Source organism: Eucalyptus grandis, chromosome 5 (assembly GCF_016545825.1).
Source record: "Eucalyptus grandis isolate ANBG69807.140 chromosome 5, ASM1654582v1, whole genome shotgun sequence".
Lineage (NCBI taxonomy): Eukaryota > Viridiplantae > Streptophyta > Magnoliopsida > Myrtales > Myrtaceae > Eucalyptus > Eucalyptus grandis.
This window is the reverse complement of record NC_052616.1, coordinates 39,917,248-39,989,336: the sequence shown is the minus strand read 5'-3', so window position 1 is coordinate 39,989,336 and position 72,089 is coordinate 39,917,248. Positions and strand designations below refer to the sequence as shown.

General features: G+C 39.0%; 4 protein-coding genes, 1 long non-coding RNA gene and 2 pseudogenes across 5 annotated transcripts; all 7 read right to left on the bottom strand.

The window, feature by feature from the left end:
- Window positions 1-20,082: 20,082 nt before the first annotated feature.
- Window positions 20,083-20,637, bottom strand: LOC120293891 (agamous-like MADS-box protein AGL61). Its single transcript, XM_039313682.1, has one exon. It carries the CDS (start codon window positions 20,635-20,637, stop codon window positions 20,083-20,085), a length of 555 nt encoding a protein of 184 aa, XP_039169616.1.
- A 5,575-nt stretch (window positions 20,638-26,212) lies between these two features.
- On the bottom strand, window positions 26,213-27,141 carry LOC104445052. Its single transcript, XR_005550855.1, has 3 exons — window positions 27,094-27,141; window positions 26,710-26,889; window positions 26,213-26,277 (listed from the first exon to the last, which is right to left on the bottom strand). It is a non-coding gene; the product is annotated as an uncharacterized LOC104445052 (long non-coding RNA).
- A 6,436-nt stretch (window positions 27,142-33,577) lies between these two features.
- LOC104430218 lies at window positions 33,578-37,141 on the bottom strand (annotated as a pseudogene).
- Window positions 37,142-43,277: 6,136 nt separating this feature from the next.
- LOC120293890 (agamous-like MADS-box protein AGL61) lies at window positions 43,278-43,832 on the bottom strand. Its single transcript, XM_039313680.1, has one exon. The coding sequence runs from the start codon at window positions 43,830-43,832 to the stop codon at window positions 43,278-43,280; it is 555 nt and encodes a 184-aa protein (XP_039169614.1).
- Window positions 43,833-48,939: 5,107 nt separating this feature from the next.
- On the bottom strand, window positions 48,940-51,862 carry LOC104446967 (annotated as a pseudogene).
- Window positions 51,863-57,843: 5,981 nt separating this feature from the next.
- Window positions 57,844-58,397, bottom strand: LOC104446968 (agamous-like MADS-box protein AGL61). Its single transcript, XM_039313679.1, has 2 exons — window positions 58,254-58,397; window positions 57,844-58,113 (listed from the first exon to the last, which is right to left on the bottom strand). Exons 1-2 carry the CDS (start codon window positions 58,395-58,397, stop codon window positions 57,844-57,846), a joined length of 414 nt encoding a protein of 137 aa, XP_039169613.1.
- A 5,139-nt stretch (window positions 58,398-63,536) lies between these two features.
- On the bottom strand, window positions 63,537-67,210 carry LOC104446969 (zinc finger CCCH domain-containing protein 48-like). The gene is made up of 7 exons (XM_039313678.1): window positions 65,968-67,210; window positions 65,594-65,773; window positions 65,375-65,476; window positions 64,724-64,870; window positions 64,342-64,521; window positions 63,806-63,903; window positions 63,537-63,705 (listed from the first exon to the last, which is right to left on the bottom strand). Exons 1-7 carry the CDS (start codon window positions 66,400-66,402, stop codon window positions 63,537-63,539), a joined length of 1,311 nt encoding a protein of 436 aa, XP_039169612.1. The 5' UTR covers window positions 66,403-67,210.
- Window positions 67,211-72,089: the final 4,879 nt, after the last annotated feature.

Here is a 72,089-nt window from a genome sequence, read left to right as displayed (position 1 = left end):
CCTACAATCCTCACTGAAAATTCTGCCGCACCACTTTGATAAAAGCATCTTAAAAACATTCTTCCCTTGATCGATGCTTGGTTGACCCATTCATGCTCTTCCAGTCATCCTAGTGGCGTCCTATTTGCAATAACAGTGCTTACGCTCTCCTGAACTTACACGGACAGTTCCTAACTTGACGATCGTGCTGGCCATATTCAAATCATGCTCCTTTTTTACTCTGACACTGGGTTAACTCAAGCCTCTTTCCACGAACTCGGCACATAGTCGGTGAATCCTCTTTCTCATATCAAGGAATATCATGCACCTTTCTTTGCACTGAGGTTCATTTCAAGTACCCCACTAAACGTCCTGAAGCATGTTTCCTCTGTTCTATCCTATCAACGGCGGTGTCAGGAACAGTTGTGATTCCATCTGTCTATACGGATAATCTTTGATCAAATGATTGTATTGGCGACCCTTGTAGCAAGTCCTTTCTCTCTTACAGCATAGAACAAATCCATGTCTTTTTCTTACAGACACGACACACATAGATCGAGTTGAGCTCTGACTTTCCAATTCTACTCTTCCGGTTGGGTGAAATAGGGCACCTTTCTTCTAACATCGGCCTTTCTCCTAATTGATTTCCATTTCTGCTTAAACTGAACTTTGACTTAGATATGGTGGCTTGATCCTTGATCACGACTCCAGATTGAGCCTCAACAAGCGTGGCAACAACAACAATCACAGCACTGGTAGCGGTAGAAGCAATGGCAACAGCGACAGTTCAGTCTTGAGCTTGCTGACCCAAAATGCTTCCCAAAGAATTTAGCGCCTGAACAATCCCGTCGAACCTAGGATCGTTCGGTGCTGCTACACTCTCAGTACTGACTTGCGGTGGTACTCTCACACTCGCGCTGGTCTAGGCCTGCACTCCACCTCGGGTACCAACTCTTGTCAGCGTCCTACCCTGAGGTACAAGTCCTACTGACCTCTTCAAAGGAGTTCTCCACTCCTGGTCACTTGTCCTACAGGCTCTTTATAGATGCCTGTTTTCGATTCTAACATCAAGTTAGAATTTGAGTGACCCCACAAACACACTACTAAACAGCAATCAACCACATGCATCAGCATATTAAAAGCCTTTCCAACTAACTATCCCACGACTCATCGCACCTTATCACTCTATACACAAACCATGCTCTGATATTACTTAAACGTAGATGTCACGCCCCAAACCTCAAGCACGCCAACATCCCACCATGGTCATTCAAATGCAACATTCTTAGGTAGTGTCGCCGACCCCATTCATTTATTATTGTGCAAGCAGAACGTATTATAAAACCTCTGACAATGAAATACGAGCTAGAAAAGCAGGAAGCAAAACCACAATATAACACTTTCATGACTCAATGGAATTACAAACAGAGGTCTACCGCCAAAAGTTTACAAAAGACCGGCTCTTAAAAAGGAACTATCCTACGACTTATGAGTCGAACACGTTCTCTAATATTTATGACTTTACCTCTGCAACTCCTCAAGGCCAATCAAAGCTAACTGGCTGCTCCGTCCACTAGGGACCTAAAATTTTAATCCCACAACCGGGATGAGACATTGTCTCAACAAGTTCAACCCCCTAAACTCCTACTAGAAAGAAAATACGCCCCGAGTGGCCTAGCCACAACATCAAGAAGACTTACCTCACATTAGTCTTCATCTACAGGTTAGCACAATTTATATAATTCAACCACGTGCAATTATGATAACCAAACAATTGTGGCACAATCACATTATCAGAACAATTCAACCACTTGGATCGTCTCAGCGATCAATCGACTCGGCCGATTACATGTCATTCTAGCAAATCAATCACTGCCTCCAATCATGACCCTATAGGAAGGTTTAACAACCAGTGTCAATCACGGCCCCACTCGGCACGACCTTTAATTTAGTGGTAGATCTCAGCCCGATGGGCACGACCTCTAATAGGTGGTCAATCACGGCCCCACTGGGCACAATCTTTAATAGGTGGTCAATCACGGCCCTATTGAGCACGGCATCTAATAGGTGGTCAATCACGGCCTCACTGGGCACAACCTTTCATAGGTGGTCAAATACGGTTGTTCTTCCATCAAATTTTGACACTTGGGATTTTATAAAAAGAATCATCATTTATCGCAATCACACCCCATTTGCCACATTCGTTCATCAAATTCAAATTCTAAATGCACAGCAGTGATCAGCATGAAATTCTAAGGAAATAAAGTCCCAAAATAATTTTTGAAATTTATTAAATAATTAAATTTATTCCGAAAATTAATTAAATAATAATATCCATATTTTTCACGATCCATACTCAATTTATAATATCCAATCATCAAATTTAAATTCTAAATACACAGCAGCGATCGGCACGAAATTCTAAGCTATTGGGGTCAAAATAATTTTTCTGTTTTTTTAATAATTTCGAAATATAATATAATATTATAGATTCCAAAATTTTGAAACAATTAAATAATTCAAAATTAAAATCCTATTATGTCCCATCAAGGTTTATTATTAAATAAAATCTCTTAGCCTTTAATTAAACATGCTTTAAATTAAACAAACATCTTAATCTAAATCATAATTAAATAAACTAAACTAACCACCTAAGCTTACTTAACTTAGACTAAGCACACTTAGGGCACCATTAACCGTCTAATCAAGATTTAGTGAGCTAAACTCATCCGATTAGCGAGCCGAGCAGACCAAAACGATGAGGACGCCGAGGGGAACAACTTTCCTCAAAGCGGGCCAAGCATCTGGGGTTGGGAAGACGGCCAAAACGGGCCAAAACCGGGCTGCCATACCCATTTTCTTTGGTTGCTGGTTGGGGCCGATGAAGGGTTGCATGGCGACGGTTCGAGCGCAAAACCGATGGCGATGGGCAATAGCAGCTCTGGCGATGGTTGGCGGCGACGAACGGCGGCGATGGAGGCTCCGGCGGACGGCAACAAGCAGCGGACGAAGGTTGGAAACTTGGGCTACGGACGACCGAATGGTGAGTTAGCAGGCAAGGCGAGCGCGGGCGATGCGTGCGGTTGAATGGCGGCGAGTTGTGATGGCGAGGAGCTCCGGCTGGCGACGTGCGATGGCCATGGCTGCTCTAGCTTGTTCTCTACATTTTTCTGGTCTTCGCACCATGAAGATGGAGGAGAGAGGCGACGGGAGAGAGGGAGGGAGGAGAGAGAGAGAGATGGGACCATTTATTTTTCTTCTTCTTTTTCTTTAACCCAACAAAAATGGCCCACCATGACCTAAGATGACATCACATTCCACTCATCCAATCCTCCACAACCTCTTCCAATGGGTTCAATTTCATTTTTCGTCAGGGCATAAAATCTTGTACAACAAATTCTTCAATTCCACTTGATTCTCTTCCAATTGAATCAAATTGAAGTCCATAAAATTAATCCAATGTCACCACACTTCAATTCACATCGTCACTTGTCCATAGAACCAACTTAAGCCCTAAAAGCATGACCAAGGATAGGCCTACTAATTTCTCGAGCCAAATTAGCCATTCTCTTATTTAATTGCTGAAGAATTCTGATTACATGAAAAATCTTCTAAAGATGAGTTAATATTCCTAAAATGATTTGTGACACACATTGACTTCTAATTTCTGAATTCGATCTCAATTTCACGGTTAATTTCATTTTAGCACGATACTAGCGCGTCCTAATCTACTAGGCAGCTTTTACAAATTTTCATGCATTTGACCTGTCGTTGATCAATTCAAGCCACAATGTACATCTTTGACACATTGGCGACTCTCGGTTGTCGGGGTAATCTCAAGGTTTCAAATACGGATACAGGGTACCCAATCGACAGAAAAGCCGGTCTAGTGCCGATTGACAAGAATTATGCGATCTGGTGGATCACCCACACTCGATCACATGCCTCTGTTGAGTTGACCTATCTCCGGTTTTTAATTGATTTTTAACTGTGCCGTAATGACCCTTGCAGATTAGCTCAGTTGAAAGGTCGCTTCATGGTCAAATTCTCGAGTTTGATGCATTAGAAACTCTTAACGGCTTCACCCGATAGACTAGTTTTCACATAGAGTGGCAGACTCATGGAAAGAACTATATGCGTGCCAACGAAATGCCCGTCTCAATTTGTTGAAAATAGAATTGGAAAATCGGGATGTCACAGGTATCCTATCCATGGTACATCGGGCCAGGCCCAAATCCATCATTGTTGTGGGTAATGAGTTACCAGAGTAACGTTTTTAGCCTGACAGGAGCCTACCAGCCTCAAGCGGGGCAAGCCCATCTGTCAAGACAAAAGAAGTCGGCGGGTTTGGAGAACCGGGTTTGGGAATAAATCCCTACCCAGGACTCTTCAATGTGGGTCATGGAACTGGGTTCAATGGATCGGGTACAGGGACGAATCCCTACCTGAACCTTTCACCCGGGTTTATACCGTTTCCGATCGCGGCCATCACCGGCCGACCAGAGCTAGGCGACCCTCTGCATGTGTCAACCACTAATAGTCTAGAACTGTGACTAATCAATTTGCAACTGACCGGGTCGAAAAACTAAAACAAATGGTCGTAAGACTTCTGGCGGGCCCTCGTGACAAACGATAAAGATGGTTTCCTTGACAAAACCATATTGATTCCGTCGGACGAACGACTGGCCAGACACTGGAGAAAGTGCAATCACCTGATCTACACATGGATCGGCAATTGTGTTTCTCCAGATGTCGCAGCTGGCCTTCCACTAACGGAGGATTTGAAAGTCATGTGGGACAACATTAAAGAAATGTACGGGAAGTTAGACTGAGTGAAAATCTTTTGTCTCATGCAGGAACTCACAGATCTCAAGCAAGGGAATATGTTCGTCACAGCATGTTACAACAAACTCTCATCGCTCTGGAAAGAGCTCGAGGCCACGAAAGAAAAACTCAAGGGACCTCTAGAAACTCTCAGACAATACAAATCTATGAAGGACAGGGAGAAATCCACTCGATTTCTTTTGATTTTGAACGGAACATACCTATCCTTTTGTTCATAGATCTTGGCGATGGATCCAGTGCAGCCCCTCGGCCGAATTTTCCAGTTGGCCGTCCAAGAAGAGAGCTAGCAACTCATGACTTCAGAGCAAACACGAGGAGGAGATAGCGTCGCTCTCGCTCTTCGCGGGGAATACCACGGGAGAGAATCGAGCGTAAAAACCCTAGCCCGGGAGAGAGAAAATCACGAGGGGCTAGGGTTCGCCTCCAGCGAAAGAACCCTTAAAAGGGACGGCAGCAACGGTCCAGATTTCCTCCAGTGATCTGACGGTCCGCAAGGGCTTGATCTGTGTGTTACATTGTACGATGGAAATAATTCCACAATAAAAGCATCCGACGGCCAGATTTTTTCCACATCACCAAGGAATTTCGGCCAAAATTCAAGGGGAAGAGGTAAATTATATTGTGAACATTGCAAACGTCTGCATCATACCATAGATAATTGTTGTAAATTACATGAAAAGCTAGGAGAAAAAGGAAAAAATAAAGAATATTTTGTAGCTTACCAGGTCATTGGACCTATTGGACCAAGTAGTGATCGACCAATTACCTATGGGTAATATCAACAATTGATGCAGGCACTACAAAAGGCAGACATTGGAAATAAAGGAGGAAGTTTCTCAGGTATATCCCATTGCTTGATCAATTCTATTTCAAAAAAGGCATGGATAGTTGACTCAGGAGCAAGTGATCATATCATTTGTGATATAAGTTTTTTTTTTTTTTTTTGAAAATGCATAAGAAATTGGATACACCTATTTCTGTGCAACTTCCAAATGGAAATATTACTCATGTCACATTGACAGACACTGTTCAACTAAGCTCTCAAATTATCCTACAAAATGTCCTTTATGTCCCACAATTTCAGTTCAATCTCATTTCCGTGTCCAAAGTCTGCAAGGAAAATTCCTGTCAAATACTCTTTGATTTTGACACATGTTTTTATCAGGCCATTTTGACTAGGAAACTGATGGGCTTGGGTAGTCTTTCCGAAGGTTCATATTTCTGGACCAGTTTTCCAAGTCATTTTTATTTGAATTCAATTCCCTTGAATAAATTATCATTGTGTAATGTCATTGCCAATGATAAAGATTTTCTTATACATTTGAGAATGGGTCATAGTGCATTCTTTCCATACTCTAAATGTCATATATGTCCTCTCGCAAAACAGTCTTGCACACCTTTCCCTTCCAATAAAAAACGTTCCAATGATATTCTTTCTTTAATTCATGTGGATGTCTGGGGACCATATCACACAACACATTGTGATGGTTCATGATATTTTCTCACAATTGTGGATGATCACTCTCGGGCCACATGGATATTCCCGATGCAGTCCAAAGCTCAAGTTCCCTCTCATTTGAAAACATTCATCACTTTAACTAAAAATCAGTTTGGGAAATCAATTCAGCGAATCCGGATTGACAATGGGAAAGATTTTTTTAATCATGACTATAGCTCACTTTTCTTGTCTCATGGCATTTTACATGAAAGCTCATGTATTTATACTCCACAACAAAATGGAGTGGTGGAACGTAAACATTGACCTATTAAAAGTCGCACAAGCTTTGAAGTTTCAGGGATCTATTCCAGCAATATATTGGGGAGATTGTGTCCTTATTGTAGCCTACCTCATCAACTACATGCCTACTCGGATACTAGCTGGTAAATCACCTTTCGAATTACTTTATGGAACAAAACCGACAGTAGATCATCTACGGGTTTTTGGTTGTCTATGTTATATTGCAACTATGGGACCTCGAGACAAAATGAGTCCACGTGCTAGGAGATGCATATTCATGGGTTATCCTAACCTACAGAAGGGTTATTATGTTCTTGATTCATCAACAAGAGATTTTTTCGTGAGCATGGATGTCATTTTTCATGAAACTGCCTTTCCATTTCGTGAGTCTACAGAGGATTTGGATATCTCAACCAGTTCTCATCATTCCTTAAACGAGGAAAATATGTCTCCTGAATATTTCCTCACAGCATCCCTGGGACAAGTTATTCCACCCTCTTCATTTGATTAGTTGCCTTCGACAGAAACATTGGAAAGTGTACCGTTGCTCCACTAAATATTTTTTTTTGGTAAAGGTAATAATAATATAAAAGAGATTGCCAATGTACAAAAGAACAGATCCATAACCTACACTCTTAGCCAAGGCAAAAGTGAAGGGGATCCGTTGTAAAAGGGACAAGGGAACAACCCACAAGAAAGATACAACCAGCACCAACTAGAGAACCGACTCCTAATCCTGCCAAACCTCCAGACTACAATGAGAATGCGGGAGCAGAAAAGAAGACAGGAACAAATCTTTCTAAGGAAGAGCATCACTATAGAAAATCCCAGGATCTAAACCCCTGACCTCTTTGAAGTCTTCTGTTCCTCGGTGAAGGGAAAACATTGCTATAAGTGACAGCTTTGTCTCTTACCACCTTAAAGAGGTGATTTTGAGTGCGGGGACCACCAAGGATTCACCCCTGAATAGTATTGCATTTCTCTTCTTCCATATGAGGTGACAAAGGGCTCCAAATGAAAACCGAGCTATCTTGTGGTAGAAATCATTACCCGTAAGGAACTTCAAAGCCCAAGGAAGCACCTCATTCCAGCACCGATTTTTCCACGGTAGGTTGCACTGGCAGCCCAGAAAAGGCTAGAGAAGCCGAGGTTCGACAACCAAAGAAGAGATGGTCTATGGAATCGGGTACTTCGCTGCAAAATGCACAAACACTATAGTCAATTCGGCCATAGGATAGAAGCATAACCTGGGTGGGGAGACGCTGCTCCACTAAATATTGAGAATGATTCTGGTGACCAGACAGAAAACAATATTGTGGAGATATCTCTTCCTCCACCACCAACGGATCATCCACGTCGTTTGGGGCGAGCTACATGACCACCAACGTGGACCAAAAACTATGTATGTGCCTCACTTAACGAACCAGGTATTAACTATCTAATATCTTCTTATGTCTCATTCGATAAGCTTTTGTTGGAACATAAATGTTGCATTAGTCACATATCCGATGAAAAGGAACCATCCAGTTATGATGAGGCATCCAAAGACCCATGGTGGCAACAGGCTATGGTAGCAGAATTACATGCATTGACTGATAATCACACGTGGGAAATAGTTCATCTGCCCCCGAACAAGAAATCCATAGGATGCAAATGGGTTTATAAAGTAAAGTATAGAGCTGATGGATCCATTGAGCGATACAAAGCTCGGTTGGTGGCGAAAGGATATACCCGATGAGAAGGTTTCAACTATCACGAAACTTTTCTCTAGTTGCTAAAGATGTCACCGTTCGCTCGTTCTTATCAATTGCAACAATCCATGATTGGTCATTACACCAAATGGACGTCTACAATGCTTTTCTTCATGGCGATTTGGATGAAGAAATTTACATGGTTATTCCTCAGGGCTTGCGGAGATAGGGGGAGAATAAAGTATGTCGTCTCCGCAAATCTCTTTATGGGCTGAAACAAGCTTCTAGACAGTGGTATGCTAAGTTTGCTAATGCTCTCACTAATGCAAACTTCAAACAATCTAAGTATGATTATGCCTTGTTTACATGGACTAAAGGTAAGTCATCTATTTATTTGATGATTTATGTAGATGACATTCTTATCATGGGAAATGATGAAGCTGCAATAAAGAGCCTTAAGAAATATTTGCATACAACATTTCATATAAAATATCTGGGAGCACCAAAATATTTTCTTGGGATTGAGATTACTCAATCTCACCAAGGAATTTCCCTCGGTCAGAGGAAATTTGTATTGGAGATTATATCAGAAGCCGGTTTATCAGGATGCAAGCCAGCAACTTTTCCAATCAAGCAGAATACCAGATTGACTATAGCAGATCATATTGGGGGAACATCTCAGGATGATGATCCTATACTACAGGATCTGACGAGTTATCAGAAGCTCATTGGAAAACTTATATGCTTGACTATGACCAGACCTGATATATCATATGCAGTGCAAAACCTTAGTTAGTTTATGCACAAACTGAAGGAATCCCATATGAATGCCGCTCTAAAAGTTGTGAAGTATTTGAAGAGGTGTCCAGGACTTGGGATATTTCTATCTAGAAGATGCAACATGGAAATGATAGCGTACTGCGATGCAGATTATGCAACTTGCCTTATGAGTTGAAGATCCATAACTGGATTTTGCATTGAACTGGGAGATTCTCTTCTTTCATGGAAAACCAAGAAGCAAGCAACGGTTTCTTTATCTTCAGCTGAAGCAGAATATTGGGCCATGGCAAAAACCACATGTGAGATTGTGTGGATACGAGGTTTACTTGGTGACCTCGGAGTACAGCTGAAAGGTCCAACGAAGTTATTTTGTGACAACGAATTGGCTCTCAAGCTTGCGACAAATCTTGTAATGCATGAGAGGACCAAGCACATAGAAGTGGACTGTCATTTCACTCGGGAGAATATTTAAGAAGGGATAATCGAGACAAGAGGGATTGGAACTACTGAACAACTTGCAAATTTTTTCACCAAAGCCCTATGTCAAAGAAAACATGCATATTTACTAAGCAAGTTAGGTGTCTTGGACATTTACAAGCCATCAGCTTGAGGGGGAGTATTGGAAGATATGCTGAAGATCCGGGAGTTATACCGGGAAATTGGTTGATCTGATTTTGATTATAGAATCAATCAAAGATTAGATAGAAATATTAAATTGATTTGTAGAATATTACATTGCCTTTTCTATATGTACATCTTGTAATATAACTACTAAATCCTGTAAATTGATTACAAGTGAAAAAATACAAAAAGTCTTCTCTCCAAAACCTCATCCGTTCCTTGCTTTCCTTCGTTTTCTCACAGATATTAACCCCACCTATCAAATAATTGAATCACGAGACAGGTTCATCAATATAAATAATCTGTAATGAGTTCTATTTAAAAACAATGATATGCACATGAAAACAAAATAAAAAGAAACGTGTTGACCCATCAAATTAGAGGTTCTGTCTTTTACGATGTTAAATGTCTTTAATAAAATTATTCTTTGCGTGTGTTATGAAGATGTTGTCAAATTATAACCGTGACGGTTACGAAACATATGCTACCAGTAATCCAATAAAACCAGCCCCACATAGCGCAAGGCATAGCTCACATAGTGCATATTTGGTTTGCAATTTGGCTCCAAGAATGGGAAGGTTAGGCCCACATAATTAGTCGCCTATTACCAAGCTAGAATGGCAAGTGGAAATTGCGTAGATGGTAATGCAATAACTTTCCTTCACATACATTCTCCTCATCCAAGAGAAATAAAATCATCATAATCTCTTCGACAAGGAATAAATAATCTCGCCCACGACAACTCTGGTCAATTTCTAACCGTGGTACTTATTCACTCTCTTGACTATATCCCTTTTATTGCAATAGATTTTTATTTTTTTCCATATTCCTTTGAAAAATATGAATGAAGTAGAGCTTAAATGTGCATGACCAAACCTTTAAAAGCTTTGAAATTCATTATGATCTTCTTGACCGTGTTCGTTGCACGTCACCACAACATGTCTCTCTATATATATCACTCATTGAATGTTCACAATGAATAGAGTTTTAAATCTGTGTACATGGGCGCACAGCTTTTTGTGTGGTAGGCTAGCTGTTGTTCCTTTTCATGGGGCAAAAGAACCCATCAAGTGCCAAAACTTATGAAAGAGACAGTTAAATGCCACTTTTTATGAAAAATGGGACACTTGAGTACCACATTCGGCGAACTTTGTTGGAAATCCTATGTGGCATTTTTTTTTATTGATTTTTTCACTTACGTGGCTTGCCAGAAGGCTGACTCAACAAACCACACAAAAAATGACGTCATTTTGGTATAATTCAAATTTTAATACAATAATTAATTAAATTAAATTTAAAACAAAATTAATTGATTAATTTAATTAATCAATTAATTAATTAAAAAAAAAAAAGGGAGGAGCGAGGCAGCCGGTGGCTGAGGGCTTAGTCCTTGCCGTCGTCGCCGCTGCCTCCCCTCCGTTGCTGGGAAGGTGGGGGAGTGTCGACTGGGGCTGCCAAGCCTTGACCGGCAACGAGGGCCTACGTGCCCTCTCCTAGATCTAGGGCGAGGGTTGTGGCCCTCGCCGAGCCGACCCAAGGGCCACCACTCGCTAAGGGGTTGCCTTAGCGAGTGGCGGCCCTTGTTGGGTCGTATTGTTAGCCCCCAATAATTTGGAAGGGGAGTTTCATTCTTGTCATTGAATTTTACATTCGACTCAATGGGAATAGAAGCAATCTTGTTAACAATGAGCCTAGTTCAAGAAATCATATTAGTGGCATATTTTGCTTACAAGAGATAATAACCAGAAGCACCAAACACAACCTCCAAACCTAGAAAATAGCTTAGTTGCCCAAGATCTTTCATTTTGAACTATTTACTAAGATACTGGTAGAGTTTGGTAATACAAGTCTGATTATTGTTAGTAGTAATAACCATATCATCTATATGTAAGAGCATCATAATGTATCATCAATGCGTGCACTGAACAAACAAAGTGTGGTCATAAGGATTGGATTTAAAACCAAGAGATTCCGTGATTGAACTAAACTTGAAGTACCATGCACCAAGAGCTTGCTTCAATCCATACAATGCCTGGTGTAATCGACGTACTTTATTAGATGAATGACGTAAAAGTTTGCACCATTAAAACTTACTTTGTACAAAGTTTGCACAAAGGGACACTTAAGTGCCAAAAGTTACGAAAGTGACACTTAAGTGTCAAAATCAGAGCAAAATGGATCATTTAAGTGCCACTGGCGAGAAAATCTGGCCAAAACATTGACGTGGCAATTTTTCGGCAAGCTGCGTGCAAAATGACATCGTTTTGTATGCTGACGTGTCTAAACAGTGTCCAAATGACGTCATTTTGGTATAATTCGAATTTTAATATAATAATTAATTAAATTAAAATTTTAAAAATTAATTATTTAATTAGTTAATTTAAACATAAAAAAAAAAAAAGGAGAGGGGAAGGAGGAGGAGGGAGGCGGTGGCAGCCGAGGGTGAGCCCTCGCCGCCGCCACCGGGGAGGTGGGGGAGGGTCAGCTGGGCCACCAAGCCCTCCCCTCCCTCACCTTCTGGCAACGGCGGGGAGGTGGCGACGGTGAGGGCTTAGCCCTTAGCCTCCGGCTACCTTCCTCCTCCTCCTCCTCCTCTGTTTTTTTTTATATAAATAAATATAAATATAAATATAAATTATTATTTTGTTTTAAATTAAATTTAATTAATTTTATATTATTTTGAAATTCAAATTATGCCAAAAAGACGTCATTTTGGTTGATTTAAGGGCTCTATTTTGGCCAACTATAGAAACGACATTGTTTTGGATGAATTAGAGCTGAGTCAGCTCTCCAGCGAGCCACGTAGACAAGCAATATTCATTTTTAATTGCCACGTATGATTTCCGGCCGGCTTCGCTAGAGGTAGCACTCAGGTGTCTCTTTGTCTCAACTTTTGGCACTTAAGTATCCCTTTGTGCCAACTTTTGGTACTTAAAGCAATCTTTTGCCCACCATTAAGAAATGCTTTTTTAACATTCATTTGAAATAGAGGCTAATGCTTAATAGCAAGAAGAAAAAAAAAGAAGAAGAAGAAGAAGAAGACCACAAATAGAAGTAAGACGAGCAACTAGGACGAAGGTCCCATCATAATCAATGACATACTCTTGAGTAAAGCATATTACTACTAGCCAAGCTTTGTAGCAATCCATAGTACCATCTCCCTTGGTTTTAATCTTATATACCCATTTATTATCGACAACAAACTTACTAGGAGGCAAATCAACCAAATCCCATGAGTGAGATTTTTCCAAGGCTTGCAACTCATCTGTCATTACTTGCTACCAAAGAGGATTAGTGCTAGCTTCTTTATAGGTGCAAGGTTCGTGAAGAGAAGAAATGGTGAAGTAACAATGATAATTATGAAGATGAGCTGGAGGTTGACTTACTTTGGTGGAATGATGGACATAAGTATATGGAATGACTGAAGGTATAAGATCCTCAGTTAGGGCAAACATGTCAGAAGTTGCCGAAGTGGGATCGCTAGATGAAACTGCATGAAAATGAGAAGAAGACAGTTGTGGAGAGGAAGATTCACTAGTGAATGGTAGTACAGGATTTTCCGAGAAGAAGTCCACTGAAGGATTGGTAAAGAAAGGGACATGAGTAGAAGATTCAAAGGAGTGAAGGGATCATAATTTCTTATGTTCCTGAAATGAAATATCACGAGACATATGAGGACAATTAGATCTATGTCCCTTATGTTCAATGTCATAACCAAGGAAGCAACATAAACGAGCAGAGGGTTCTAACTTCGTGCATTCATGTGGAAGAAGGTGCATAAAACAAGCCCTACCAAAAATTCTAAGACGATTGTAAAAGGGAACCTTGTCATATAAGCGCTCATAAGGAGAAATGTTGTCTATGACAAGGGATGTGATATAATTGATAGTATAAATAGTAGTAAGACAAACTTGCCCCAAAACTATTATGGACAAACGGCAGAGATTAAAAGAATTCATGCAACATCTAAGATATGCCTAAGTATATGGTCCGCATGACCATTTTGTTGGTAAGTGCCTGGACATGAACAATGAATAATAATACCTTGTTGGGAGAGAAGTCTACAAAATTCTATGTCTTGGTATTCTGTGGCATTAGCAATACAAGAAACCTTGACATCTTTAGAAAATTGTGCTTTTTCATCGTGGCTACAAAATCACGGTAAATATGAGTAAACTCAAATCGATTTTTCATAAGATAAAGCCATGTATAATGAAAATAAATGTTGTAGACCTACCCTTCTAGGGAGGAAAAAACCCTCTAATGAGTAGATATAGGGGTATTTGTTCGTAAAAATGATCAAATAGGAGTCCTAAAAAAATATGGCTTCAAAAGAAACGTCTAATCATTGAGCCACACTTAATCCATTACTTACTGTCACGACCTCCCCGGAGTGGGTTGGACCACCTAAGGGTTAAGCTAATGGATTGTTAAGCCTAGACTTAACTCGGGCTCTCCCAAGCCCATACCAATTCGCGACTTAGGTTCAAGTTCTTAATATGTAAAAGATTTTTATCATGGAGTCGCCACTAATCTATTTTGAGTTGGTCGATTAGAAACCCAAGTAAAGTAATGGGAGAATTACTTCACTCCTACGAACTAGAGATTAAATGAGTTCGGGGACTTGATTACTCTATATTTCTCTAACGCCCTTTCGGTACCTTTTATTTTTTATTTCAAAAAATATTTTGCAGGCAGCTTGAATTGATTTTAATTTATCTTCTTAACATATGAGATGATCATGCGGGTGCGCAAATCACCAATTTAACACCCAAGAAAGCGATGAATAAATTGCAGGACTTACCTCATAGCAACGAAAGCGTCTGCAATGTTAAATCAGAATTCATATCAACAGACTTAAAATATGATTTTTAACACGCAGTTTTTTTTTACTTATTTAATGAAAATCATGCAATATTTGCATCTAATCTAACATGAAATGGTGTGACAATGTGTTCTAAACTACATGACATGAGTAAAATATATTTTTTTTGTTTTCTTAATGAACATGCAATAATTAAATATGCAAATCAAAATGACATAATTATAATGACGGGCAATTTTTGATTATATGAACCTAATTCTACATGACGTGCACATGATATTTCTATTCCTAAAAATGCAATTTATCCTAAAAATTGAAACTAATTTATCTAAAGACAAATTTTTGTATTTTTCATGATATTCGAAATTAAGAAAAATGCAAAAATTACCTAGCTAAATTAAAATCCCATCCAATTTAAGCTTAGGATTAAGTCATGCTAAATCCTAATTCAAACTAAGACGTTATTTTAATCTATCCATTTCTAACCTAAGATGCAAATTGATCTAAACTTAAAATGAGACATGCGATTCTATTCTAAAATGCATGATGATTTTTTTTATGAAAATTCGTAATTAAAAAAAAAAAAAACCAGAAAGAACTACTAGAGTGGAAATTAAAGGGACATGTTATCTCTTCTACAGCATGCAAAAAAAAAAAAAAAAAAAAAAACCTATTATGCAACCTACAAAAACTAGCATCCTAAATTAATTGATTTTTCTTGGGATTTTTTCTGTTGTAAAAATTTAAAATCAAAAATCCTATTCTAAATTGACACGTGCAATTCTTAAAAAAAAAACTAATATCCTGAATGCATTTTTTTTATTATTTTTTAAAAAACGAAATAACTAAATATGCTAACCCTAGCCCTAATATAACTATCATTTTTTTTATGCAAAAACAAAAGTTAATTCAAATAACCCGATATCCAATCCAAACAAAGATAAGATTAATACTCAAAATATGACGAACCATATCTCGCGCATGAGATCGGGTTGGTCAATTTTAAATTAAATCGTGAATCGAATCTCAGGCATGAGATTGGATTGTCGATTTTGTAAGAGATAGTGAGTCGGATTTCGGGCGTGAAAATCGAACTCCTGATCCCTAATTTGAGGGGTCATTTCACATTGGAACTTCAATAATGCATTAATGAATAATCACGCTAAAAACTATATAAAAACAAACTATAAACTATATAACAAAAAGATAAAATAATAATAAAAAACTACCTAATGTTCGCCTTTTGTTGTTTTTTTTTTTTTTATCTTTTCCTTTCCCACACACAGCTTTGTCGTGGGTCTCCGAAGGGAAGCAGGTCGTCAGTCCAGAGGGTGGGGTCGCCGGTGTTTGAAGCTCCGACGAGGACGGGCGACAGGTGGATCAACAACGATGGAGACTAGTGGCAAAGCAGACCGGCGGTGTGTACTCCGATGGCTTCGGGAAGCAGCAGAAAGCGAAGAATGCAGGGACGTCGGGTCGCAGCTGCTGGGGCGAAGATCGACGGCTGAGCAGCAGCGGTGTGAGCTCCAGTGGCGTCGGGTCACAGCAAGGACAGAGGCGCGGCAGCGAGGGAGGAGCAGCAGCTCGGCGTTCGGGGCTTCTGGCACTGCAGATCGGCGACGGCAGAGGCGGAGCAGGGGCATCGGCGTCGGGAACAGGCAGAGAGGAGCGTCGTCAGGTGCTAGCTCGAACGGAGGCGGTGGGCGACGCGGGCGGAGGCGTCGTTGGGTCTACGCTCGTGCAGAGCTGGTGCAGAGGAGGTGCAGAACGACAAGCGGGCGCGGTGGTGTGGCGGGGAGGCTCGCGGGCTTCTGCAGGAGACGGATGAAGGTGCTGCGGCGATGGCGGCGGGCGTCGAGGGGCCAAAGGCGCGGGCGTCGGGCAGCAGCGAAAGCGAGCGGCACTCAACGATGGGCGGAGCTGCAGGTTGCAGCTGCGACAGTGTTCAGGGCTACGGCGGCAACGGGCAGCTGCAAAAATGGAGTTGCAGGTGCTGCCCGAAGCTTCGATCTGCAGGGGGTCTAGCCGTCGGGTGAAAGCACGGCGACGGGTGAGCGAAGGCACGACGACTAACAGCGACGAACGGGCCTGCTGCTGCAGGGTCGGTGACAGTGTTCGCCGAGAGGAGGGAAGCGGCAGCGAAACAGCAGCTGCGAGGAGTGGGGACTTGAAAAAGACGACCTCTCCTCTCTCTTTTCTTTTTTTCTGTTTTTTCTCTGCCTCTCACGTCCACTCTCCCTCTCTCTCTCTCTACTTTTCAGTGTACTTTTTCTGTTTCTGTTCAGCTCTTGTACCTGACTTCATTTTTTCTATCTCTCTTAATCTCTTCCCTCGTCTGTCTCTCTACGAGCTCTTTTAAATATTTTTTTCTCTCACAAACCTCTCCAGTGAATGTTTCGTTCCTTTTTCTTCTTTTTTTCTGCCCCCTTGCGTGGCTTCCCCCTTTGCGTATTTATAGGGCTCTTGAAGTCCAACTGACTTTAGTGTGAATAGGAGGCGGCCGTAATTTTTCCTTGCTGTTCATGTTCGGTTGTTTTTTTTCAAATATGGTGGCTACCCATCTGCTCTTCAGCAGGGATAATATTAAAGAAATGTTGGTCCATCTTCTTGCAGGAGAATTTTCACGTCCCCCATTAATGCGTGCATGTGCATGCATTAATGAGGGAGAGACAATGGACGTGAAGCACTTTTCTTTCTTCTATTTTTTTTGACTTTCTGTGTTTTCATACCAGCCAGAGAGACCATCTTTCGCGCATCTTATTGATCGAGAGCCCCTATCACGTCCGCCGGATTAATGCATGCATTAATGAGAGAGAGACAATCCCTTTGTGAATATTATCAACCACAAACCACTGCGTCTTATTGCCCTTTTAGTACCGATGTAAATGCGACTACATGAAATGCAATTTTACTATTTTTTATTTTTTTATTTTTTCTTCATGTAACTAATTACTAAATTATTAGGCAAAAATTTAGGTGTCAACACTTATGAACACAGTTCTTCCACCCATACCTCGCACAATAGGGGCTCATGTTAAGGTTTTTAGGCAACCTAAAATTGTTATATAGGAGTTGTTACTAGCCTCTTTGTTGGGGGCTAGCTAGATGCCCAATCAAGGATCAAGAGACCTTCCTTGATTTCCACCAATGTAGAGATTTGTGGATTCAGGGACTTGGGCGCCCTTTCGAGTGTCGAGGAGCAATGGAGTTTAGAGGTGATGACAAGAGCAAATTGACAGTCCCAAATGGTTTGGGTTCTCCTGAATTCTTATTTCAGTTGACATTATGATTTTTAATTTTTTTAGTACAATTCAACCTATGTGAAGGAGCAACCGCTAGTCTATTAAGGCCAGCTAGGAGCCAAGTGAGATACAGGAGAATATCTCACTTCCTATATAACCAGAGATTCTAAAATAAGGGATTTGATTACTTAACTTGGTTGATTTGTTACGTATGAGATTCATGCAATCTTTTAACCATTTTGTTACCTTATGCCACTAAACAATGCCATGCATTAGTGCTGCGCAACCAAAGGTAAATAAATAGTCACAATTGATACGATGAAAGTAAAGTATAAAGAAGTAAACCCAATGAACTATCAAGCAATGAATACGTATGACCTTGTTATTAAGTCTCAGCACAACAACTCCCATGAGTAGAGTTCAAATTGAATTCAATTCTTCATCTAAAAGATTAATCTACAAAAACTTAACTAAATGAAACTAAGCTAAATCTACCGCAAAAACTGAACAATCTAATTAGGGTCTTTGTTAGACACCCCCCCCCCCCCAAAAAAAAAAAAAAAAAAAAATCAAGGTATTTGTTTCTAACTATTTTCCAATTTTTTTCATTAATTTTTTAAAATTTTTTATTATATTTTCTATTTTCATCATGCACCTGGTTTAAGTCATTTTTTACTGTTCATGGGTCTAGGCCTAGGACACAATTGGGCTTTTATCTCAAGCCCTTTCGAAACCAATGAAACTTAATTAAACCCAAACCCATGTATGGCCAAATCAAGCCCAGACTTCTTAAAAAAACACCAACTCCCGACTCATTCTTGTATTTACTAAAAAACTTTGCTAGCATAATAGTTTTTTAACTACTATGAGAATAACAGTTTGTTGTGGGTCATAAATTTATAAAAGAGTGAATTCTATAATAATTTAAATTTATTTGTTATTTCGATTTTTGAGGTGCTGAATTGACCGTTATTTTCACGATAGATTAAAAACTGACATCTAATAATTTCTCTTTACAAAATCCAAACTCAAGCCCCCCTTTCCCTTTTTGTAATTCTATAATTTATTTTTTATTTTCTAATTCTTTAACTTGCATTGTCTTCATCCCATCGTCTTCATTGTTCCACAGTGACAACTCAACTTCACCATCAACACCGGAACTTAAAAGCTTCAATGACACCTTAACATATTCCACGCCTCAGTGCACGGAAAACGTATTCGGCGGTCGAAGACCACAAACCATTCAATGGATAAAATGAAGCACAGTGGAGGAATAGGCTTGAACGATTCCGAATGTCTACACATTCAGCTACCACTTCCTCGGTTTTCTCACAATGTGAAACAAGGAGCACAGAAGAGAGAAAACAGAGACTCAGCGATAATGGTGGACAACTGCAGTTGTATTAGAAATAATGTCTAATATTTAACTAGACAACCATGTAAACTATGTGAAAACATCTTCAGATTTGACCAATATCGAAAGCTTTTCACAACCCTATCTGAGACACATATCATCGAACATATTGCATGCATTTTTCGGGTAATGAATTGAGTCATCAAATGTGCTCGGCTTCTAGATTAGACTCATTTGAACATGTTGAGTAAAACCAATTCCGATTGTAACGGAGATGTGATCATATATTTCCTTCTCCGTCAAAATAGCGCATGATAGAGGCTATAGCGTTCCCTAGTCAATGATTAGAAACGGAGCCACAATCGGCGACTAGAGCGATGATGGGAGTTTGGCTTATCTCCAGTGATTGGAATCATGGGCTAACAAGAGAATCTTGAATGCGATTTCGCCACTTCGATACTCCTCCAAGACGAGGAGCAAGCCTCAAGGAGTTATACTTAATAGGAGGGCTGAACCTAATTGGTCTTGGGTTGTGTTAGATGAGCCCCATGGGTTTGAGTTACATCCAAAGCCCATATATATTTTATTTTCTTTTGAAAAATATGTAGTCATTTCAAAATTCTAAACTAAATTCACATTAGAGACACGATAATATACCTCATGTAAGTGCAAACAATCTAAGGGCTTTCGTGTTGATATCACTTTTAGTTGACAAGTCAAATTAGTGTCCTCAACTGTTCCGAAATACGATTGTTCCAATAAATTTATCGGATTGCTCTCGCTTAATAGTTAAGCAATGGCATATGAAAAAAGATTTAAGACACGAAACACCATCCATAATCTCTTGTCTATGAAAGATACCGATCAACATCATAAATAAGCACAAATAAAAAAAATAAATTAACATCATCTTCTTCTTCTTTTTCTTTTTTTTTTTTTTTTTTTTTATATCTTGGGGGAGGGGGAGAAGTTGAAGCAGTGCTAAATGCAAATTTGTTGCCAAGGGATTATTTCTTCAACTCCTGCCCTTGAGAGGATCCGGATGCCTCTCCTTGAGTCTTTTGATTGATCGACCTCTTCAAGCTCCGCCGAAGCTCCTCCATTCGCCCCTTCATTTGGTAGAGTTCTTCCCGATTGAGCTCTTCGATGGGAGCTTCCCACCATGCCCCATCGCTTTTCCCTTTGGTCAGTCGCTTCAACGCTTTGCCTTGTGCCTTCTCAGCTTTGATTTGATTGTAGAGCTCATCATGCTGTTGGTTGAGCTCCTTACATTTGGCCTGCCGATAGGACTCGACCAAAGTTTGAGAACTATTGTTGGGCGAAGGGTTTCGGTTGAGGAACCGATTGGCGACTGCATCAATGGATGGATGGGCAAAAGAAAAGGGATTTCCAGAAGGAGAGAATGCTACAAAACCCACCTCCGCCCCGCAAAGGGTCACGAGCTCGCTTGCCTTTTTGTTGATGCTGGATTTACGTTTTGAAAATGTAATAAGCCTGCTACTCTCATTTTCAATTTGTTTCATCCCAGGTCTTGGATTCTCTCCTGTTTGTCTTCCTGCCATAGTCAAAGAAATTAATCTAACACAAGTAGCAAACGAGTAAGCTGTGATATTGGCTAACACAAAGAAAATAGAATAAAGCTGTGATTTTGGTTAGCGCAGAGATAACAAAGAGAAAATGCACGTATTTATACATGGATGTGAATGTCAAATTCAGTATAAGCAGTTGAGAGACAACCTCTTTTGGGCTGTCACCTTCTATAAGATGGATTAAATAATAGTAAGGTTATTTATCGTTGTGGATAAGAATATCGTGATCATGATATACATACTAATCACTATCACAACGTCTATGAAAGTCAAGATAAGTATGTTATCTACGGATTATGGTATGTCGCTTAAAACAAGAAAGTAGATTTTTTTCTATTTTAGCCTACTTTCCAAAAAAAAAAAAAAATCGAGCATTCAACGTCATCCATGATTTCATCCATCAATTTTAATAAATTTTGAAAAAATGAGATTATGCAATCTATTTAGGTCCAATCTATAAGAAATTCCAAAATGAATATTTATGTAACTTCATATCCCGCTCAATGTCAAAGATAATTGGATCATAATAGGTTGGACATGTTTCAGTTACCAAATAAATTTATTTTCGTGAGGAAAATTGGTAGTTTATATGATCTTTGCAGAATTACATACAAATGCTCACGGATCTCATTTTCCGAGATAGTTAATAGCCATGGTTGATAATCACTCGGCATCCATTCCTCATCGACAAGGTTACCCCTTCATATAATCGTACCAAGTGTCAATATTGGGCTCCCTTTTTCTTCTTTCATTCATTTTTTTTTTTTTTATCTTTTCATTTTGCTTTCTAATAAAATTAGATTTTCTATGAAACCGCTGCTTAGATTGTATAGAAAATTATCATAAAGACATTACAATGAACATGATCGTGATTTTCATAAAATATGGGAAGAATAGATTATGGAAAACTCTGAAGACATGCCCACACTCACATGAGTTAAACATAATCGTTCTACTCTTAATCAAGCAACTCCTATCAACGGTCACTTCGACCTTAAAATTATATGAGAAATAGTTCCGAATATATATGTATATACTAGAAAACACCATATGATCACACATAACTATGGATCAAAGAAATAAAATATAAATAATTAATAAATAATCTACCTTTCAAGTTTAAATACAAATAATCGTCAACTATCTCATAAATCTCTCATCTTGCATTTTAGAAACATATCACATCCAAAAAATACATTAAAATCTTTACAAATCATATTTATCTCTTTACAAATTTAATTATTTTTATTACTTATAAGTACATGCAAGTTGCATCGCATGTGCTATTATTTTTACTTATAATTGAGGAGAAGAGGACTTACACTTATTGGGGCGCGTAGCAGAAACCCAACATTTTCATCCAGAGAAATTGCTAATAGAAAGCCCAAGTCCGACCTTATTAACATATTTAATTGAAGTCGTCTTCACTCAAAAGGTTAAGTCAATAAGTTATGGGTAAATAATGATATATCAACTACTCCATACACACTCATTTTCTAGTATGGGATTTTTCCTAACACAACTCATACCCATCATATGTGAACTTAGCATTAGGTTTGCTCTCCCTTAATTCAAATATCATTCTGTATCAAGATATCTCAACTTGAATATTCACTTTGTTACTTTTGTGAGGACCGCAACAACAACGAAGCGCACCTTCATGTTGACACCTGAAATTTTTGTTGACAAATCAATATTAACAAGAGCAAAAGAAAAAGTGAAGCCAACAGTGCAACAGATCAAGCCCAAGGGCCCATCCGAATCTTTTAGAATTTCGCCCATTGGTTTTGGTCATAGCCCATTTGATCTCCAATTAGTTCATGGAACTTATGACCCATAGAACTTAAAAGAAATGAAGAGCCACAAAAAAATGTATGGTTAAAAAAAAACCGTAAAGATATAGCTGAATTTTCTTTAGTTAGCATAACCTTTAGTTTAAGGATTTTAATGAGTACATTTGATATTCAATTTTAGTAAAATGGTCCTTTAGAAAGGAAATTGGACTTGATTTGATTATAGCTCATGGGGATCATGTCCTAGGGATTATAACTTTACTATGTATGATGATTATTGGGTTTTCTTTCTCATACTTTACTTTAAGCCTTTTGTCAATACTTTGGTATTTAATTCTTGCAATTCCAATGTATTGTTTGTTCATTTCCTTTTCTAGAATGGTTAGGTCTAGTTTAGGATTATAATGAACCTTCAAGAAAATTTGCATGGACATTTAGCAACATTGAAGACCTTTTAGGATCATAATTGGTGAAAGTTCGATCACTTAGATGAACAATCACTCTCAAGTTAGGTACCAGAAAGGCGTTAATAGAAATGTTAGTGTAAATAAGTCTCGAACTTAGAAACGCCATTGGCATAGGAATCAAGACAACGCCCTACATCTTGATTGGTTTCTAGCTGACCTCAAACGGTTAATGGTGACTACTACAGTTCGTTAGGCTAAATCATAACTTCAAATGAAATCCAATGCCATGCAAGATATGATAATGGGAGAGACTGTGCTTATAATTGATGGACTGATTTGGATCACCATTTGATGATGTGTTTGAGTCATCTTTTGGGATGCAAATAAAAATAGTTAGATTGTGAACTCGTTAAAATTGAAGCAGCAATATAATGCAAATTCGAACTTGTTATAATGAGCACATATAAAATAAATTAAAACTATCACTCAAAATAATCCTTCCTTATTTTCATATCACGGGATGAAAATTGGAGCAAAACTATAATGCAAATTTGTCGCCAAGGGATTATTTCTCCAACTTCTGTCCTTGAAAGCATGTGGATGCCTCTCCTTGCGTTGGTTGATTGATCGACCGCCACAAGTTTTGCCGAAGGTCCTCCATTCGCACCTTCATTTGGTAGAGCTTTTCCCGGTTGAGCTCTTTAGTGGAAGCTTCCCACAATGCCACATCGCCTTTTCCTTTGGTCAGTCTCTTCAACACTTTGCCTCGTGCCTTCTCAGCTTCGATTTGATTAATGAGCTCATCATGTTGTTGGTTGAGCTCATTACACCCAGCTTGACGATAGGGCTCAAAAAAATGATACCTATCATTAGGCTGAGGGTTTTGGTAGAGGAATCGATTGGCGATTGTATCGATAGATGGATGAACATGAGAAAAGGTTTTTCCGCCATGAAAGAGTACTACAAATCCCACCTCCACTCCACAGAGGGTCACAAGGTTGCTTGCTTTTTTGTAAACACTATATTTACACTTTGAATATGCTGTAAGTCTCCGGTTCTCATTCTCAATTTGTTTCGTCTCATTCTTGGATGGTTTCTTCTTTGTCTTCCCGCCATTTTCAAAGAGAAAGTGCTATGAGACAATAGCAAACAAGTAAAGCTGCGACATCGCTCAATGCAGAGACAATAAAGAGAAATGCACGTATTTATACTTGGATATAAATGTTAATTTTAGTATGAGCAGTTGTTGGATAATCTCTTCCAACTGCCACCTTCTGTAAGATGGATAAAACAAAAGTGGGTTATTTATGATTGTGGATATACGTATCTGAATCACGATTTATATTGCAATGTCCACAAATCAAGATGACTATGTTATGTACCCATTAAGGTGTGGGTGGAAAACAAGAAAGTAGAATTATTTATTTATTTATTTATTTATTTATATCTATTTCAGCATGCTTTTCTTGCAATTTTCTTGAGCATTCAATGTCGTTCATTTTTCCGTCCAATAAATTTTTCATTAATTTTAAAACAAAAGAAATTATGCAATTGATTTAAGTTCATTCTACAACAGAATTCTTACTTAGTAATAGATTGCAAGTACCATTCAACTTACTCAACGAATCTCTGAAAATTAATGTGCGACTTCATATTCCTCTCAAAGTCAAAGATAGTTGGGCCATCATAGGTTGGCAATGTTTTGCCAACAACCCACTAAGACTAACGTATCTACAACTACATGCCCGAGCGGCAGTCAAATGGAGGTGTTTGGAGGGGCATATGATACCTAGGCTCCGGGAGGGGGAGATGTAAGAAAAATTACCAACTTGACCGTTAACCCAAGTGTTATATTCGACAAAATGCTTTGGGGAGTTGAAAATAAGCGTAGATCTGAAGATTCTTGAATAGGTCAAACTTTCGAACTGCTGCTGAATCCACTGCTGAATCAATTGTTGTTGCTTAGTTGGTTTCTGATGAATCGGATAATGTTTCCGAATCGGTTGTGCTCCTTCCACTTTTTCCAAATGACTTGTGTTAGCAAAATTTGAAATTAAAGCTCTCAAGCCGCTTGTGTACAATTTATAAATCTTTTGTTGGTATGTTCTATCCTCTATGGGTTCCAACCATGCATACGAGGAAGTACATGTAAAAAATATATGTTAAGTGGTTATTTTTCCTAAATCACTGAGATTTGTCCCAGTGGCTACCTTTCCAACATGGAATGGGGAGGTGGAGGGTTAGAATACTCACATTCTCAGGAGTTGGGGTGGGGATAATTTAGTTTTAATTTTAAGCGTGGGTTTCGACTCCCACGCCCTATAATGAGACATGACAAAAGTCTGAGAGCGAGGAGTAGAATATGATCGACCAAAAAGAAAAAACTAGTTATTTTCCTTATGTAAATTCCACAAATTTTTACGTTTCTTCATGTCTTTGAAATCGCTTTGCAGAGCTTATCTACTCATAATTGCTCGGTGGGTGCTTAAAATTCTGGTAAGTCCCAAACACCTCGCAATGGGGAGTATAGTCCTAGCTTGTTGCTATCAATTTCAAAAAAATGTTGAGATGGAGCGTCTTATGAAGTTTCATAAGCTCGAATGAATTCCATGTATCAGTTTCACTTTAAAAAATCTGTTCATCTGAACCGCAGTATGTAAGAGTAATGTATCAGTATTAATTCCACATTCTAAAGTACAGACAAAATGATAACCAAAATAGCACGGAAAAATCTCTCAAAAAACAAGAAAGGTTTCCTTCCGGCAACTCCTATGGTCTACTAATGACGACCAAAGTAGATTAAATTTTGCCCAAGTTGAATAGCAAAGGCATTTCATTTACTAATGACGGATCATATACAAATCCAACCGTTGCTGTACAAAAAACTAATGTCCATACAAACGACAGAGACCAAAAACTGGGATTGCGGTGCAGATGACAGTAGGTCCCTTTTCTTGCTTCAGATCACATCCCAGCTGCATTGGGGGCATAGATGACATTGTCTTCCTCGGGAAATTCGAACTCCAATGTCAATAGATTGATTGATTGTCTCTTCTACTTAGCATGACTCCATTGAATGAGGAAGCTGCTGTTGGCTCTTCGGAAAATCCAACCAGTTCCAAACGGTCAGCATCCCTGCAGCGTCTCCCGTGAAGAAAAGGCCTCCAGGAGCTGTTTGAAGAGTCCTAATTTCTCGTCTTGAGAATATCTTGCCCCTTTCAGTGAACCTGGAGTACGATGCATGAAGTCAGCCAAGCAGAAGAAAACAGTCTTCACTGAGAGACAAGGATGTCAAACCAATTAGAGAAATTTTTTTGGACTTACGATGGGAGCTCATACAAGCGAACAGTGCATGCACAAACGAGGACTGGCTTGCCCCCGCCATCACTCATCCCTGAAAGTGCAAGAATACCCTGTGCCGGACAAAATGATATTTGCAACATCAAGATATGATATTACATCACTTCCATCAGACAAGAAGCACGGTGACAAACTGACAAAGCATCGACAGGTGAAAGATGAAATTCATGTCTTCTCCACATAGAGCAAAAGCACATGGAAGATACTTGACGTTATGCCTATATTACAAAGATTCATTCTACATTATTCATATAGTTATTTTTAGCTGAGGAGATACAACAGAAGAGCAATAAGATGCATCTTTGCAATCTAAGATAGTAAAACAAGTCCATGCACTTTGCACGTATGAAGTCAATAAAAGAAAACACAAAATTCACCTTCATTGTCTACATGTTTTCCTATAGTAACACCATCAACCACAACATACCATAATCCACACAAGTGTCAAAATAAATGAAAAAAAAAAAAATTAGCGAGCAACATACATGGTCCTCATGATGTGCATACACAACTTCCAAGCTGCCTCCTTCAGTGGCCCCCCAGACCTTAACTGTCTGATCCAATGAACATGATATCAAGTACTGGTCCCAGCAAAGAAGTGACATCACCACATCAGTGTGTCCAACAAGTTCCTGAACACACTCCAGAGTGTGCAAGTCCCACACCTGCAGGGGAGAAAATACATAAGATGTGAAGGGTCAGGACAATACTACATACAGTAGAGCCGGGCAGAAAAATAAGGAGAGGTTGTAGCAAACCAATAAAAGTGATGCAAAGGAAAACATAAACTATGAGGGACAAGCCATGCCCTTCACAGGACACACAACTAACTAATCGGGGGGAGAGACATCTATAATAAACCAGCTTACCCTTATGGTCTGGTCAATGGAACCTGAATACAACCGGTCACGTCCAACGATTAATGATACCACGCCCCAAGTGTGACCCCTGAGAGGCGCAGTCATTTGAAAAGGATCAGCCTCACTACCTCCTTTCCACACCAAGATAGTGCCATCCTAGAAGAAAAATTTGTTCAGGGTAATCATCAAAAGACCAATATAATTTCGCACAAGTGTCAACAGAATGAGGCAGTCAGTGATCATAGGAATGTTGACCTAGGTGGGCCACACTTGAAGAAGAAGAAGAAGAGAAGAATTTCAGGTCTAAACCAAAAATCCACACTCACAATCAGCATCAATTGTTTTATCACAGAAGGAGATTCTAAAAAAACAGACTGGACAAAATTCCAGCAGATAAGTCACCGAAATTGACATTAAATTCTTTCTAATAATAAATTACCCCGGCTCCGGCAAAAAGCATGTTATTATCAAAAGACCTAGGTGGGCCACACTTGAAGAAGAAGAAGAGAGGAATTTCAGGTCTAAACCAAAAATCCACCCTCACACTCAGCATCAAATTTGTGATAAATTTATTTCAAATTAGCCTTTTTACATATAAACATCAAACCGATATACCTATAATAGAATCTCAAATTGATATATTTGTGATAAATTTAATTTTCATTTATTTTCCATTAAATTAGATTAATATTATGAAAAACCACAAATTGGTGCACTTATTATAAATGCAGAGTAAGACCCCAAATTGATATATTCGTCAACTGTCACGTCTCATCTAACTCAGTAATTTACCGATAAAATTTAACGGGAACTAACGGAGGTTACATCAGTCTCAAGCATATCAATTTGAAATTTTTAATGATCAAAAATTAATTTTAAGTAAATTTATCATAATTGTATCAATTTGAGATTTTTTGTAATATTAACCTTACTAAAAGTTTTAGAGCGCAAAGAAAATATAGATGTCGAAAAATGAGGTGGCAAAAAGAGAGGTGAGAGAAGTTATTTTTATTATCGTAATTCAAAAAGTGTGGAATTTACTTTTATTGTAAATTTCTCGAAAATATTGTCACGAAGGAAATATACATTTTAAAAAAATGAGGTGGAAAATGAGGAGGCGAGGGAAATTATTTACGTTATTGTTATTTAAAAAATGTGAATTACTTTAAGGTGTATGTTTCTCGTGAATATCATGCTGATATAGAACGATGTTTTTATCATGCTTGTAATAGTATTACGTGACTTGGGACAAACTCTCGATAGAAGGCCTAATTAATGAAAAAAAAAAAAACAACAACAAAGCTTATGCTTAAAAATTCGGAAAGAACGAAAAGTATCGATCTCATTAAGAAGGGAAATATTCAAATACAAACAGCCTCTCGATAGGAGATCAAAATAAGAACGAAAAGTTTTGATCTCATTAAGATGGGAAATACTTAAATACAAACTATCTCTTGATAAGAGATCAAAATCAATACAACCACGTATGAGTTAATTATTCATGACATTTTTTTGTGCATAATTAAGATGTGAATCTGGATTTTCTTGAAAATGGTCAAAAATAAAAAGTAGCCAATGAATTTGGCAGAGACAAGCATATCGAAGAATTAGCAAAATTGCAATTAATAAAGGACGAGACTATTTCCACTCCTTATATGATTAGATTTGCAATTTAAAGTGATGGCTTTGTTCCTTCTATTTTTATTGGGGTCAAGCGACATAGTTTAGCTTTTCATACGTTTTGTTTATTAGTTTATTAAGAATTATCACAATGCATTTTTTTGTATTCCCATAACGTTTTACATGCTCCATGTAAACCCATCTCATCAATAATAAAGAAAAAAAGACAAAATTCTTCGATATAGTAGAGACTTTAGAGTTTCTTCATCAACCTTGCTCTTATAACTTATGATCTTTTTTGTCCATTTTATCTTAAAAGCTCGCTTTCACGATTGAATTATTAGTTTTTTTAAATTTCATTAGACTAAAATATTTGTCAAGTCTCTTCCTATATTAAAGAATTTGTTTTTTTCTTTACCTTTGGCAACATACTTTTACACGGAGCATGTAAGCCACTATTCATAGCCTCATTTGATGGCTGTATATTTGATAAGGGAAATAAGTTCATTTTATGGCTATAAAAGGTGTACCTTAAGACATACCCAAGGGGCACAACCAAAAGTCACATCAACCAAGGCCCTGATCGGACCTACTTTTCCTTTTTTAAGTCTTGTGGGTTTTATGAGATGTCTATGAACTTATCCATTGGAAAGAGGATAATTAGATTTGCTAAATGGGTGGGTCGAATCAAATTTGAATCGAAGTGAAAATGGTTTTATTGAAATTAACCCATTTTCATGTAGACACATGAATGAAATGAGGAAAAAAATAGGACAAAAGTTTGGTTCTCATGAATTGGTGATGAAGAGAATAGAAAGATATCTCTGGTCAGATATATTTGATGTCATAAGTATCCTACTTGGAAATTTAAGGGCTAATTTGATTCCCAAGATCATAATCTCCAATGTCCAAGAAAGTACTAATAGAATGATAAGTAGTATGTGAATTTTTCAAACATCTGATCAATAAAATCTTGGAAGTTCGAAATCTAACTCGATCGGTAATATACTATATAATCCTTTTGAAGAGGTGTCTTTTGAGTGAAAAGACATGTCCGTCTATTCAAAAGATGTCTCTTGCACGAAATAGAATCAATTATAAGGGAATGAATGAGTGTTCCACAACTAATTAATTACAACATCATAATCAATCATCCTTTATTTTTTCTTCATTGAATTGTCTCAGCTTGAACCTTTCATGAAATTCAAGGCAAGTTCTAATTGAAATCACGAGTGCATTGCTTCTCCTGTGATTTGGTGGCTTTGTCGTATCCTAGAGTCGAAAAAGAAACTTAGTAGAGGTAAATGTCACCTTGCACAGAGACAAACAGTAGATATTGGTGTCGGCAATGATGATTGTTACTGACCGAACATTGATATCACCGGCAAAGAGCGTTAATAGAACAGCTCCTTTGTCACTCTTGTCCTTCTGTTTTGTTTTTTAGCAAAAAAAAAAAAAAAATATCACAAGTGCCATAATTTTCATATAACGCTTACTTGAATATCATACATAATTAAAAGTTTTAGCATTTAAAGTGATCGGTTGAATATCAAGATAGTGCACAAAGTCATGACTCAATGGGCTAGGTCTACTTACTTTTTATTTTGTTTGTTGATTTCTAATTTTTAGAATCGATTTGATTGGAATGAGCACCATAATACCTGTGGTCTTCTTTCTCAATTTTTTTTTTCATTCTTTATTATTTGGTGACTTTTTCATCCTATTTTTATTGAACTGAAATTTAGATTTTTGAAACACTTTCTCAAATTTTTATCTTTCAATACTAGAAGTCGTCATGCTGGAAGTCACATATGCATAATTAAGTGTGTTAATGACCAAAGAATTCCATCGAAGTCAAGACAAAAGAAATATACAAGAGCCTCATTGCCAAAATTGCATAAGTTAATATTGATTCCATTTGATTAATCGCATTGAAACAACTTGAAAAGTGAATATCACGATCCAGGTCTTCATGAGCTTTGCTTCCGCGTTACCGCTTCATCTGCTTCTTTGTCATCACAAGCATAGATTCTTCAGCTGCAGTTGATCACATTATATTGGAACAACTCATGAATGATTCCATATAAAGTCTAGAATCGAATGAAATTCATCAACTTCGTAAGTCGTTTCCAAACAAAGTTGCATTTTGTAGGAGTATGACAATTATAGGAGCCTTCCTTTTTAGCGCAATACATTGGAAAGAACTAACTAGTAATCAAAGAATAATTTGTCATCATCATGGTAAGTTTGTGAGAATACTGTACATGATTGATGGAATGTAAGTCTTTGTAGTGCTTGAGGGAAGATGAAGCGTTCACAACCTAGGCTCCAATGGCAAAGGAAGGCTCACCACCAAAGATCTACATTGTCAACTTAAGATCTCCATGCATATAATTGATAATGCACCTCATGAACTAGGGAACATTAAAATAGAAAATCATCTAAATTAGTAAACCTACTCAAACTTAGAAACATCCCTCTGGCCTTAACCCGGCCTAATCAACCTTTATGCTTCAACTTCTTCTAAAAACTCCATCCTACACATTTTCTCCTTACCGGACCCATTGGATCATGTTATGGCTGAAGTCTCCCATTACTTCATGAATATTAAATGGGTTTGGGTCATTGATGAGGTTTGAGGTGGATTTGTGAGTTGATTATCTTCCTTGAAATTTGATACTCTGGCATCACTAAACAATCTATGTTTGTAGATAATTGTTGATTGATAATTGTCAACCTTACAAGAAAGTTATCAAGCATGCTTAAGAAGTATCATCGAAAAACATGTTAGGATACTTTTGAAGAAAATAGTCACGTGACATTTCTCACAAGGAAATTGTCTAAAAAGTCATAAATTAATGTATAACATTTAATTTAGTCATAAATCTTTTAACTATACCGATTTAATCCCAAATATTTTGACAACTTGCTAATTTAATCATAAATATTTCAATTGTGCCAATTTAATCTTAAACATTTAGATGATTTGCCAATTTAGTCCTAAACCATTTAATGCTTTGCCAATTTAGCTTTTCCAGCTAATTTTGCTCAAAAATCAACAATGTAGCAATTTAGTTAGCATCAATTGTCTTATGTAGCATGGCCAATGTTAACAAACTTGAAATTTTTGTGATGTTATGATTTTTTTTTTCCTTTTTCCTTTATTTCTTGTTTTTCCTTTTGCAGACCTCAAGCGAGGGTGGCCCACATTGGTGTAATTAAGGGCCCTTTTGCCAAGGGCCAGCAAGAGTGACCATCTCCAACCTTGGCAAGGTTGACCCTCAATTGCCTAAGGCTGATGAAGGGAGAAAAAGGGAAAAAGAAAAGGAAAAGAAAGGGAAAAAAAAAAAAATTACAAACAATTGTCCACATCAGCATTGACTGTCCAAGAGGTCGGTGTTGACTAGACCATCAAGTTAGTGATTTTTTTGTAAAAATTAGCTATAAGGTTTACGTAGGCAAACTGTACTAAATTAGCAAATCATTAAAATGTTTAATATTCAATTGGTAAAGTTGAAAGGTTTGAGGCAAAATTGATAAGTTGTCACAAGATTTAGGATTAAATTGATATAATTAAAAGATTTAAGACCAAATTGACTACTGTAAAATAAGTCTTCCTTCTCTGCAAATTTATATTGATTCTTACTTTTGTGTAACTTTAATAGAAGGCCACGATTGTCTCTAGTCTTCCTTGTCCTATAATTTCTTTTCTAGAATCAACGAAAGACCACTCACAACTTTCATTGATTCACATATCAATCCATATATACTTGAAAGCAATCTTGTCCTCAATTCAAATGGTAGTCTTAGGAAGTTGCAATATGAATCAAGCTACTTAATTCAACCTCCCCAACACAGTCCAAACGTTTTTCATGGTGGATGGGGGGCGCAAATCGTAGATTGCCTGAGCTTTTGATGAATAGATCTCAATACCCCTAAGATGACAATAAATCTGATCAAATTTTTTAGAGGTCATCCTTAATATGCAATTTGTGGGGTTGAGGAGAGATTTAAACTCTCACAAAAAATCAAATAGCTTCCTTAAGTGATCTTTCCCTAACACAGGATTCACAATAATATCATCAACGTAGACCTCAATCTTTTTAAAGAACATATCATGGCAAAGCGTGACAATGTCCAGTTAATTAGTTGCCCTTGTGTTCTTGAGGCCGAATATCATCACCTTATAACAAAAGTCCCCCCTTAGAGTGATAAATGTCGTCTTACTCTTGTCTTCACTCATTGACTCTGATCTAATTGTATTCGGAGAATCTGTACATGAAGGAAAATTGTCCGAAACCAGCTGTATCGTCCACCAAAACATCTACCCTAAACTAAAATAAAAGAATAATTAAAATCTTGTTTTCTAAATTTTTTTCCTATGACATTTGTTTAGCAAAATTTTAAATTTAAAACTTTCAAGTCACTTGTGCCCAATTTATAAATCTTTTGTTGGATATGTTCTATCCTCAACAGGTTATAACCCCAAATAATGCATCCACAAAAAGTAGTAAAAAGTGAGTTCTCAATATATGTTAGCTAGTTATTTTCCTTGTGTAAATTCTACAAAGTTTCAGATTTCTGGATTCCTTTAAAATCGCTTTGCAGAGCTTATCTACTCACATAATTGCTCGGTGGGGGCAGTATTAGGAGACTATCAAAGTTGAATAGAAAAGGGCATTTCATTTACTAATGAAGAATCATGTACAAGTCCAACCGTTGCTGTACAAAAAACTAATGTCTATACAAAAACGACAGAGACCAAAAGCTGGGATCGTGGTGCAGACAGAGTAGCATGACTCCATCAAATCACATTCCACTTGCGTCAGGGCATGGATGACATCGTCTTCCTTGCAAAATTTGAACTCCGATCTCAATATTCTCTCTTCTACTTAGCATGACTCCATCAAATGAGGAAGCTGCTCTTGTTGGCTCTTTGGGAGATCCAACCAGTTCCAAACAGTCAGCATCCCCGTGGCGTCTCCCGTGAAGAAAAGGCCTCCAGGAGCTGTTTGAAGAGTCCTAATTTCTCGTCTTGAGAATATCTTGCCCCTTTCAGTGAACCTGGAGTACGATGCATGAAGTCAGCCAAGCAGAAGAAGAGAACAGTCTTCACTGAGAGACAAGGATGTCAAACCAATTAGAGAAATTTTTTTGGACTTACGATGGGAGCTCATACAAGCGAACAGTGTTGTCACTGCAAGCGCAAAGGAGGACTGGCTTACCACCCGCATCACTCATCCCTGACAGTGCAAGAATACCCTGTGCCGGACAAAATGATATTTGCAACATCAAGATATGATATTACATCAATTCCATGAGACTAGGAGTACAGTAAGAAACTGACAAAGCATCGACGGGTGAAAAATGAAAATTCATATCTTCGCCACATAGAGCAAAAACATGGAAGATACTTGAAATTATGCCTGTATTACACAGATTCATTCTACATTATTCAAATAATTATTTTTATTGGAGGAAATACAATTAAAGATCAATAAGACGCATCTTTGTGATCTAAGATAGTAAAACAAGTCCATGCACTTCACACATATGAAGTCAACAACAGAAAAACACAAATTCACCCTTATTGTCTAAACTTTTTCCTTCTAGTACCATCATTAACCACAACATACCATAATCCACACAAGTGCCAAAATAAATAAATAAATGAAAATTAGAGAGCAACATACATGGTCCTCATGATGTGTATACACAACTTCCAAGCTGCCTCCTTCAGTGGCACCCCAGACCTTAACTGTCTGATCCAATGAACATGATATCAAGTACTGGTCCCAGCAAAGAAGTGACATCACCAAATCAGTGTGTCCAACAAGTTCCTGAACACACTCCAGAGTATGCAAGTCCCACACCTGCAGGCGAGAAAAAAAACAAAGATGTGAAGGGTCAGGACAATACTACAGTATAGTGGGGCAGAAAAACACAGAGAGATCGCAGCAAACCAATAAAAGTGATGCAAAAGAAAACATAAACTAGGAGGGCCAAGTCATGCCTTTCCAGGACACACAACTAACTAATCAGGGGGAGAGACATCTATAATAAACCAGCTTACCCTTATGATCCTGTCAGTGGAACCTGAATACAACCGGTCACGCCCAACAGTTAATGACACCACACCCTGAGTGTGACCCCTGAGTGGTGCGGCCATCTGAAAAGGATTAGCCTCACTACCTCCTTTCCACACCGAGATAGTGCCATCCTAGAAGCAAAATTTGTTCAGTATAATTATCAAAAGACCAATATAATTTAGCACAAGTGTCAACAGAATGAGGCAGTCAGTGATCACAGGAATGTTGACCTAGGTGGGCCACACTTGAAGAAGAAGAAGAAGAAGAGAAGAATTTCAGGTCTAAACCAAAAGTCCACCCTCACACTCAGCATCAATTGTTTTATTACAGAAGGAGATTCTAAAGAAACAGACTAGACAAAATTCCAGCAGACAAGTCACCTAAATTGATATTAAATTCTTTCTAATAATAAATTACCCCGGCTCCGGCAAAAAGCATGTTATTATCAAAAGACCTAGGTGGGCCACACTTGAAGAAGAAGAAGAGAGGAACTTCAGGTCTAAACCAAAATCCACCCTCACACTCGGCATCAATTGTTGTTATATCACAGAACAAGATTCTAAAGAAACAGACTAGACAAAATTCCAGCAGATAAGTCACCTAAATTAACATTAAATTCTCTCTAATAATAAATTACCTCAGCTCTGGCAAAAAGCATGTTATTACCAACTTCCATAGTGTGGACCTATCCAACTAGTCCACTGATATCATGACTAGCACCATTCTGGATATTCCATGCCTACAAGAGATACCAGAGAAAGCGATGAATTAAAGCTGAGCAGCTCACTAATTCAAGAATTGCTGAAGAAAATAATAACAAAGGCCAAAGGAGACCCAGTCAACCGCTCACCTTAACTGTATTAGGCATGCCGACAAACACCCAAGGACCTTCACAAGTGAAACACCCAACTTCTCCCTGAGGTTGATCACTTGAACACATTGACCAGTGTGACAGTCCCAGATTCGTACTGTTCCATCTTTGCTTCCAGAGTATAGCTTGGTAGATCCAGAAGGAAGTGCTATTCCAGAAACACCCTGTCATAAAAAGCATCAGGTGAGTACAAACCTACTTTTATGCCAGACAGGTAATGATAAATCAACATCTTGATTAGCACAGGACGGAAACAAATTGGAGTTTAACAAAACATTCGATGCAACCAAGTTTTCTCTATCCATAGTCTTGGATATAAGAGAGAACACAAAAGGCAAAAACTGTAAATAGTACCTTTTATGCCCCTCAAGCTTAGCCAGCATGGCAAAATCAACACCTTGAAACCATGAATGCAAGAAAGGACATGCATCGCCCTTCACACAATTGCCCGATATCCAGTAGCGGCAAACTTTTTCTTGGGGCGTTTGAGGGTTTTTTTCTATTGATGAATCGCCTCTCTTTCTAGAAGATGAATTCGCTGAATTCACCGCACTAGATTCAGGGCCCTTCCCAGGGCAATCCTCAGGCATCGACAGCTTTGCAGCTCGGTGGTAAACATTGCGTGGAAGAGAAGCCTCGTGCAAAAACCTGCAGGGATTCCGCTTGCACCTCCCTTTTGACCAAAAAGTGCAAACTCCGGGGCTTGTTGGTGCTGTTCGAAGCCGATTATAGTGAGCAGCTGATTTATGTGTCCAACCCACAGTACTCCTTGCTGTCTTAATATCCATGCTATTATACAGAAACACAGACAATCAATCCCTGAACCGAATAACCTATCCAAAGTCAACTCAAAGCACCAGAACTCGTTCTTGCAAGAATATCCATCGCAGAAAAACCAAGGTCCGCTGTAGCCAGCAATCCCAGGCATGTCACTTCCTCTATCACCAAAAACACGGACAGAATAAGGAACGATCGACCTATAAGAGAATGCATAACCATCTCCATCCATGATTCCCATCTCTTTCAGTTCCAACCAGATCAAAATCATCCAGAAGCAGGATAAACTGAAAAACCTAGAACACGAATGACTCAATGGTACAACGACGTCACATTGTCCAAGCCCTTCACGTGAAAACTTGCAGTTATGAAACCCAATTTCCAAACTCGCCATCCCAGTAACAGCCCCTCAAAATCAAGATAACAAATCCCCGATCCTTTCAGGCGGAAGAAAACCTGATTCCTTCGGGATCAAGAAACCCAACAATCCCCGCGAACGAGTACCGAACGGAAGCCTAACGGCCCTCGTCGTCACCGCCGGAAACCCACCTTCCAGAAACCCCTCCGACGGCAAGCGGGAGATCGCCATCGTCGAAAGAAGAAGACAAAACCCACCTAGCGGAAACTTGCTCGCTAGAAACCGCGGGGAGAGAGGCGTCGAAAGAAGCAAGCAAGCAAACCTGAGGAGACGCAAAGCGACGAACCCACGATCGCGCTCGAGTCGAAGAACGGAGATTGGCGGTCCAATGATCGGAAAGGCTTTACACGGCGAGAGAGCAGCGGAGAGAGAAGCGGAAAGACGGCGGAGACGAGCGTTCTTGGATGGAAATAGCCGTTGGCCTTAGGCCTTCTTTTTAGGTAGGCAAGGCTACACCTCACGAGGCGTGGAGGTTACCGAGGTAACTTGCTAGCTAAGTCGCCTTATAGATTTCCTTGATTTTGTACTGGAAAAGAGGGAATTTTTTTAAAGAAAAAGGAAAAGAAAATTAAAAGATATAAAGTATATAATGCTCTAAGGTGACAGAAAATAAGGTAGAGAGGAAACTGGAGCTTTTGTATTTCTGTATATTACTGTTGTACATGCTGATTACACTATTTGTAATACAAAGGGCAAAGAGTAAAATAGGAAATGAATAAAAGAAATATACATCGATTCTAATTCCTATTTTACCAAGTCAGTTATCGACTAAATAAATCAATCATTGATACTCAGGATAGTATTTCCTAAGTTATCAAATTATATTTCCAACATTCCCCCTCAAGCTGGTGGTCTATATATATCGAGGTCACCAAGCTTGCTTAATAGATATGCATGTTGTCTTTGGCATAATGGCTTGGTAAAAATGTCCGCAGGTTGCTTCGTAGTTCCCATTCCTCTTGTTGTAATGATCCATTCTCAAATCTTGTCTCGAGTGAAATGACAATCGACCTCTATATGCTTAGTCCTTTCATGAAACATTGGATTGGCTGCTAACTTGAGTGCAGCATCATTGTCACAGAATAATTTAGTGGGTCCATCCACTTGTACTCCAAGATCCGCAAGTAATCCTCGTATCCAGATTATTTCGGAAACAGTGTTTGCCATAGCTCGATATTCTGATTCTGGTGATGATAGTGATACGGTTGACTGCTTTTTTGTTTTCCACGAGATAAGAGACTTCCCAAATTTGATACAAAAACTAGTGATGGATCTTCTCGTCATTGGACAAGTGGCATAATCCGTATCACAATATGCCATCATTTTCATGTCGCAATCTCGAGATAGAAAAATTCCAAGTCCTGCGCATCCCTTCAAGTATTTCACCACTTTCAAGGCTGCATTCATATGAGACTGCTTTGGTTTGTGCATGAATTGACTGAGTATTTGCACAGCATAGCATATATCCGGTTTTGTTATCGTGAGATAAATCAGTTTCCCAACAAGTTGTTGGTATATTGATGGATCTTCAAGTAACGAATCTTCAATGAGAGAAGATGAGGTCGAATCATACTCATGTGTCATAAACCTTGTATTATGTTCAATCGGAATAACTGCCGGTTTGCATCCTGATAATCCTGCTTCAGAGACTATTTCCAAAATGAACTTTCTTTGGCTGAGAGATATTCCTCTGTCAGACCGAGCTATCTCAATGCCTAGAAAATACTTAGGAGATCCCAAGTCTTTGATATGGAAAGTGGAATGGAGATAGCTTTTGAATTTTGCAATAGACAGTTCATTATTCCCCATGATAAGAATGTCATCAACATATATTAAAAGATAGATTGATGACGTACCTTCAGTCCATGTGAACAAGGCATAATCGTGTCTGGAATGCTGAAAACCTATGTTGGTTAAAGTAGCAGTGAACTTAGCATACCATTGTCTAGAAGCCTGTTTGAGTCCATACAGGGATTTGCGGAGACGACACACACGAGACTCCCCCTATCTGCGTAATCCCTATGGAAGCTCCATGTAAATCTCTTCATCTAGATCTCCATGTAAGAAAGCATTATTAACATCAATTTGATGCAGCGGCCAATTGCGAAAAGTAGCAATGGATAAGAAAGAACGAACATTGACTTCTTTTGCCACAAGAGAGAATGTTTCATGATAATCAAAGCCTTCTCGTTGCGTGAACCCTTTTGCAACTAAACGGGCCTTGTATCGTTCAACGGTTTCATCGGCTTTAAATTTGATTTTATAAACCCATTTGCAGCTAATAGGTTTTCTTCCTGCTGGTAATGGAACAATGTCCCAAGTCTGATTCTCATTGAGAGCCTTGAGTTCAGCTTCCATAGCATGCTGCCATTTAAGATCATGTGCTGCTTCAGAGTACGATGATGGTTCCTGTTCTTCCGAAATTCTACTAATGCGGCACATGTGTTCTGATAACAGTCTACTAAATGAAACATAAGATGATACTGGGTACTGCGTACCTAGACAATCCAACGTAGGACATATATAATCATTTGTCCATGTAGGAGGTCTAATGTGACGTCCATAATGCCAAGGCTGCTCAATTCTGGTTTCTTCTGATATTACAGGAGACGGATTCTGGTGGATCATCGGCGAAGAGGTCACTAAAGAATTTGATGAAGTATCTTCCTCAGGTGAAGAAATTGGTGAGTCGATTGCTCGATTTGAATCATCGGGCATATGTTGTTTTGGTGCAATAAATATATACTGATTCTGAACAGTGAGATCGTCTTCTGATAAGAAAGGTCGATGATCTGACTCTGGAATGGAAGACATCGACGTAGTTTCTTGAAAAGGAAAAATATCTTCTTGGAAGACAACATCCTTGCTAACAAAAAAATGCCCCGTAGAGATTTCCATGACCCAATAGCCTTTTTGCAATGTAGGATATCCCATAAAAACACACCGAATGGCATGAGGATCCATTTTACTTCGGTGGCCCAGATTCGCCGCATAATAGAAACATCCGAAAACTCGAAGATGATCAATTATTGGTTGCTTTCCATAAAGTAATTCAAAAGGAGTCCGCCCATTAAGAATTCTAGTCGGCATGCGATTGATCAAATAAGCTGTTGTGATTACACAATCACCCCAAAATTCTTCAGGTATGGAAGCTTGATATTTTAGGGCTCGAGCTACCTCTAAGGGGTGACGATGTTTTCTTTCGACAATCCCATTTTGTTGGGGTGTATAATTACATGAACTCTCATGTAGAATACCTCGTGAAGACAAGAATGATTCACATTCCGCAGAAAAGAACTCACGTCCATTATCCGTACGAATTTTCTGGACAGGTCTGTCGAATTGATTTTTAATGAGAGATAGAAAATTCGACAGTGTTGAAAAAGTCTGACTTTTGGATTGCATAAGGAAAACCCAAGTAGCTCGAGTATAGTCATCAACAATGGTCAAGAAAAATCGAGACCCATCACGATGTGGAGTGTGGTAGGGTCCCCAAATATCCAAATAAAGTAAAGAGAAAGCACTGGTGGATCTAGATGTGCTAACTGGATAATGTGTTTGAGACTGTTTTGCCAATGGGTAGATTGGACATTTAGAATAAGGGAATTTTGTAGTATGACCCAAGCATTGATGAAAAATAAGATTTTTATTACTCGCAATGACATTACAAGAAATGCTTTTATTGAGTAATTTGAAATTCCTTTGGGGATCAATCCAAAAATATAGCCCTTCTGCAACACTACCCAAGCCCATCGGGGCTGCCAGTCAAAAGGTCCTGAAAGAAGTAATCATTGCGATTGAATATGGCACGACAAGAATTATCCTCACAAGCTTTTGAGACTGATAAGAGATTGAACTCAAAATCAGGAATGAATAGAACATTTTTGAGAATAATATCTGGACTAAGTTGGATAGTACCAATTTTGGTAACATGAGTGGTATTTCCATTGGGGGGCGTACATATACCGAAGAATGTGGCATCTTTTGAATATTAGTAAATGACCGTTCATTGCAAACTATATGATCACTAGCACCCAAATCAACTATCCATGCATCAACTGATATTGAATTTTCCTTGTATAAAGAAATACTTGAAAAATTCGCAGCCTTATCATTTGTTGCCAGCTGATTTAATGCTTTCATTATATTCTGATACTGATCTTAGGTAATTATTTGATTTGCTCCATCAGTCCTTCGTGTTGAAACCTGGTAAGCAGCAACATCTTTTTCCTTCTTATCACCTGGTTTTCCATGTAATTTCCAGCACATATCAATAGGATGATGAGGACGTCTACAATATTCACAGTATTTACCCTTAATTTTTGATTTTGCCCAGTATTTTTGGTGGATGATGTGGCATTTTGTGAGCCTCCGGATGCCCTATATGCGGGTGCTGTCGTGGCCAAATAAAGGGTGTTGGATTCGCTTGGGCCGGCGATTAGATAAGGACCGTCCGATCTCTTCTGATGTGGACCGTTGGATGCTGATGGGCGGATCAAACCGTAGCCGTCCAATTTGCTTCCATCCCAGCCGTTGATTGTAGGGTTTCCACCTACCCCAATCATCGTCCCAAAACGTCCGTGTCCGCCCCCTTCTTGTGCGAAGCTCTCGACTCCTCCAGCCATGCTGTGACTGCCATGGACACAGTGTGGCGTCTCTCCAAATCTGAAGTTCGTTTGGAAGGCAGCAAGGGCGACTTATTCGCCGACTCTGCCGTGCTTGGTTGCGGCTTGCTGCTGGCTTTCCTCTTGGACCACCAGTTGGTAGATCCGGCCGAGCGAAGGTAACGGGTCCATCGCCAAGATCTGCGATCGAAAAGGTGAGTACGTATCGTTCAAGATAAGTAGAAACCAAGTCACACTCTCCCGTTCCTTAATTTTCTGGTACTGTTTCAGCGTTTCTTCGGGACCCTCGAGTCGTTCCTCCGCTGCCTTGAGCTCATTCCAAAGAGCCGAGAAGCCGATTAAAGCAGGTAGTGACCGATTGATTGTTTTGTTTCAGCTCCGAGATAGCCTGGGTAATGGTAAAGAGCTTCGTCGGATTGAGACGTCCATACATCTCTCGGATGTTTGCCCAAAAGGTCTTGGAGTCCTCGATTGGCGGTAGCCCAGCTGCAACGTTTGGAGCGAGACAATTTCTGATCCAGTACGGACTAATTGGTTGCATTTTTTTCTAGAAACGTTGCATTCGTTCGTCGGTTGGATAGGGGACGGTGCCATCAAGGAAACCATCCTTGTCCTTCGTTACGAGTGCTCGCCGGAGGTCCTGAGCCCAGGTGTTGTAGTTGTCCTGTCCGATGAGCTGCATGTTGATAAGTCGGAGCTCCGGTTCGTCGGCCGTTGTCGTGTGAAGGGGATCTCCGGGCTTGGGACGGCCACCGTTGAACGGAAATGCGTAGGGCAGAAAACCAGTTTGGAAACCGGGTTGTGGAATCGGGTAGGGATCCATTGGGATGGATCCAGATTCAGGACCCGTTCTTGTCCAGCACGACCCGTCGTTTGGATAGTTTTCCCGAGAAGATCCACGTCCTTCGGGTCGATTCCGAGCCCATTCCATTTTCCTCTCCAGTAAGCTCGTTGAGCCCATACATTGCTCGACCAAATGGCCCATTGGCCTTGAATAGGGTACCAGCCGAGATGAGGCCACTGAATTGGTCCATGCATTTGGAACGAAGCAGGTGGCGCCGTAACAGATGGCTGAGGAGGTACCGACGAAGCAATAATTGATGATCGAGCAGGTATCGCTCCTTCTTCTATCGGGTCGACTGGTTCTGGATCTGAGGCTTGGTGAGGTGAGTTGGAGGTTTCCTCCATTGGATGATTTTATCAAGGTTTTTTTAAAAAAAAAAAAAAAAAGAGCAGAGAAGAAATTCCTATTCGGTGGCTGGTTTGTTTTGTAGAGTTGATGTCGCAACAACAGACCAGAAAAGAACCGAAGGGCAACGAAGATGCGGAAGCTTAGGCTAGAATCTGTTGCTCTGATACCATGATAGAAAATAAGGTGGAGAGGAAACTGGAGCTTTTGTATTTCTGTATATTACTGTTGTACATGCTGATTACACTATTTGTAATACAAAGGGCAAAGAGTAAAACAGGAAAGGAATAAAAGAAAATATACATCGATTCTAATTCCTATTTTACCAAGTCAATTACCGACTAAATAAATCAATCATTGATACTCAGGATGGTATTTCCTAAGTTATCAAATTATATTTCCAACATAAGGCTTGGTCTCTTTAGGAAAAACCGATGAATATTAAGGCTCCGTTCATTTCGTGAAAAATAAATTTTGGAAAATGTTTTTTGGATTTTCGGCATTCGTTTCACGGAAAATATTAACTTTGAGAAAATATTTTTCTTGAACAGAAAAAAAATCTTATAAATAAGGAAAAAATGTTGTCCACTTTTGAAATGTGGAATTATTTCTCCAACTCCTGCCCTTGAGAGGATCCGGATGCCTCTCCTTGAGTCTTTTGATTGATCGACCTCCTCAAGCTCCGCTTAAGCTCCTCCATTCGCCCCTTCATTTGGTAGAGTTCTTCCCGATTGAGCTCTTCGATGGGAGCTTCCCACCATGCCGCATCGCTTTTTCCTTTGGTCAGTTGCTTCAACGCTTTGCCTTGTGCCTTCTCAGCTTTGATTTGATTGTAGAGCTCATCATGCTGTTGGTTGAGCTCCTTACATTTGGCCTGCCGATAGGACTCGACCAAAGCTTGAGAACTATTGTTGGGCGAAGGGTTTCGGTTGAGGAACCGATTGGCGACTGCATCAATGGATGGATGGGCAAAAGAAAAGGGATTTCCAGAAGGAGAGAATGCTACAAAACCCACCTCCGCCCCGCAAAGGGTCACGAGCTCCTTTGCCTTTTTGTTGATGCTGGATTTACGTTTTGAAAATGTAATAAGCCTGCTACTCTCATTTTCAATTTGTTTCATCCCAGGTCTTGGATTCTCTCCTGTTTGTCTTCCTGCCATAGTCAAAGAAATTAATCTAACACAAGTAGCAAACGAGTAAGCTGTGATATTGGCTAACACAAAGAAAATAGAATAAAGCTGTGATTTTGGTTAGCGCAGAGATAACAAAGAGAAAATGCACGTATTTATACATGGATGTGAATGTCAAATTCAGTATAAGCAGTTGAGAGACAACCTCTTTTGGGCTGTCACCTTCTATAAGATGGATTAAATAATAGTAAGGTTATTTATCGTTGTGGATAAGAATATCGTGATCATGATATACATACTAATCACTATCACAACGTCTATGAAAGTCGAGATAAGTATGTTATCTACGGATTATGGTATGTCGCTGAAAGCAAGAAAGTAGATTTTTTTTTTCTATTTTAGCCTACTTTCCAAAAAAAAAATTCGAGCATTCAACGTCATCCATGATTTCATCCATCAATTTTAATAAAGTTTGAAAAAATGAGATTATGCAATCTATTTAGGTCCAATCTATAAGAAATTCCAAAATGAATATTTATGTAACTTCATATCCCGCTCAATGTCAAAGATAATTGGATCATCATAGGTTGGACATGTTTCAGTTACCAAATAAATTTATTTTCGTGAGGAAAATTGGTAGTTTATATGATCTTTGCAGAATTACATACAAATGCTCACGGATCTCATTTTCCGAGATAGTTAATAGCCATGGTTGATGATTACTCGGCATCCATTCCTCATCGAAAAAGTTACCCCTTCATATAATCGTACCAAGTGTCGATATTGGGCTCTCTTTTTCTTCTTTCATTCATTCTTTTTTGTTTTATCTTTTCATTTTGCTTTCAAATAAAATTAGATTTTCTATGAAACCGCTGCTTAGATAGTATAGAAAATTATTATAAAGACATTACAATGAACATGATCGTGATTTTCATAAAATATGGGAAGAGTAGTTTATGGAAAACTCTGAAGACGTGCCCACACTCAAATAAGTTAAACATAATCGTTCTACTCTTAATCAAGCAACTTTTATCAATGGTCACTTCAACCTTAAAATTATATGAGAAATAGTTCCAAATATATATGTATATACTAGAAAAAACCATATGATCACACATAACTATGGATCAAAGAAATAAAATATAAATAATTAATAAATAATCTACCTTTCAAGTTTAAATACAAATAATCGTCAACTATCTCGTAAATCTCTCACCTCGCATTTTAGAACATATCACATCCAAAAATATATTAAAATCTTTACAAATCATATTTATCTCTTTACAAATTTAATTATTTTTATTACTTATAAGTACATGCAAGTTGCATTCGCATGTGCTATTATTTTAATTATAATTGAGGAGAAGAGGACTTACACTTATTGGGGCGCATAGCAGAAACCCAACATTTTCATCCAGAGAAATTGCTAATAGAAAGTCCAAGTCTGACCTTATTAACATATTCAACTAAACTCATCTTCACTCAAAAGGTTGAGTCAATAAGTTATGGGTAAATAATGATATATCAACTACTCGATAACACTCATTTTCTAGTATGGGATTTTTCCTAACACAACTCATACCCGTCATATGTGAACTTAGCATTAGGTTTGCTCTCCCTTAATTCAAATATCATTCTATATCAAGATATCTCAACTTAAATATTTACTTTGTTACTTGTGAGGACCGCAAAAACAATGAAGCACACCTTCATGTTGACACCTGAAATTTTTGTGGACAAATGAATATTAACAAGAGCAAAAGAAAAAGTGAAGCCTACAGTGCAACGGATCAAGCCCAAGGGCCCATCCGAATCTTTTAGAATTTCGCTCATTACTTTTGGTCATAGCCCATTTGATCTCCAATTAGTTCATGGAACTTATAACCCATAGAACTTATAAGAAATGAAGAGCCACAAAAAAATGTATGGTTAAAAAAAAAACCCTAAAGATATAGCTTAATTTTCTTTAGTTAGCATAACCATTAGTTTAAGGATTTTAATGAGTACATTTGATATTCAATTTTAGTAAAAAGGTCCTTTAGAAAGGAATGGACTTGATTTAATTATAGCTCATGGGGATCATGTCCTAGGGATTATAACTTGACTATGTATGATGATTATTGGGTTTTCTTTCTCATACTTTACTTTAAGCCTTTTTCAATACTTTGGTATTTAATTCTTGCAATTCCAATGTATTGTTTGTTCATTTCCTTTTCTAGAATGGTTAGGTCTAGTTTAGGATCATAATGAACCTTCAAGAAAATTTGCATGGACATTTAGCAACATTGAAGACCTTTTAGGACCATAATTGGTGAAAGTTGTGTGATCACTTAGATGAACAATCACTCTCAAGTTAGGTATCAAAAAGGTGTTAATAGAAATGTTAACGTAAATAAGTCCCGAACTTAGAAACGCCAATGGTATAGGAATCAAGACAACATCCTACATCTCGATTGGTTTCTAGCTGACCTCGAACAGTTAATGGTGACTACTACAGTTCGTTAGGCTAAATCATAACTTCAAATGAACTCCAATACCACGCAAGATATGATACTGGGAGAGATTGTGCTTAAAATTGATGGACTGATTTGGATCACCATTTGATGATGTGTTTGAGTCATCTTTTGGGACGCAAACAAAAATAGCTAGATTGTGAACTCATTAAAATTGAAGCAGTAATACAATGCAAATTTGAACTTGTTATAATGAGCACATATAAAATAAATTAAAACTATCACTCAAAATAATCCTTCCTTATTTTCATATCACGGGATGAAAATTGGAGCAAAACTATAATGCAAATTTGTCGCCAAGGGATTATTTCCCCAACTTCTGTCCTTGAAAGCATGTGGATGCCTCTTCTTGCGTTGGTTCATTGATTGACCGCCACAAGTTTTGTCGAAGGTCCTCCATTCGCACCTTCATTTGGTAGAGCTTTTCCCGGTTGAGCTCTTCAGTGGGAGCTTCCCACAATGCCACATCGCCTTTTCCTTTGGTCAGTCGCTTCAACACTTTGCCCCGTGCCTTCTCAGCTTCGATTTGATTAATGAGCTCATCATGTTGTTGGTTGAGCTCATTACGATAGACTCAAAAGTATGAGACCTATCATTAGGCTGAGGGTTTTGGTAGAGGAATCGATTGGCGATTGTATCGATAGATGGATGAACATAAGAAAAGGTTTTTCCGCCATGAAAGAGTACTACAAATCCCGCCTCCACTCCACAGCGGGTCACAAGCTTGCTTGCTTATTTGTAGACACTATGTTTACACTTTGAATATGCTGTAAGTCTCCGGTTCTCATTCTCAATTTGTTTCATCTCATTCTTGGATGGTTTCTTCTTTGTCTTCCCGCCATAATCAAAGAGAAAGTGCTCTGAGACAATAGCAAACGAGTAAAGTTGTGATATGGGTCAATGCAGAGATAATAAAGAGAAATGGACGTATTTATACTTGGATATAAATGTTAATTTTATTATGAGCAGTTGTTGGATAATCTCTTCCAACTGCCACCTTCTGTAAGATGGATAAATCAAAAGTGGGTTATTTATGATTGTTGATATACGTATCTGAATCATGATTTATATTGCAATGTCCACAAATCAAGATGACTATGTACTGTACCCATTAAGGTGTGGGGGTGGAAAACAAGAAAGTAGAATTTTTTTTTAATCTATTTTAGCATGCTTTTCTTGCAATTTTCTTGAGCATTCAATGTCGTTCATTTTTCCGTCCAATAAATTTTTCATTAATTTCAAAACAAAAGAAATTATGCAATTGATTTAAGTTCATTCTACAACAAAATTCTTACTTAGTAATAGATTGCAAGTACAATTCAACTTACTCAACGAATCTCTGAAAATTAATATGTGTGTGACTTCATATTCTTCTCAAAGTCAAAGATAGTTGGGCCATCATAGGTCGGAGATGTTTTGCCAACGACCCACAAAGACTAATGTATCTACAACTACATGCCTGAGCGGCAGTCAAACGGAGGCGTTTGGAGGCATATATGATACCTGGGCTCCGAGCGGTGGAGATGTAAGAAAAATTACCAACTTGACCCTTAGCCCAAGTGTTATATTCAATGAAATGCTTTGGGGAGTTGAAAATAATCGTAGATCCGAAGATTCCTGAATAAGTCAACCTTTCGAACTATTATTGAATCCACCGCTGAACCGATTGCTGTTGTTTAGTTGGTTTTTGATGAATCAGATAATGTTTCCGAATCGACTGTGCTCCTTCCACTTTTTTCTAATGACTTGTTTTTAGTAAATATTTGAATTTAAAGCTCTCAAGCCGCTTGTGTCCAAATTTATAAATCTTTTGTTGGATCTATTCTATCCTCAATGGGTTCCAACCCCATGCATACAAGGAAGTACATGTAAAAAGTATATGTTAACTAGTTATTTTCCTTGGACCACTGGGATTTGTCCTAATAACCACCCTTCCCCTTCCAACATGGAAGGGGGAGGTGGAGGGTTCCAATCTCCACTTTCAGGGTTGAGGTAGGGATAATTTAATTTTAATTTTAAGTGTGGGTTTCGATTTCTACGTCCTGCAATGAGACAGGACAAAAATCTGAGAGCAGGAGTGAGAGCAAGGGTTAGAATATGAGTAGAATATGATCGACAAAATGGAAGAAGAAAGAAGTTATTTTCCTTATGTAAATTCCACAAATTTTTACGTTTCTTCATGCCTTTGAATTCGCTTTCCTGAGCTTATCTACTCATAATTGCTCAGTGGGTGCTCAAAATACTGGTAAGTCCCAAACACCTCACAATGGGGAGTTTAGTCCTAGCTTGTTGCTATCAATTTCAAAAATGTTGAGATGGAGCGTCTTATGAAGTTTCATAAGCTCGAATGAATTCCATGTATCAGTTTCACTTTAAAAAATCTGTTCATCTGAACCGCAGTATGTAAGAGAAATGTATCAGCAGTTTTCATTCCACATTCTAAAGTACAGACAAAATGATAACCAAAATAGCACGGAAAAATCTCTCAAAAACAAGAAAGGTTTCCTTCCGGCAACTCCTATGGTCTACTAATGACGACCAAAGTAGATTAAATTTGCCCAAGTTGAATAGCAAAAGGCATTTCATTTACTAATGACGAATCATATACAAATGCAACCGTTGCTGTACAAAAAACTAATGTCCATACAAATGACAGAGACCAAAAACTGGGATTGCGGTGCAGATGACAGTAGGTCCCGTTTCTTGCTTCAGATCACATCCCAGCTGCATCGGGGCATAGATGAAATTGTCTCCCTCGCGAAATTTGAACTCCAATGTCAATAGATTGATCGATTCTCTCTTCTACTTAGCATGACTCCATTGAATGAGGAAGCTGCTGTTGGCTCTTCGGAAAATCCAACCAGTTCCAAACGGTCAGCATCCCTGCGGCATCTCCTGTGAAAAAAAGGCCTCCGGGAGCTGCTTGAAGAGTCCTAATTTCTCGTCTTGAGAATAGCTTGCCCCTTTCAGTGAACCTGGAGTACGATGCATTAAGTCAGCCAAGCAGAAGAAGAGAACAGTCTTCACCGAGAGACAAGGATGTCAAACAAATTAGAGAAATTATTTTGGACTTACGATGGGAGCTCATACAAGCGAACAGTGTTGTCGATGCATGCACAAAGGAGGACTGGCTTGCCCCCACCATCACTCATCCCTGAAAGTGCAAGAATACCCTGTGCCGGACAAAATGATATTTGCAACATCAAGATATGATATTACATCACTTCCATCAGACAAGAAGCACGGTGACAAACTGACAAAGCATCCACAGGTGAAAGATGATGTCTTCTCCACATAGAGCAAAAAGAACATGGAAGATACTTGACATTATGCCTATATTACAAAGATTCATTCTACATTATTCATATAGTTATTTTTAGCTGAGGAGATACAACAGGAGCAATAAGATGCATCTTTGCAATCTAAGATAGTAAAACAAGTCCATGCACTTTGCACGTATGAAGTCAATAAAAGAAAACACAAAATTTACCTTCATTGTCTACATGTTTTCCTATAGTAACATCATCAACCACAACATACCATAATCCACACAAGTGTCAAAATAAATGAAAAATAAATAAAAATTAGCGAGCAACATACATGGTCCTCATGATGTGCATACACAACTTCCAAGCTGCCTCCTTCAGTGGCCCCCCAGACCTTAACTGTCTGATCTAATGAACAAGATATCAAGTACTGGTCCCAGCAAAGAAGTGACATCACCACATCAATGTGTCCAACAAGTTCCTGAACACACTCCAGAGTGTGCAAGTCCCACACCTGCAGGGGAGAAAATACATAAGATGTGAAGGGTCAGGACAATACTACATACAGTAGAGCCGGACAGAAAAATAAGGAGAGGTTGTAGCAAACCAATAAAAGTGATGCAAAGGAAAACATAAACTATGAGGGACAAGCCATGCCCTTCAAAGGACACACAACTAACTAATCAGGGGGAGAGACATCTATAATAAACCAGCTTACCCTTATGGTCTGGTCAATGGAACCTGAATACAACCGGTCACGTCCAACAGTTAATGATACCACGCCCCGAGTGTGACCCCTGAGAGGCGCAGTCATCTGAAAAGGATCAGCCTCACTACCTCCTTTCCACACCAAGATAGTGCCATCCTAGAAGCAAAATTTGTTCAGTGTAATCATCAAAAGACCAATATAATTTCGCACAAGTGTTAACAGAATGAGGCAGTCAGTGATCACAGGAATGTTGACCTAGGTGGGCCACACTTGAAGAAGAAGAAGAAGAGAAGAATTTCAGGTCTAAACCAAAAATCCACACTCACAATCAGCATCAATTGTTTTATCACAGAAGGAGATTCTAAAGAAACAGACTAGACAAAATTCCAGCAGATAAGTCACCGAAATTGACATTAAATTCTTTCTAATAATAAATTACCCCGGCTCCGGCCAAAAGCATGTTATTATCAAAAGACCTAGGTGGGCCACACTTGAAGAAGAAGAGAGGAACTTCAGGTCTAAACCAAAATCCACCCTCACACTCGGCATCAATTGTTGTTATATCACAGAACAAGATTCTAAAGAAACAGACTAGACAAAATTCCAGCAGATAAGTCACCTAAATTAACATTAAATTCTCTCTAATAATAAATTACCTCAGCTCTGGCAAAAAGCATGTTATTACCAACTTCCATAGTGTGGACCTATCCAACTAGTCCACTGATATCATGACTAGCACCATTCTGGATATTCCATGCCTACAAGAGATACAAGAGAAAGCAATGAATTAAAGCTGAGCAGCTCACTGATTCAAGAATTGCCAAAGAAAATAATAACAAAGGCCAAAGGAGACCCAGTCAACCGCTCACCTTAACTGTATTAGGCATGCCGACAAACAACCAAGGACCTTCACAAGTGAAACACCCAACTTCTCCCCTGAGGTTGATCACTTGAACACATTGACCAGTGTGACAGTCCCAGATTCGTACTGTTCCATCTTTGCTTCCAGAGTAGAGCATGGTAGATACAGAAGGAAGTGCTATTCCAGAAACACCCTGTCATAAAAAGCATCAGGTGAGTACAAACTTACTTTTATGCCAGACAGGTAATGATAAATCAACATCTTGATTAGCACAGGACGGAAACAAATTGGAGTTTATCAAAACATTCGATGCAACCAAGTTTTCTCTATCCATAGTCTTGGATATAAGAGAGAACACAAAAGGCAAAAACTGTAAATAGTACCTTTTTATGCCCCTCAAGCTTAGCCAGCATGGCAAAATCAACACCTTGAAACCATGAATGCAAGAAAGGACATGTATCGCCCTTCACACAATTGCCCGATATCCAGTAGCGGCAAACTTTTTCTTGGGCCATTCAAGGGTTTTTTTCTATTGATGAATCGCCTCTCTTTCTAGAAGATGAATTCGCTGAATTCACCGCACTAGATTCAGGGCCCTTCCCAGGGCAATCCTCAGGCATCGACAGCTTTGCAGCTTGGTGGTAAACATTGCGTGGAAGAGATGCCTCGTGCAAAAACCTGCAGGGATTCCGCTTGCACCTCCCTTCTGACCAGAAAGTGCAAACTCCGGGGCTTGTTGGTGCTCTTCGAAGCCGATTATAGTGAGCAGCTGATTTCTGTGTCCAACCCACAGTACTCCTTGCTGTCTTAATATCCATGCTATTATACAGAAACACAGACAATCAATCCCTGAACCGAATAACCTATCCAAAGTCAACTCAAAGCACCAGAACTCGTTCTTGCAAGAATATCCATCGCAGAAAAACCAAGGTCCGCTGTAGCCAGCAATCCCAGGCATGTCACTTCCTCTATCACCACTAACATGGACAGAATAAAGAACGATCGACCTATAATAGAATGCATAACCATCTCCATCCATGATTCCCATCTCTTTCAGTTCCAACCAGATCAAAATCACCCAGAAGCAGGATAAACTGAAAAACCTAGAACACGAATGACTCAATGGTACAACGACGTCACATTGTCCAAGCCCTTCACGTGAAAACTTGCAGTTATGAAACCCAATTTCCAAACTCGCCATCCCAGTAACAGCCCCTCAAAATCAAGATAACAAATCCCCGATCCTTTCAGGCGGAAGAAAACCCGATTCCTTCGGGATCAAGAAACCCAACAATCCCCGCGAACGAGTACCAAACGGAAGCCCGATGGCCCTCGTCGTCACCGCCGGAAACCCACCTTCCAGAAACCCCTCCGACGGCAAGCGGGAGATCGCCATCGTCGAAAGAAGAAGACAAAACCCACCTAGCGGAAACTTGCTCGCTACGCTTCGCTAGAAACCGCGGGGAGAGAGGCGTCGAAAGAAGCAAGCAAGCAAACCTGAGGAGACGCAAAGCGACGAACCCACGATCGCGCTCGAGTCGAAGAACGAAGATTGGCGGTCCAATGATCGGAAAGGCTTTGCACGGCGAGAGAGCGGCGGAGAGAGAGGCGGAAAGACGGCGGAGACGAGCGTTCTTGGATGGAAATAGCCGTTGGCCTTGGGCCTTCTTTTATAGGTAAGGCACAGGCGTGGAGGTTACCGAGGTAACTTGCTAGCCAAGTCGCCTTATAGATTTCCTTGATTTTGTACTGGAAAAGAGGGGATTTTTTTTTTAGAAAAAGGAAAAGAAAATTAAATACGATATAAAGTATATAATGCTCTAAGGTGACAGAAAATAAGGTAGAGAGGAAACTGGAGCTTTTGTATTTCTGTATATTACTGTTGTACATGCTGATTACACTATTTGTAATACAAAGGGCAAAGAGTAAAATATGAAATGAATAAAAGAAAATATACATTGATTCTAATTCCTATTTTACCAAGTCAATTACCGACTAAATAAATCAATCATTGATACTCAGGATAGTATTTCCTAAGTTATCAAATTATATTTTCAACATTCCCCCTCAAGCTGGTGGTCTATATATATCGAGGACACCAAGCTTGCTTAATAGGGATTTGATGAAGTACCTTCAGTCATGTGAACAAGGCATAATCGTGTCTGGAATGCTAAAAACCTATGTTGGTTAAAGTAGCAGTGAACTTAGCATACCATTGTCTAGAAGCATGTTTGAGTCCATATAGGGATTTGCGCAGACGACACACACGAGACTCCCCCTATCTGCGTAATCCCTGTGGAAGCTCCATGTAAATCTCTTCATCTAGATCTCCATGTAAGAAAGCATTATTAACATCAATTTGATGTAGCGGCCAATTGCAAAAAGCAACAATGGATAAGAAAGAACGAACAGTGACTTCTTTTGCCACAAGAGAGAATGTTTCATGATAATCAAAGCCTTCTCGTTGCGTGAACCCTTACGCAACTAAATGGGCCTTGTATCATTCAACGGTTCCATCGGCTTTAAATTTGATTTTATAGACCCATTTGCAGCCAATAGGTTTTCTTCCTGCTGGTAATGGGACAATGTCCCAAGTCTGATTCTCATTGAGAGCCTTGAGTTCAGCTTCCATAGCATGCTGCCATTTAAGATCATGTGCTGCTTCAGAGTACGATGACGGTTCCTGTTCTTCCGAAATTCTACTAATGCAGCACATGTGTTTTGATAACAGTCTACTAAATGAAACATAAGATGATACGGGGTACTGCGTACCTGGACAATCCAACGTAGGACATATATAATCATTTGTCCATGTAGGAGGTCTAATGTGACGTCAAGAATGCCAAGGCTGCTCAATTCTGGTTTCTTCTAATATTACAGGAGACGGATTTTGGTGGATCATCGGCGAAGAGGTCACTAAAGAATTTGATGAAGTATCTTCCTTAGGTGAAGAAATTGGTGAGTCAATTGCTCGATTTGAATCATCGGGCATATGCTATTCTGGTGCAATAAATATATATTGATTCTGAACAGTGAGATCGTCTTCTGATAAGAAAGGTCGATGATCTGACTCTGGAATGGAAGACATCGATGCAGTTTCTTGAAAAGGAAAAATATCTTCTTGGAAGACAACATCCTTGCTAACAAAACAATGCCCCGTAGAGATTTCCATGACCCGATAGCCTTTTTGCAATGTAGGATATCCCATAAAAATAGACCGAATGGCACGAGGATCCATTTTACTTCGGTGGCCCATATTCGCCGCATAATACAAACATCTGAAAACTCGAAGATGATCAATTATTGGTTGCTTTCCATAAAGTAATTCAAAAGGAGTCCGCGCATTAAGAATTCTAGTTGGCATGCGATTGATCAAATAAGCTGCTGTGATTACACAATCACCCCAAAATTATTCAGGTATGGAAGCTTGATATTTTAGGGCTCGAGCCACCTCTAAGGGGTGACGATGTTTTCTTTCGACAATCCCATTTTGTTGGGGTGTATAATTACATGAACTCTCATGTAGAATACCTCATGAAGACAAGAATGATTCACATTCAGCAAAAAAGAACTCACGTCCATTATCCTTATGAATTTTCTGAGAGGTCTGTCGAATTGATTTTTAATGAGAGATAGAAAATTCGACAGTGTTGAAAAAGTCTGACTTTTGGATTGCATAAGGAAAATCCAAGTAGCTCGAGTATAGTCATCAACAATGGTCAAGAAAAACCGAGACCCATCACGATGTGGAGTGTGGTAGGGTCCCCAAATATCCAAATGAAGTAAAGAGAAAGCACTGGTGGATCTAGATGTGCTAACTGGAAAATGTGTTCGAGACTGTTTTGTCAGTGGGCAGATTGGACATTTAGGATAAGGGAATTTTGTAGTATGACCCAAGCGTTGATGAAAAATAAGATTTTTATTACCAGCAATGGCATTACAAGAAATGCTTTTATTGAATAATTCGAAATTCCTTTGGGGATCAATCCAAAAATATAGCCCTTTTGCAACACTACCTAAGCCCATCGGTCTGCCAGTCAAAAGGTCCTGAAAGAAGCAATCATTGCGATTGAATATGGCACGACAAGAATTATCCTCTCAAGCTTTTGAGACTGATAAGAGATTGAATTCAAAATCAGGAATGAATAGAACATTTTTTAGAATAATATTTGGACTAAGTTGGACAGTACCAATTTTGGTAACATGAGGGGTATTTCCATTGGGGAGGCGTATAGATACCGAAGAATGTGGCCTCTTTTGAATACTAGTAAATAACCGTTCATTGCAAACTATATGATCACTGGCGCCCGAATCAACTATCCATGCATCAACTGATATTGAATTTTCCTTGTATAAAGAAATACTTGAGAAATTTGCAGCCTTATCATTTTTTGCCAGCTGATTTAATGCTTTCATTATATTCTGATACTGATCTTAGGTAATTATTTGATTTGCCCCATCAGTCCTTCGTGCTGAAACCTAGTAAGCAGCAACATCTTTTTCCTTCTTATCACCTGGCTTTCCATGTAATTTCCAGCACATATCAATAGTATGATGAGGACGTCTACAATATCCACAGTATTTACCCTTAATTTTTGAATTTTGCCCTGTATTCTTGGTGGATGACGTGGCATTCCGTGAGCCTCTGGATGCCCTATATGCGGGTGTTGTCGTGGCCAAATAAGGGGCGTTGGATTTGCTTGGGCCAGCGATTAGATAAGGACCGTCCGATCTCTTCTGATGTGAACCGTCGAATGCTGATGGGCAGATCAAACCGTAGCCGTCCAATTTGCTTCCATCCCAGCCGTTGATTGTAGGGTTTCCACCTACCCCAATCATCGTCCCAAAACGTCCGCGTCCGCCCCTTTCTTGTGCAAAGCTCTCGACTCCTCCATCCATGCTGCGACTGCCATGGACACAGTGTGGCGTCTCTCCAAATCTGAAGTTCGTTTGGAAGGCAGCAAGGGCGACTCCTTCGCCGACTCTGCCGTGCTTGGTTGCAGCTTGCCGCTGGCTTTCCTCTTGGACCGCCAGTTGGTAGATCCGGCCGAGCGAAGGTAACGGGTCCATCGCCAAGATCTGCGATCGAAAAGGTGAGTACGTATCATTCAAGATAAGTAGAAACCGAGTCACTTTCTCCTGTTCCTTAATTTTCTGGTACTGTTTCAGCGTTTCTTCGGGACCCTCGAGTCATTCCTCCGCCGCCTCGAGCTCATTGCAGAGAGCCGAGAGCCGATTGAGGCAGGTAGTGACCGATTGATTGTTCTGTTTCAACTTCGAGATAGCTTGGGTAATGGTAAAGAGCTTCGCTGGATCGAGACATCCATACATCTCTCGGATATTTGCCCAAAAGGTCTTGGAGTCCTCGGTTGGCGGTAGCCCAGCTGCAACGTCTGGAGTGAGACAATTTCCGATCTAGGTACGGACTAATTGGTTGCATTTTTTTTTCCAGAAACGTTGCATTCGTTCGTCGGTTGGATAGGGGACGGTGCCATCAAGGAAACCATCATTGTCCTTTGTTACGAGTGCTCGCCGGAGGTCCCGAGCCCAGGCGTTGTAGTTGTCCTGTCTGGTGAGCTGCATGTTGATAAGTTGGAGCTCCGGTTCGTCAGCCGTCACCGTGTGAAGGGGATCTCCGGGCTTGGGACGGCCGCCATTGAACAGAAATGCGTAGGGCAGAAAACTGGTTTGGAAATCGGGTTGAGGAATCGGGTAGGGATCCGTTGGGATGGATCTAGATCTAGGACCCGTTCTTGTCCAACCCGACCCGTCGTTTGGATAGTTTTCCCGAGAAGATCCACGTCCTTCGGGTCGAATTCCGGAGCCCATTCCATTTTCCTCTCCAGGTAAGCTCTGTTGAGCCCATACATTGCTCGACCAAGCAGCCCATTGGCCTTGAATAGGGTACCAGCCGAGATGAGGCCACTGAATTGGTCCCTGCATTTGGAACGAAGCAGGTGTTGCCGTAACAGATGGTTGAGGAGGTACCGATGAAGCAATAATTGATGATCGAGTAGGTATCGCTCCTTCTTCTATCGGGTCGACTGGTGCTGGATCTGAGGCTTGGTGAGGTGAGTTGGAGGTTTCCTCCATTGGATGATTTTATCAAGGTTTTTAAAAAAAAAAGAGCAGAGAAGAAATTCCTATTCGGTGGCTGGTTTGTTTTGTAGAGTTGATGTCGCAACAACAGACCAGAAAAGAACCGAAGGGCAATTCGAAGATGCGGAAGCTTAGGCTAGAATCTGTTGCTCTGATACCATGATAGAAAATAAGGTGGAGAGGAAACTGGAGCTTTTGTATTTCTGTATATTACTGTTGTACATGTTGATTACACTATTTGTAATACAAAGGGCAGAGCGTAGAACAGGAAAGGAATAAAAGAAAATATACATCGATTCTAATTCCTATTTTACCAAGTCAATTACCGACTAAATAAATCAATCATTGATACTCAGGGTGGTATTTCCTAAGTTATCAAATTATATTTCCAACATAAGGCTTGGTCTCTTTAGGAAAAACCGATGAATATTAAAGGCTCCGTTCATTTTGTGAAAAATAAATTTTGGAAAATGTTTTTTGGATTTTCGGCATTCGTTTCACGGAAAATATTAACTTTGAGAAAATATTTTTCTTGAACAGAAAAAAATCTTATAAATAAGGAAAAAATGTTTTCCACTTTTGAAATGTGGAATTATTTCTCCAACTCCTGCCCTTGAGAGGATCCGGATGCCTCTCCTTGAGTCTTTTGATTGATCGACCTCTTCAAGCTCCGCCGAAGCTCCTCCATTCGCCCCTTCATTTGGTAGAGTTCTTCCCGATTGAGCTCTTCGATGGGAGCTTCCCACCATGCCGCATCGCTTTTTCCTTTGGTCAGTCGCTTCAACGCTTTGCCTTGCGCCTTCTCAGCTTTGATTTGATTGTAGAGCTCATCATGCTGTTGGTTGAGCTGCTTACATTTGGCCTGCCGATAGGACTCGACCAAAACTTGAGAACTATTGTTGGGCGAAGGGTTTCGGTTGAGGAACCGATTGGCGACTGCATCAATGGACGGATGGGCAAAAGAAAAGGGATTTCAGAAGGAGAGAATGCTACAAAACCCACCTCCGCCCCGCAAAGGGTCACGAGCTCGCTTGCCTTTTTGTTGATGCTGGATTTACGTTTTGAAAATGTAATAAGCCTGCTACTCTCATTTTCAATTTGTTTCATCCCAGGTCTTGGATTCTCTCCTGTTTGTCTTCCTGCCATAGTCAAAGAAATTAATCTAACACAAGTAGCAAACGAGTAAGCTGTGATATTGGCTAACACAAAGAAAATAGAATAAAGCTGTGATTTTGGTTAGCGCAGAGATAACAAAGAGAAAATGCACGTATTTATACATGGATGTGAATGTCAAATTCAGTATAAGCAGTTGAGAGACAACCTCTTTTGGGCTGTCACCTTCTATAAGATGGATTAAATAATAGTAAGGTTATTTATCGTTGTGGATAAGAATATCGTGATATACATACTAATCACTATCACAACGTCTATGAAAGTCAAGATAAGTATGTTATCTACGGATTATGGTACGTCGCTTAAAACAAGAAAGTAGATTTTTTTCTTTAGCCTACTTTCCAAAAAAAAAAAAAAAAAATCGAGCATTCAACGTCATCCATGATTTCATCCATCAATTTTAATAAATTTTGAAAAAAATGAGATTATGCAATCTATTTAGGTCCAATCTATAAGAAATTCCAAAATGAATATTTATGTAACTTCATATTTCGCTCAATGTCAAAGATAATTGGATCATAATAGGTTGGACATGTCTCAGTTACCAAATAAATTTATTTTCGTGAGGAAAATTGGTAGTTTATTTGATCTTTGCAGAATTACATACAAATGCTCACGGATCTCATTTTCCGAGATAGTTAGGGGCTGCATGGTAATGTTTGTTCGGGAACAACAAAAAAGTGTTTCTGTTCCGGGAACGGTTTTGAACAAAAGAACGCGTTTGGTAACGTTTGTTCCAGGAAAAAAATGAGTAGAAACACATTTGTTAAATTTTATTCTTTTTTTATTTCTTTTAATTTTTTAATATTTTTATTTTATTTTCCATTTTTCCTTTCTTTTTATTTTTTTCTTCTTTCGGCCGGTTGCCGGCCTCCGGCGATCGACCAACGGGGCCGGTAGGCTCGCCCAGCCACGGCGAGGCTCACCGGCCCCCGGTGAGGTCGAGCCTTGCCGTGGTTGGGCGTGGCTCGGCCTCGCCGGATCTGGGCGAGCCCGAGCTCGCCCGGCCAAGGCGAGGCTTGACGTCGCCGGCGCGGGCGAGGCCAGGCCTTGCCGCCCTGCCGTCATAGCCGAGCACCATGCCATTCGCGACGCCGTCCGCGGTCTTTGCCCGCGTCGCCCCGTGTCGATCCCGAAGCCTCTAGTGCCGGCCGCCGTCGCACTGTCCTCCGGAGCTCCTCGCCGGAACCCTAGCCGAAGATCTCCCCTCGAGCGAGGCCGAGCCTTGCCTTGGTTGGGCGAGCTCGACCTCGCCGGGGGCTGGCGACGCTTCGGCGAGGTCGCCGACCCTCGACGGCGTCGCCGACCCTCAACGGCCGGTCGCCGGCCATGGCCGAGGCGTCGACCGGCCAAAGAAAAAGAAGAAAAAAGAAGAAGAAAAGAAGAAGAAAAGAGAAGAGAGAGAAGAAGAGAAGCGTTTCTTTTTGGCTTTGAAGAAGTGTTTCTTTTCTCCGAAGCAACTTTTTTGTGTTTTTTTGCTCCAATTTTGTTCCGAGAACAAAAAAACAAAAAAAGAACAGAAACGCAACCAAACGCGTTTTTGTTCCTTTTTTGTTCCCGGGAACCAAAAAAGTACAAAAGTGTTCCAGAAATATTTTTTTGGAACGTTTCCATGCAGGGCCTTAGTAGCCATGGTTGATAATGATTCGGCATCCATTTCTCATCGAAAAAGTTACCCCTTCATATAATCGTACCAAGTGTCAATATTGGGCTCTCTTTTTCTCCTTTCGTTCATTCTTTTTGGTTTTATCTTTTCATTTTGCTTTCTAATAAAATTAGATTTTCTATGAAACCGCTGCTTAGATTGTATAGAAAATTATCGTAAAGACATTACAATGAACATGATCGTGATTTTCATAAAATATGGGAAGAGTAGATTATGGAAAACTCTGAAGACATGCCCGCACTCACATAAGTTAAACATAATCGTTCTACTCTTAATCAAGCAACTCTTATCAATGGTCACTTCAACCTTAAAATTATATGAGAAATAGTTCCAAATATATATGTATATATTAGAAAACACCACATGATCACACATAACTATGGATCAAAGAAATAAAATATAAATAATTAATAAATAATCTACCTTTCAAGTTTAAATACAAATAATCGTCAACTATCTCATAAATCTCTCATCTTGCATTTTAGAACATATCACATCCAAAAATATATTAAAATCTTTACAAATCATATTTATCTCTTTACAAATTTAATTATTTTTATTGCTTATAAGTACATGCAAGTTGCATCGCATGTGCTATTATTTTTACTTATAATTGAGGAGAAGAGGACTTACACTTATTGGGGCGCATAGTAGAAACCCAACATTTTCATCCAGAGAAATTGCTAATAGAAAGCCCAAGTCTGACCTTATTAACATATTCAACTGAACTCGTCTTCACTAAAAAAGTTAAGTCGATAAGTTATGGGTAAATAATGATATATCAACTACTCCATACACACTCATTTTCTAGTATGGGATTTTTCCTAACACAATTCATACCCATCATATGTGAACTTAGCATTAGGTTTGCTCTCCCTTAATTCAAATATCATTCTATATCAAGATATCTCAACTTAAATATTTACTTTGTTACTTGTGAGGACCGCAAAAACAATGAAGCATACCATCATGTTGACACCTGAAATTTTTGTGGACAAATGAATATTAACAAGAGCAAAAGAAAAAGTGAAGTTAACAGTGCAACGGATCAAGCCCAAGGGCCATCCGAATCTTTTAGAATTTCGCCCATTGGTTTTGGTCATAGCCCATTTGATCTCCAATTAGTTCATGGAACTTAATGACCCATAGAACTTAGAAGAGATGAGGAGCCACAAAAAAATATATGGTTAAAAAAAAACCCAAAAGATATAGCTTAATTTTCTTTTTTTTTTTTTTTTTGGGTAAAAATATAGCTTAATTTTCTTTAGTTAGCATAACCTTTACTTTAAGGATTTTAATGAGTACATTTGATATTCAAATTTAGTAAAATGGTCCTTTAGAAAGGAAATTGGACTTGATTTGATTATAGCTCATGCGGATCATGTCCTAGGGATTATAACTTGACTATGTATGATGATTATCGGTTTTCTTTCTCGTACTTTACTTTAAGCCTTTTTCAATACTTTGGTATTTAATTCTTGCAATTCCAATGTATTGTTTGTTCATTTCCTTTTCTAGAATGGTTAGGTCTAGTTTAGGATCATAATGAACCTTCAAGAAAATTTGCATGGACATTTAGCAACATTGAAGACCTTTTAGGATCATAATTGGTGAAAGTTGTGTGATCACTTAGATGAACAATCACTCTCAAGTTAGGTACCAAAAAGGTGTTAATAGAAATGTTAATGTAAATAAGTCCCGAACTTAGAAACGCCAATGGTATAGGAGGAATCAAGACAACATCCTACATCTTGATTGGTTTCTAGCTGACCTCGAACAATTAATGGTGACTACTACAGTTAGTTAGGCTAAATCATAACTTCAAATGAACTCCAATACCATGCAAGATGTGATACTGGGAGAGATTGTGCTTAAAATTGATGGACTGATTTGGATCACCATTTGATGATGTGTTTAAGTCATCTTTTGGGACGCAAATAAAAATAGCTAGACTGTGAACTCGTTAAAATTGACAACTACATGCCCAAGTTTAAGTCATCTTTTGGATCACCATTAATGTGCGACTTCATATTCCTCTCAAAGTCAAAGATAGTTGGGCCATCATAGGTTGGCGATGTTTTGCCAACGACCCACTAAGACTAACGTATTCACAACTACATGCCCGAGTGACAGTCAAATGGAGGCGTTTGGGGGCATATATGATACTTGGGCTCCGAGCGGGGCAGATGTAAGAAAAATTACCAACTTGACCCTTAGCCCAAGTGTTATATTCAATGAAATGCTTTGGGGAGTTGAAAATAAGCGTAGATCCGAAGATTCCTGAATAGGTCAACCTTTTGAACAACTGTTGAATCCACCGCTGAACCGATTGCTGTTGTTTAGTTGGTTTTTGTTGAATCAGATAATGTTTCCGAATTCACTGTGCTCCTTCCACTTTTTTCTAATGACTTGTGTTTAGTAAATATTTGAATTTAAAGCTCTCAAGCCGCTTGTGTCCAAATTTATAAATCTTTTGTTGGATATCTTCTATCATCAATGGGTTCCAACCCCATGCATACAAGGAAGTACATGTAAAAAGTATATGTTAACTAGTTATTTTCCTTGGACCACTGGAATTTGTCCAACACGGAAGGGGAAGGTGGGGGGTTCGAATCTTCACTTTCAGGGTTAGGGTAGGGATAATTTAATTTTAATTTTAAGTGTGGATTTCGACTTTCACGTCATGCAATGAGACAGTACAAAAATCAGAGAGTGGGAGTGAGAGCAAGAGTTAGAATATGAGTAGAATATGACCGACAAAAAAAGAAGAAGAAAGAAGTTATTTTCCTTATGTAAATTCCACAAATTTTACGTTTCTTCATGCCTTTGAATTCGCTTTGCTGAGCTTATCTACTCATAATTGCTCAGTGGGTGCTCAAAATACTGGTAAGTCCCAAACACCTCACAATGGGGAGTTTAGTCCTAGCTTGTTGCTATCAATTTCAAAAAATGTTGAGATGGAGCGTCTTATGAAGTTTCATAAGCTCGAATGAATTCCATGTATCAGTTTCACTTTAAAAAATCTGTTCATCTGAACCGCAGTATGTAAGAGTAATGTATCAGTATTAATTCCACAAACTAAAGTACAGACAAAATGATATCCAAAATAGCACGGAAAAGTCTATCAAAAAACAAGAACGGTTTCCTTCCGGCAACTCCTATGGTCTACTAATGACGACCAAAGTAGTTTAAATTTGCCCAAGTTGAATAGCAAAAGGCATTTCATTTACTAATGATGAATCATATACAAATCCAACCGTTGCTGTACAAAAAACAAATGTCCATACAAATGACAGAGACCAAAAACTGGGATTGCGGTGCAGATGACAGTAGGTCCCGTTTCTTGCTTCAGATCACATCCCAGCTGGATCGGGGCATAGATGAAATTGTCTCCCTCGCGAAATTTGAACTCCAATGTCAATAGATTGATCGATTCTCTCTTCTAATTAGCATGACTCCATTGAATGAGGAAGCTGCTGTTGGCTCTTCGGGAAATCCAACCAGTTCCAAACGGTCAGCATCCCTGCGGCATCTCCTGTGAAAAAAAGGCCTCCGGGAGCTGCTTGAAGAGTCCTAATTTCTCGTCTTGAGAATAGCTTGCCCCTTTCAGTGAACCTGGAGTACGATGCATTAAGTCAGCCAAGCAGAAGAAGAGAACAGTCTTCACCAAGAGACAAGGATGTCAAACAAATTAGAGAAATTATTTTGGACTTACGATGGGAGCTCATACAAGCAAACAGTGTTGTCGATGCATGCACAAAGGAGGACTGGCTTGCCCCCGCCATCACTCATCCCTGAAAGTGCAAGAATACCCTGTGCCGGACAAAATGATATTTGCAACATCAAGATATGATATTACATCACTTCCATCAGACAAGAAGCACGGTGACAAACTGACAAAGCATCCACAGGTGAAAGATGAAATTCATGTCTTCTCCAAATAGAGCAAAAAGCACATGGAAGATACTTGACATTATGCCTATATTACAAAGATTCATTCTACATTATTCATATAGTTATTTTTAGCTGAGGAGATACAACAGGAGCAATAAGATGCATCTTTGCAATCTAAGATAGTAAAACAAGTCCATGCACTTTGCACGTATGAAGTCAATAAAAGAAAACATAAAATTCACCTTCATTGTCTACATGTTTTCCTATAGTAACATCATCAACCACAACATATAATAATCCACACAAGTGTCAAAATAAATGTAAAAAAAAAAAAAAAAAAATTAGCGAGCAACATACATGGTCCTCATGATGTGCATACACAACTTCCAAGCTGCCTCCTTCAGTGGCCCCCCAGACCTTAACTGTCTGATCCAATGAACATGATATCAAGTACTGGTCCCAGCAAAGAAGTGACATCACCACATCAGTGTGTCCAACAAGTTCCTGAACACACTCCAGAGTGTGCAAGTCCCACACCTGCAGGGGAGAAAATACATAAGATGTGAAGGGTCAGGACAATACTACATACAGTAGAGCCGGGCAGAAAAATAAGGAGAGGTTGTAGCAAACCAATAAAAGTGATGCAAAGGAAAACATAAACTATGAGGGACAAGCCATGCCCTTCACAGGACACACAACTAACTAATCGGGGAGAGACATCTATAATAAACCAGCTTACCCTTATGGTCTGGTCAATGGAACCTGAATACAACCGGTCACGTCCAACAGTTAATGATACCACGCCCCGAGTGTGACCCCTGAGAGGCGCAGTCATCTGAAAAGGATCAGCCTCACTACCTCCTTTCCACACCAAGATAGTGCCATCCTAGAAGCAAAATTTGTTCAGTGTAATCATCAAAAGACCAATATAATTTCGCACAAGTGTCAACAGAATGAGGCAGTCAGTGATCACAGGAATGTTGACCTAGGTGGGCCACACTTGAAGAAGAAGAAGAAGAAGAGAAGAATTTCAGGTCTAAACCAAAAATCCACACTCACAATCAGCATCAATTGTTTTATCACAGAAGGAGATTCTAAAAAAACAGACTGGACAAAATTCCAGCAGATAAGTCACCGAAATTGACATTAAATTCTTTCTAATAATAAATTACCCCGGCTCCGGCAAAAAGCATGTTATTATCAAAAGACCTAGGTGGGCCACACTTGAAGAAGAAGAAGAGAGGAATTTCAGGTCTAAACCAAAAATCCACCCTCACACTCAGCATCAACTGTTATATCACAGAATGAGATTCTAAAGAAACAGACTAGACAAAATTCCAGCAGATAAGTCACCTAAATTGACATTAAATTCTCTCTAATAATAAATTACCTCAGCTCCGGCAAAAAGCATGTTATTACCAACTTCCATAGTGTGGACCTGTCCAACTAGTCCACTGATATTGTAACTAGCACCATTCTGGATATTCCATGCCTACAAGAGATACAAGAGAAAGCAATGAATTAAAGCTGAGCAGCTCACTGATTCAAGAATTGCCAAAGAAAATAATAACAAAGGCCAAAGGAGACCCAGTCAACCGCTCACCTTAACTGTGTTAGGCATGCCGACAAACAACCAAGGACCTTCACAAGTGAAACACCCAACTTCTCCCCTGAGGTTGATCACTTGAACACATTGACCAGTGTGACAGTCCCAGATTCGTACTGTTCCATCTTTGCTTCCAGAGTAGAGCATGGTAGATCCAGAAGGAAGTGCTATTCCAGAAACACCCTGTCATAAAAAGCATCAGGTGAGTACAAACCTACTTTTATGCTAGACAGGCAAAAACAATTCAACATCTTGATTAGCCAGCACAGGACGGAGACAAATTGGAGTTTAACAAAACATTCAATGCAAGCAAGTTTTCTCTATCCACAGTCTTGGATATAAGAGAGAACGGAAAAGGCAAAAGCTGTAAATAGTACCTTTTTATGCCCCTCAAGCTTAGCCAGCATGGCAAAATCAACACCTTGAAACCATGAATGCAAGAAAGAACATGCATCGCCCTTCACACAATTGCCTGATATCCAGTAGCGGCAGACTTTTTCTTGGGGCGTTGGAGGGTTTTTTTCTATTGATGAATCGCCTCCCTTTCTAGAAGATGAATTCGCTGAATTCACCACACTAGATTCAGGACCCTTCCCAGGGCCATCCTCAGGCATTGATAGCTTTGCAGCTCGATGGTAAACATTGCGTGGAAGAGATGCCTCGTGCAAAAACCTGCAGGGATTCCGCTTGCACCTCCCTTCTAACCAGAAAGTGCAAATTCCAGGGCTTGTTGGTGCTGTTTGAAGCCGATTATAGTGAGCAGCTGATTTCTGTGTCCAACCCACAGTACTCCTTGCTGTCTTAATATCCATGCTATTATACAGAAACACAGACAATCAATCCCTGAACCGAATAACCTATCCAAAGTCAACTGAAAGCACCAGAACTCGTTCTTGCAAGAATATCCATTGCAGAAAAACCAAGGTTCGTTGTAGCCAGCAATCCCAAGCATGTCACTTCCTCTATGACCAACGATAAGCATGTCACTTCCTCCATCAATAACAATACCGACAGAATAGAGAACAATCGACCTATAAGAGAACGCATAACCATCTTGATCCATGATCCACATCTCTTTCAGTTCCAACCAGATCAAAATCACCCAGAAACAGGATAAACTGAAAAACCTAGAACACGAATGACTCAATGGTACAACAACGTCGCATTGTCCAAGCTCTTCACATGAAAACTTCCAGTCATGAAACCCAATTTCCAAACTCGCCATCCCCGTCACAGCCCCTCAAAATCAACATAACAAATCCCCGATCCTTTCAGGCGGAAGAAAACCCGATTCCTTCAGGATCAAGAAACCCAACAATCCCCGCGAACGAGTACCGAACGCGGGCCCGACGGCCCTCGTCGTCACCGGCGGAAACCCACCTTACAGAAAACCTCCGACGGCAAGCGGGAGGTCGCCATCCTCGAAAGAAGATGATAAAACCCACTAGCGGAAACCTTCCTCGCTACTTCGCTTAAAACCGCAGGGCGAGAGGCGTCGAAAGAGGCAAGCGAGCAAGCAAACCTGAGGAGACGCAAAGCGACGAACCCACGATCGCGCTCGAGTCGAAGAACGGAGATCGGCGGTCCGATGATCGGAAAGGCTTTGCACGGCGAGAGAGCGACGGAGAGAGAGAGGCGGAAAGACGGCGGAGAAGACCGTTCTTGGATGGAAATAGCCGTTGGCCTTGGGCCTTTTTTATAGGTAAAGGCACGCGGCGTGGAGGTTAACGAGGTAACTTGCTAGCCAAGTCGCCTTACAGATTTCCCAGATTTTGTACTTTTTTTTTTTTTTTTTGGTCGGACCTTGATTTTGTACTTGGAAAAGAGGAGAAATTTTTTTTTTCAAAGAAAAAGTAAAAGAAAGATATAAAGTATATAATGCTCCAAGGTTTGGTCTGTTTAGGACAAACCGACGAATATTAGAACTGTTCAAATTCCAATTTTGAGGCGTTGGAGACTTACTAGTATATTTGTGATAAATTTATTTCAAATTAGTCTTTTTACATATAAACATCAAACCGATATACCTATAATAAAATCTCAAATTGATATATTTATGATAAATTTAATCTTCATTTATTTTCCGTTAAATTAGATTAATATTATGAAAAACCACAAATTGATGCACTTATTATAAATGGAGAGTAAGATCCCAAATTGATATATCTGTCAACTGACACGTCTCATCTAACTCAGTAATTTACTGATAAAATTTAACGGGAACTAACGGAGGTTACATCAGTCTCAAGCATATCAATTTGAGATTTTTAATGATCAAAAATTAATTTTAAGTAAATTTATCATAATTGTATCAATTTGGGATTTTTTTGTAATATTAACCCTACTAAAAGTTTTAGAGGGCAAAGAAAATATAGATGTCGAAAAATGAGGTGGCAAAAAGAGAGGTGAGAGAAGTTATTTTTATTATCGTAATTCAAAAAGTGTGGAATTTACTTTTATTGTAAATTTCTCAAGAATATTGTCACGAAGGAAATATACATTTTAAAAAAATGAGGTGGAAAATGAGGAGGCGAGGGAAATTATTTACGTTATTGTTATTTAAAAAATGTGAATTACTTTAAGGTGTATGTTTCTCGTGAATATCATGCTGATATAGAACAATGTTTTTATCATGCTTGTAATGGTATTACGTGACTTGGGACAAACTCTCGATAGAAGGCCTAATTAATGAAAAAAAAAAAAAAAACAACAAAGCTTATGCTTAAAAATTCAGAAAGAACGAAAAGTATCGATCTCATTAAGAAGGGAAATATTCAAATACAAACAACCTCTCGATAGGAGATCAAAATAAGAACGAAAAGTTTTGATCTCATTAAGATGGGAAATATTTAAATACAAACTACCTCTTGATAAGAGATCAAAATCAATACAACCACGTATGAGTTAATTATTCATGACATTTTTTTGTGCATAATTAAGACGTGAATCTGGATTTTCTTGAAAATGGTCAAAAATAAAAAGTAGCCAATGAATTTGGCAGAGACAAGCATATCGAAGAATTAGCAAAATTGCAATTAATAAAGGACGAGACTATTTCCACTCCTTATATGATTAGATTTGCAATTTAAAGTGATGGCTTTGTTCCTTCTATTTTTATTGGGGGTCAAGCGACATAGTTTAGCTTTTCATACGTTTTGTTTATTAGTTTATTAAGAATTATCACAATGCATTTTTTGTATTCCCATAACGTTTTACATGCTCCATGTAAACCCATCTCATCAATAATAAAGAAAAAAGACAAAATTCTTCGATATAGTAGAGACTTTAGAGTTTCTTCATCAACCTTGCTCTTACAACTTATGATCTTTTTTGTCCATTTTATCTTAAAAGCTCGCTTTCACGATTGAATTGTTAGTTTTTTTTTTTTTTAATTTCATTAGACTAAAATATTTGTCAAGTCTCTTCCTATATTAAAGAATTTTTTTTTCTTTACCTTTGGCAACATACTTTTACACGGAGCATGTAAGCCACTATTCATAGCCTCATTTAATGGCTGTATATTTGATAAGGGAAATAAGTTCATTTTATGGCTATAAAAGGTGTACCTTAAGACATACCCAAGGGGCACAACCAAAAGTCACATCAACCAAGGCCCTGATCGGACCTACTTTTCCTTTTTAAGTCTTGTGGGTTTTATGAGATGTCTATGAACTTATCCATTGGAAAGAGGATAATTAGATTTGTTAAATGGGTGGGTCGAATCAAATTTGAATCAAATTGAAAATGGTTTTATTGAAATTAATCCATTTTCATGTAGACACATGAATGAAATGAGGAAAAAAAAGGACAAAAGTTTGGTTCTCATGAATTGGTGATGAAGAGAATAGAAAGATATCTCTGGTCAAATATATTTGATGTCATAAGTATCCTACTTGGAAATTTAAGGGCTAATTTGATTCCCAAGATCATAATCTCCAATGTCCAAGAAAGTACTAATAGAATGATAAGTAGTATGTGAATTTTTCAAACATCTTATCAATAAAATCTTGGAAGTTCGAAATCTAACTCGATCGGTAATATACTATATAATCCTTTTGAAGAGGTGTCTTTTGAGGGAAAAGACATGTCCGTCTATTCAAAAGATGTCTCTTGCACAAAATAGAATCAATTATAAGGGAATGGATGAGTGTTCCACAACTAATTAATTACAACATCATAATCAATCATCCTTTATTTTTCTTCATTGAATTGTCTCAGCTTGAACCTTTCATGAAATTCAAGGCAAGTTCTAATTGAAATCACGAGTGCATTGCTTCTCCTGTGATTTGGTGGCTTTGTCGTATCCTAGAGTCGAAAGAAACTTAGTAGAGGTAAATGTCACCTTGCACAGAGACAAACAGTTGATATTGGTGTCGGCAATGATGATGTTACTGACCGAACATTGAAATCACCGGCAAAGAGCGTTAATAGAACAGCCCTTTTGTCACTCTTGTCCTTCTGTTTTGTTTTTTAGCAAAAAAAATAAAATATCACAAGTGCCATAATTTTCATATAACGCTTACTTGAATATCATACATAATTAAAAGTTTTAGCATTTAAAGTGATCGGTTGAATATCAAGATAGTGCACAAAGTCATGACTCAATGGGCTAGGTCTACTTACTTTTTATTTTGTTTGTTGATTTCTAATTTTTAGAATCGATTTGATTGGAATGAGCCCCATAGTACCTGTGGTCTTCTTTCTCCTTTTTTTTTTCATTTTTTATTATTTGGTGACTTTTTCATCCTATTTTTATTGAACTGAAATTTAGATTTTTGAAACACTTTCTCAATTTTTTTATCTTTCAATACTAGAAGTCGTCATGCTGGAAGTCACATATGCATAATTAAGTGTGTTAATGACCAAAGAATTCCATCGAAGTCAAGAAAAAAGAAATATACAAGAGCCTCATTGCCAAAATTGCATAAGTTAATATTGATTCCATTTGATTAATCGCATTGAAACAACTTGAAAAGTGAATATCACGATCCAGGTCTTCATGAGCTTTGCTTCCGAGTTATCACTTCATTTGCTTCTTTGTCATCACAAGCATAGATTCTTCAGCTGCAGTTGATCACATTATATTGGAACAACTCATGAATGATTCCATATAAAGTCTAGAATCGAATGAAATTCATTAGCTTTGTAAGTCGTTTCCAAACAAAGTTGCATTTTGTAGGAGCATGACAATTATAGGAGCCTTCCTTTTTAGCACAATACACTAGAAAGAACTAACTAGTAATCAAAGAATAATTTGTCATCATCATGGTAAGTTTGTGAGAATACTGTACATGATTGATGGAATGTAAGTATTTGCTGTGTTTGAGGGAAGATGAAGCGTTCACCACCTAGGCTCCAATGGCAAAGGAAGGCTCACCACCAAAGATCTACATTGTCAACTTAAGATCTACATGCATATAATTGATAATGCACCTCATGAACTAGGGAACATTAAAATAGAAAATCATCTAAATTAGTAAACCTACTCAAACTTAGAAACATCCCTCTGGCCTTAACCCGGCCTAATCAACCTTTATGCTTCAACTTCTTCTAAAAACTCCATCCTACACATTTTCTCCGGGATAAGTACACTAATGGTGCCATAAGTTGTGTACGGAGTTCACTTTGGTGCCAAAAGTTTCCGCCAAATCACTTAAGTGCCAAAAATTTTGAAAAACGTTTACTTTGGTGCCAACTCCGATCTGATTGGCTGGAAATCTGACGTGGCATTTTTTTTATTAATATTTGAAGCCGACGTGGATTGCCGGAGAATACAATCAGCATGCAAACAACAAAACGATGCTGTTTAGCGTCTTTTCCCCCAAATAAGAAACCCTAAATCCCCAAATTTGAGTAGAATCGGAAATTGAAAACCCTAAATCCCCAATTCGACGAATTCGAGTGCATACTTCAATTTTCTCTCAAAGTTATTAACTCGCTCTTGCGAATGGAGGGCAGAAGTTTCAGCAGCGGCTCACATTCCTATAAAAAAAAAAAGCAAATTAGATGGTGAGTGTTACTGTTATTGTGGGTTACCGAGTCTAAGAAGAACATCTTGGACTCGGTTGAATCCCGGGAGAAGATTCCATGGGTGCGGCAGATATAGAGAAGGCTCGAAGTGCAAATATTTCAAATGGGTTGATAGGAAATTCTCTGATCGAGCGACAGAAGTAATCCTGGAGTTACTTGAAGGCGGAAATCAACCTCCACCTGTGTTAATGGACGAGTTGGAGGATGTCGACTCAATGCAAGCTCAAATGAAGGGTTTAACATCTCTGGTCGACCATTTGAAGAGGAAGGTTTCAAGGCTGAAAATTGAAAGAAACTTTTATCGAGCGTTGATTGTGTTCTTATTCTCTTGTGTAGTTTATTCAAATGTGAAGTTAAGTAATGAGAAGAAGTTTGTATGTCTACCATAGTCGAAGTTTGTATGTCTACCATTTTTGTATGAAGTAGAAGGTTTTGTTGTAATCCATGGTAGAAATGCAAGGTTGGAGTT

Coding starts and splice junctions, on each gene's coding strand:
- LOC120293891 (XM_039313682.1), bottom strand. CDS start 20,637: ATGGCAGGAAGACAAACAGGAGAGAATCCAAGACCTGGGATGAAACAA.
- LOC120293890 (XM_039313680.1), bottom strand. CDS start 43,832: ATGGCAGGAAGACAAACAGGAGAGAATCCAAGACCTGGGATGAAACAA.
- LOC104446968 (XM_039313679.1), bottom strand. CDS start 58,397: ATGGCAGGAAGACAAACAGGAGAGAATCCAAGACCTGGGATGAAACAA. Junction 58,114..58,253: donor TGACCCTTTGCGGGGCGGAG/GTGGGTTTTGTA, acceptor TCCTATCGGCAG/GCCAAATGTAAGCAGCTCAA.
- LOC104446969 (XM_039313678.1), bottom strand. CDS start 66,402: ATGGATATTAAGACAGCAAGGAGTACTGTGGGTTGGACACAGAAATCA. Junction 65,477..65,593: donor TTGTCGGCATGCCTAACACA/GTTAAGGTGAGC, acceptor TATCTCTTGTAG/GCATGGAATATCCAGAATGG. Junction 63,706..63,805: donor TGCTTGTATGAGCTCCCATC/GTAAGTCCAAAA, acceptor ATCGTACTCCAG/GTTCACTGAAAGGGGCAAGC.